This window comes from Saccopteryx leptura, chromosome 1 (genome assembly GCF_036850995.1).
Source record: "Saccopteryx leptura isolate mSacLep1 chromosome 1, mSacLep1_pri_phased_curated, whole genome shotgun sequence".
NCBI classification, from domain to species: domain Eukaryota; kingdom Metazoa; phylum Chordata; class Mammalia; order Chiroptera; family Emballonuridae; genus Saccopteryx; species Saccopteryx leptura.
Genome location: NC_089503.1, coordinates 54,027,443 through 54,099,531, shown reverse-complemented (window position 1 = coordinate 54,099,531; position 72,089 = coordinate 54,027,443). Strand labels below are relative to the sequence as shown.

General features: G+C 42.3%; 1 protein-coding gene and 1 pseudogene across 1 annotated transcript; both read right to left on the bottom strand.

Moving 5' to 3' along the window:
- Positions 1-22,715: 22,715 nt before the first annotated feature.
- Positions 22,716-59,237, bottom strand: LOC136388003 (TBC1 domain family member 12-like; annotated as a pseudogene).
- A 2,533-nt stretch (positions 59,238-61,770) lies between these two features.
- CAVIN3 (caveolae associated protein 3) lies at positions 61,771-63,715 on the bottom strand. The gene is made up of 2 exons (XM_066366602.1): positions 63,198-63,715; positions 61,771-62,647 (listed from the first exon to the last, which is right to left on the bottom strand). The coding sequence occupies exons 1-2, from the start codon at positions 63,579-63,581 to the stop codon at positions 62,243-62,245; spliced, it is 789 nt and encodes a 262-aa protein (XP_066222699.1). The 5' UTR covers positions 63,582-63,715; the 3' UTR covers positions 61,771-62,242.
- Positions 63,716-72,089: the final 8,374 nt, after the last annotated feature.

Here is a 72,089-nt window from a genome sequence, read left to right as displayed (position 1 = left end):
TTGGGAGAGGGGTTTCTTGACATTTCATCTTGTAACAAATGGGCAAATTGAGATCCAGAGCAAAAAGAAAACTGCTTATGGTCATACAATAAATAAAAACAAGACAGAAATAACCCTCTTAAAGTAGACACTGAGATGGAGATGGCAAAGGAGGCATACCCATCAGGAGCAAAGCCAAGTTTTGTGGTGTCTGGAACTTGTAAAATTAGGAGCCCTTTTTAAAGAAAAAGAATACAAAAATACAGACACAAAATTGCTAGGAGACTGACCTGGGCCTTGGAAAAGGCATGTCTGAGTGAGGAGCCCTGAAATTTTAGCCTCATTAGTTTCACAGCTAATAATGCCTCTACCATCTACCCACAAACTATGCTGGACAAAAGCCGATGGAGTGAAGGGCAGTGAGAAAGGAGAGTGGGTTTTCTGTTTGCCAGCCCTGAGGCAGCTCCCTTCCATCCTTTCTACAGGGCTCTGGCTGCAAGAGGCAGGATGAAGGAGAAACCCAGGGAGAAGGTATTCCAAGCTGTCAACCAGGACAGTGTTGTATAAAAATAGAATCCCAACTGGTCTGTGGAGCTAAAGGCAAGATATTGGGCCTTTCTCTCTCATGCCAATTTTTCCTGTATGGCAGGTGGGGAGGGAGGAGTAGGGTTGTCTACAGGCTTCACAGCCCTCCCAGCCTCTCAACTCCACCATTTCTTCTGAAGGATACGAGCCTTGCTGAGGGTCAGTTCCCTCCAGCTGGGACCTGAGCTCCTGATGACCACCAGATGACAGTGGGGAGTGGAGTGGGGAGGGCTCATCAAGCCTCAATCTGGATTGTCAGTTTAAGTACTGTGGAGAGGGCTAGCCTAGAGTTTAGCACATAGGCATGGCCTAAATAATGCCATTTCATACACTGTGCGGCCCTCTCATCTACTGAATACTTATACATCCCTCATGCGGAATCTTGGGAGCCTCCCACCTATTTTCAATCTCTTGAAATGTGACAAAACATTCCAGGTTCAGCCTGACCAGGCAGTGATGCAGTGGATAGAGCATCGCATTAGGATGCAAAAGACCCAGGTTCAAAACCCCAAGGTTGCCAGTTTGAGTGTGGGCTCACCAGCTTGAGCATGGGGTCGCAGACATGACCCCATGGTCACTGGCTTGAGCCCAAGGTCGCTGGCTTGAGCAAGGGGTCACTCGCTCTGCTGGAGCCCCCCAATCAAGGCACATATGAGAAAGCAATCAATGAACAACTACGGTGCTGCAACAAAGAATTGATGCTTCTCATCTCTCTCCCTTTCTGTCTGTCTATCCCTCTATCTCTCTGTCTCTGTCACACACACACACACACAAACACATTTCAGGTTCAGATTTAATAAACTACCTCACCTCCATTGAGTTCTATTTGGCCATCTTAGCAAAGCTTGTGTGCTCATACAGTACTGACTGCTTTCCCTCTTCTGTCATAGTTATTCATACCTCTGCCTGATTTCTGTATTGGGCTGGAAGAGCATGATGTAGTAGGAAGATGACTGAGCCTGGGTCTAGATGGTGGGGTGATGGAGGGCATAGAGGTGAAATGTGCTTCTCTGTTATTTTTATTAATTCAGAGAATAAAATTAATTTTCGAAACTCTTCTACCGAACATTTTTCTTCACTTGACAGGGGAGGAAAGTGAAGCTGAGAAATTTAGGTCCTGCAGCTAGAATGGAGACTAGAACTAAGTTCGGGTATCTGCTTCCAAAACCTTTTCTCTCTCCATCATGCTGTGCTGCCTTCTTTCAAGACTTGAGGAGCTGGGCAGTGGTCCTACTTTTTATAAGTTGTGTGATTTTGTGCACGTTATCTCCGTGAGTCTCAGTCTCAGTTGTAAAATGGATATGATTACATTAACTTTGGTGATATTGTGAATTTTATAATAAGAAATATATATCTGGTCTTCACCCTTGTCCCCTTCTTGGCACAGAGCTACTAAATCCTTAGAACTTTTTAAGTGTGGAGAGCCACAAAAGTGTTTTTGTTATGTTAAAGAGACATCCTTTGGAAAGCCTCTAGGTCACCTAAGAATGGCAGATGGTCATCAAAGGAACCCACCAATGATTAGAGGGATGGAATGTTTAGTCCCACTCCCTGATCTCCAAGGAGGGGAGAGGATCAGGAGATTGAGTTCAATCACCAATGACCAATGATTTAAGCAGCCATCCTTCCAGGTACACACACACTCCTATACCCCCTTTCCACCCAATACAATTGTAACATAATTTTGTTACTGTAATTGATAACCATGCTCCAAGGTGATTCCCAATGACACTCTTCCTTGTACCTGTATCTTTACTAGTACTATCCCACATTAAGTAAGGCTGACCTGTATATGCAAAAGAATATCACCTGACCTGTGGTGGCGCAGTGGATAAGCATCGACCTGGAATGCTGAGGTTGCTGGTTTGAAACCCTGGGCTTGCCTGGTTATAGGCATATATGAGAGTTGATGCTTCCTGCTTCTCCCCCGTTCTCTCTCTCTCTCTCTCTCTCTCTCTCTCAAATGAATAAATAAAGTCTTTAAAATATTTTTAAAAAGAATATCAAAAATATATAATAAAGATGGGATCCAGCCTGACCTGTGGTGGTGTAGTGGATAGAGTGTCAACCTGGAATGCTGAGGTCACTGGTTCAAAACCCCAAGCCTGCCTGGTCAAGGCACAGAAGAGAAGCAACTACTATAAGTTCATGCATCCCGCTCTTCCCCACCTTCTCTATCTAAAAAAATAAATAAAGGAAGGAAGGAAGAAAGAAAGATGGGATCCAGTCCTGCACTTGTATGACATGGCCTCACTCACCTTAACCCAGGCCTGTATTTAATATTTTAGTTTTTTGTTAACCATGGACTTTTTCCCATTAATTTTATTATTTTTAATATTGCATCAAAATATTCTTTACTCAAATCAGTAATTTTTTGATACCCTTTTAAATTGTGCACCCAAGGCAAAAAAGCACCTCATTCACTTTACCTTTGTCTCAGCCCTAACATATTCTGATAACTTCTTAAGAAGGGATTCATGGAAAGAAAGAAAAGTTTTAATAGCTTTATGTCTATATATGTCTAATTCTACCCTCACACTGGATTCATAGTCTAATCAGGTATATATTCTAGGTTGGGAATTTTTTTACCAATATTTTGAAGTTGTTATCCTTATAAAGTCCAATCATTTGACTTCTTATCATTTACTTTACATAGTGGCTATGTATTTTGGAATTTTGTTGGTTATACAGGTCAGTACTGTTCACAGTAGAACAGGACTTGGTTTAACAGTGGAGGACTAAAATAAAAGCTGGTTAGAAGTTCTAGTCACCAGTTTGAAACCCTGGCCTTGCCCAATCAAGGCACATATGAGAAGTAACTACTAGGAACTGATGCTTCCTACTCCCCCACCCTCTCTAAAATCAATAAATTTTAAAAAAAAGTTTTGAGTAGTGGAAACTCAACTTGTCACTTCACTGTAAGGTGATCTGGTTAGGCTGTTTGTTGTGGAACTCCAGATGTTGGCACCTTCAAGTGTTTTCTCTTGGGCAGGTCGGATCTTCTAGAGAAAAGTTTCCAGTTTCCTGAATAGAGAATAAAGGCCGACGTTCCAGCATTTGGGGAGGCGGTGGGAAAAGAATACTATGTGGTGGGTGGGGCAGGTCGGGCTGACTAGACATTTAGTTTGCAGGTGTGCACTTAGGCTTCCTGTTGTATTATGGTATCCCTGCCTTCAGTTGTCCCTGAAGGACCCTCAGTTTTACCTTCTCCAGAAAGATCTCCTGCTTCTGCCTGGTAAGAAGAGCAGCAGAGAGTCAGGGAAGGGCTCTAAAAATTTACCTTCTTCTCAACAGATTCCAGCCAGTCTTCTTTTCTTTCTTTTCTACCCCATTTCCAGAGATACTCTGAGCCACCAATTAGTTAGTCTTTTGAGGGCTCTATCATTTACTCATGGTGGTTCTTTGCTTACCCTTACAGTGATAGATTTCTACTTCCTGGGGTCCACAAAGTCATTAGACCCCTGTTCATCTATTTTTCAGTTTCCAAAATGTTGTCATCTCCTCTTTTTCTCACCATCTCTGCAGATGTATGCCCTTTCTTAAAATTGGTATATAGAGAGAGAGAGAGAGAGAGAGAAGGGGGGAGGAGCAGGAAGCATCACCTCCCATATGTGCCCTGACCAGGCAAGCTCAGGGTTTCAAACCGGCGACCTCAGCATTCCAGATTGACCCTTTCTCCACTGCATCACCAGAGGTCAGGTGAGGATATATGCCTTTTAAAAATCCCTTTATGTGAAGTACAGCATAAAGAATATAGTCAAAAATATTGCAGTAACTATGTATGGTGTCAGATGAGGACTAGACTTACCAGAGTGACCACTTTATAAGCTATATAAATGTCTAATCACTATGCTGTACATCTGGAACTAATATTGTGTGTCAAGTGTAAGTTTTTTAAAAAAATCAAAACCATCCCTTTAAACTCAGTTAAGGCATCGGGGCACTCCTCATTGTGCTGCCCAAGGGATGACAGAGCACAGAAGATGGGGACGCCTTATACATTTTGGCCTAGGGTAGACAAAGAAATTCTATTTCCTAACTTCCTCTCACTTTCACTCATATCGCAAATACCGTATTTGGAAGTGGGGAAGGGGGGGTTACTGTAGTTCTTAGTAGTTTTGTAGGTTTAAAAAGAGAGCTAAATTTTATGGCTAGTGTTAAAGTATAATTGTTCCTGGGAAGCCTTTCTATAGAATTATCCAGCACCGGATGGGCTGATTTGGGAGGTAAAATTGGGCCTTTAAGGGAGCAAATACTGCTGGTGCTTGTGGGAGTACAATTTCACTATCAGCATATTCAGTGCATTCTTCAAATAATCACTTTAATTATGACAATTATAATTTAACATTATAAAAACAATTACAAATTGGTTGTTTTGTATAGAGAGCATGGGCAAGGAGGATGCACCCACGGATGGGTACTAGGTCTCCACTGTCTGTTCTTCGCCTGCCATAATTCCTCTCAAATTCGGGGCGCGAAGGAGAGACTGACCCAAGCCAGTTCAGAAGGAGATGCAAATGCGAGGTGTTCCCAAGGCAGGCCCTGCCGTACTCAACCAGCAATACACTGGGTTCCCCTTTGTACTCACCTATAGGTTGCCTTTCCCCTATAAGCCCCAGGGGAATCAGATCTGTGTGTTTCTCAGGTGCTGCGGGGCACCGCCCTCTCCCCACCCACTGGGCCCTTATGTGAAAGCTTTGAACTTCTAATATCTGAAGGTGAGATCCTGAACCACCAGCACCCAGAAACGACTGAGGCCGCAAATGGCTGAGAGGAGAGGAGGGAAAGGCTGAGCACAAAGGGTCCCTGGCAAACAGGGGCTTTCAGGACAGGGGGCAGGAGAGAGGGGAGAAGGAAATGCAGAGAAGAGTGGCTGGGCGAAGGAGAACAAGGGGCCAGAGACAGGGCATTGAGTCAGTGATCAACTGGCATTGGGAATAGACGGGCAAAAAGAAGATAGAAGAAAGTGAAATGGAGGATGGCAAGTTACCCAGGAGAAAGCTAGAACTTAGGAGCAGGGCAAGTAAGCAGCACTGGGGGGTCCCCGCCAGGGACAGGAACAACACCTATAGTTGTGGATTCAGAAGTAGCTGCCCCTCCGCCCCCAGGAGCCTTGATTCTAATGTTTTGATGACAGCAGGCTCTCACTCAGCGTGATTTAGAAGACGCTGGGTTAAATTGTAACTGCTGTAGTCTGGCAAAATGCAAATAACTGTAACAATCTTAACTCACAGTCACAGTGATACTAAACCTTTGAAAGTGCTTTCCCTTGTTCTAATCTGGTCTCTGCAACAACACTGATGATGTCAAAAATAAAATTTTAAAAATGGGTTAGGTCTTCAGGTGGTTGAATTTTACAAGCAAAGAAGTGAAATCCCAGCTGAAATGACCTGCCCAGAGTCATAAATCAAGAAAAACTAAGGTTGGTTGCAATCTTATTGAATCTGGTATAGTCTGAAATAAAAATAATTATAGCAGGATATGACTCTGTGATGGAGCCAATGACTTGCTGAGTCCACAAAAGATGTCGCAGACCCAAAAATCATTCCCTCCTCATCCATAGAGTCCAGAAAGGCAGATGCTCCTCACCTGGTCCTTGGGTCTCCAGATCCCTCTCTATCATCCCTGAGAGTCGTCAGAGTAACAATCATTTCAGAAATCGGGAGTGGTCTTAGTTGGTTCAGACTGCTATAACAAAATTACATAGACCAGATGGCCTATCAACACTAAAAATTTATTTCCTTACAGTCTGCAAGTTGAAAAGTCCAAGATCAAGGTGCTGGCAGGTTTGACGTCTAGTGAGAACCTGCTTCCTGGATGGCCATCTCTTTGCTGTAAGGAACAAGGGCGCTTTCTCTGTTCTCTTTTATAAGGACACTAATCCCGTTCATGCATTCATGAGGCCTCTGCCCTCCTGATCTAATCTCCCTAAGGTTCCATTTTCTAATTCCATCACCAAGGGGGTTAGGTTTCAGAATATGAATTGGGGCTGGGGGACAGCACAGCTGTTCAGACCCTAGCAGAGCTGTGAAAGGACTCGCTGCTTCGGAGGTGTGGAATGATCACTCCTTCGTTCTTCAGGAGCGAGGCAGTGCTACATCCATCTAATCTGTTGGACTGGCTTGCCGGCCCTCCTTTATTATTTTAGAATGTGTTTATCCTTTCTTCTAATCCATGTAACTTAGGTGCTTATTTAATCTATCGATGCTGAACTCAAGGGAGGATTCAGTCTTTGGAACTGTGGGAAGGAGCCAGCTACGTAAAGGTCTAAGGGAAGAGCTTTCCAGGCAGATGAAATAGGGAAAGGCTCTAGAGGAGGAATGAGTTTTGCATTTTCTGGAAACAAAACATCCCAGAAGGCTGAAAAGTACATAACCAGGGATTAAAGTGGAATGAAAGGAAGTCAGAGAGGAAGGCAGAGGTCCAACCACAGTGGAGAGAAGGGGGCTTGCAGGCTGAGGTATGAAATCTGGGTGGGGGTGGACTGACAATAAGAATGTCCTCTGAGCCTGACCAGGCGGTGGCGCAGTGGATAGAGCGTCAGACTGGGATGCGGAAGACCCAGGTTCGAGACCCCAAGGTCGCCAGCTTGAGCACGGGCTCATCTGATTTGAGCAAGAGCCCACCAGCTTGAACCCAAGGTCACTGGCTTCAGCAAGGGGTTACTCTGTCTGCTGAAGGCCTGCGGTCAAGGCACATATGAGAAAGCAATCAATGAACAACTAAGGTGTCACAACAAAAAACTAATGATTGATGCTTCTCATCTCTCTCCGTTCCCATCTGTCTGTTCCTAACTATCCCTCTCTCTGACTCTCTCTGTCTCTGTAAAAAAAAAAAAAAAAAAGAATGTCCTCTGAGTGACCCTAATTTAATACTGCAGAAAAGCAGAGGAGGTGAGACAAGAAAATTTATGCCAACCTGGCTCAGCTTCCTAAATGAAGAAGGCTGGTGGAGATGATGTGTGGTGAATGAGAAAAAACACAAAGACCATGCAGAGTTTGCAGCACAGAGAGCCAGTGACCTAAGAAATCTTATTATGGGCCCAGAGGATAGGATAGCCAAGGATGAAAGAAACCCTACTAAAAAGCATACTATCCTGGCAAGCCCAGGAAATGAAGAGTCTTTGGAGGATATTTGAGACCACAAACTCAAAGCTACAGACTGTCGTAGGTGACTTCCCTCTGGGGGACTCTATAAGGGGTACACTCTGAAGATAGAGATGGCCTTCCCATTGTCTTCTCTTTGAAAAACCAGAAATCTTTTATATTGTTAATGGAAATTTACTACTTACTGGCTCAGGACTTGTCCTCTAAAACTCATAGTTACAAGATATAAATTGGGTTTTAACAGTTTGTTAGGTATGGTTACAATGGAGGATAGAGTTCTAAAGGGTAAAAAGTACTGGAATGTAGCACCACCTGGTAGATTTCAGGATCCTGATGGATTTCTACACAGTCCTAGCCTTACAGTTTCACTTGAGAGAAAATTATGACATGAAACTGAAATACTTTTTCTTGAAGGACTTGTTTTTAAACAGAATCCTAACCACTAGACCATTAGTGAGACAGTGGATTTGTTTTTAAATTATTCACCCCTCTGTAGTTTCTGTGCTATTGCCACCTTACACCAAGCCGCCATCATCTCTCACCGGGATTATTGCAATAACTAACTAATTTATCTTTCTGCTTCTACACTTGTATCCTTACAGACTGTTTCTCAAACAACAGTCTGAGTGAATCTTCTAACCACTAAAGCAGGACTTCTTTTCTCCCACTAATGGTGTGCTAGATTGTATGAATCAACCCTCCGCTGAAAACAACTTGAAAGAGAAAAACTGGACAAAATATAGGAAACATTTTTTTAAAATCGATGAAGAGATGCATCAGGGTCAAGGAGTTTCTTGGGAAATAAAGCAGTGTCAAGGGGAAAGAATGAACGAGGAGTCAACATGGAGGAGAGAAAGTTACAGAAGCTGCTACACACTTCATTTCCCAAAGCCAGTTTTATATCATGCAGAAGAATTCATGCATGCGTGAACCCCTTCTGCTGAAGTAAACTATGGATAAGGCAGCAGGTTATATAACTGTGGGAGCAACAGCTCATACGCTTCTACTTCTGGGTCATGTCCTTTTGGCATAGCTACTGCGCAGGCACTCCGGGCTCTAGCTCGTAGCTGGGCTCTCATACTCCACCCACCCCCTAGAGTTTGGATACCTGGCCTTCCCCCACAGGGCACTCCCTTGGGTCCAGAGGCCACAACAGCAGAAGAAGAAACAACAGACTACTACTAGTCCCCCTGCTATGCCTGCTAAAATAAGCAAGGCCCATCTCCAAGACATTCCCAGGCTCTCCCCCTAGTGGGAGAGAGGGTCCTCTGACAGGGCCCAGATAGCTGACACTTCATCATCCATCTCCTACAAAGTCCCTCAGATCAGCTGCTGATTATCAGGGACATACACACAGCAGTCCATATGCACCAGGAGACAAGTACTGCCCTGCACTGCAGTAAGCAAATCTAAGGCCATGCGGTTCTGCAAGACTGCCTTCTACATCTGGGTAGCCTTATCAAGGAGAAGACTCAGGGAGTGGTGAGTGACATTCAAGGCTTGGACTATGTGCTGGGCCAACAACTCAACCTGCTATCCTATATCAATAGTGCCACCCCCACCCCCTGGTACAAAGAAAGCCAGAAAGTAAAAACCAGAGGCAGTTCTCTTCTCCCTATGCTAGCGGTGATACACAGGGTCCCAGTTCTGGGGCTTCAGTGCCAATATCTGTACTACTTTGCCATAGATAAATGAGTGACCCCAAGTACAGCAGCCAGTGAGCTGGCAGGCAGGGCCAACCATACCTGCCACAGACTCACAACCCATCTCCTGGAAGAAAATCTGTAGGCTTTCTCTGATCCCACCAGTGGTTCGTGGTGAGAGACACCCTGAGATTGGCACACAAGTCTGTGGGCGGCCAGCCCATGGTATGGTTGGGCACACTGTCATTGTGCTGCTCTATATAAAAAGGGGCTACCTGCAAAAGCTCCACATGAATGCCTGCCACCCACCCCCAACCGTTATACACAACTTTCCCCAGTTCCGGAGCAGCATCTCAATAGTCTGGCGAGGCACATTCCTCTCAGGACTCGTGTGGTAGGCATTCCAGGCGTGCAACTCAGTCCAGTTCTGGAGAGAGGCAGGGGTGATACACCAGGGAACCCCTTCTGCCATTGCTGCAGGCAGGTCGGTGCAAATCCAACAATGGGACACCTGATGCACCCACACAAAAGTGTGGGCCCAGGACATGAGACTGTTGCCGGCAGTCAACCTGGACAATATGACAGAGCAGAGAGTGAAACCGTCACAGGCAAGTCCCATCCCTCAGGAAGAATGCAAGCCACCCTCTCACCCTGTGAAAGAATGGTGGCAGGTACTGAAGGGCCCTTGGTGGGTGATACCAGACTTGTTCACTTGCAGAACTACTGTGTACAAGGGCACAGGCCACAGTCCTACAGCAACCGCACCTCTCAGAAGGGAGGAGGGAGCTGTAGCAGGCAAAGTTGCTTGCACCTCCAGGGTGCGAGGGTCAAGCCTTTCCCTAGGCCTGCTCCCCAGGGTTCCAGTACCACTACCCATGGAGACCCCTTTGCCTCTAGTTTCTGTTGCCAGCTCCATTTTCTTCCCATCCTAGGGCCACCATGGACAGAGCCAGTAGCACTAGGGTTCCGTCCTGTGTCCGTATATGCAGGTCCGTGGATCCAGAGGGGGGTCACCTTAAAGCAACAAGTTGCCCCGTCCAGCACCCAATCCAGAGGGCTCTTTCCAGTGATAAAACAATAAGGAGTTATCACCCTGGCTGGTTGGCATAGTGGTAGAACATCAGCCTGGCATGTGGAAGCCCTGGGTTCCATTCCCGACCAGGGCACACAGGAGAAGCGCCCATCTGCTTCTCTACCCTTCCCCCTCTCCTTTCTCTCTATCTCTCACTTCCTCTCCCGCAGACAAGGCTCCATTGGAACAAAGTTGGCCCAGGTGCTGAGGATGGTTCTATGGCCTCCACCTCAGGCGCTAGAATAGCTCCTGTTGCAATGGAGCAACAGCCAAGATGGGCAGAACATCGCCCCCTAGTGAGCTTGTTGGGCGGATTCCAGTTCAGCACATGCGGGAGTCTATCTCTCTAACTCCCTGCTTCTCACTTGAGAAAAATACAAAAAATCCAAAAAAACAATAAGGAGTTATTATGCCAAAAAATGAAGGGAAGACTTAAGAATGTAAGAAGACAGGGGAGTTGCTTTTACCTGAAAGGATTTGTATATTCTCCAAATAAAATTCTCGCTTTGTCAGTGTGGCTCCCAGTGAACAGAGATCAAACTAGGGGCAGGCAAAGTAGGGAGTCTAATAGGAGACTATGGTTAGCAGGCTCTAAAGTAGCCACTTCTCCCCACCCCGTAGGGGAAGGGACCTATGACTTTAATCTAACCAAGAGAATGTGGCAAAGTGATGAGATGTCACCCCCGAGATCGTTATGTTATAAAAGTCTCATTCCTGTTAGTAGACACATGACAAAGAGCTTAAGGAAGTTTCTAGTGAGAAAGTAAAGCCACAGACTCCAGAAATCCTATGAATCTCAACAAACGTGAAAGAAATCAACACCTAGAGTCATCATGATGAAACTGTAGAACACAAAAGGAAAGAAAGAAAAGCTTAAAGGCTGCTAGAGAACATGATGAATTGTGTTTAAGAAAGGCGCAGGGTACATGGGAGACATTTCATAAATATTTAAGTGAATAAACTATCACACTATATAGGGGAGCTTTTCCGTTTACTAGCTCTGTGACTTTTGTCACTTGACCTCTTTGAAACTCTGTCTCCTAGCCTGCAAAATGTAGATAATGAAACCTACTTTGTAAGGACAAATGTCAGGATTAACTTCATATTGAGTTATACATACAAGACCTGACAGCTCCTAGGATATATTAGGTGCTTCTGTACTAAACAGATTCTCTCCCTAATTTGGGTTTTTCATCTGTTCTATACAACTAGGTCTCCAGGCTTTCTTCCTAGTTCCAAAAAGCCATCTTGAAATACTTCTATATCTAAAGCACATTTTCCTTCTTTTCCTTTCAAATGGTTATAGGCTTCAGAAAAACAGGTCCTATTGGAATAACACTTGTTCAGCTAGGGGGAGGGGGGGTGAACAAGCATCTAGCTTAGGATGCATTTGATAATTCCCTGACCTAAATTATACTCAGCAGTGTTTTCTGAATTTCTGTCATTATAAAAATTACCTGGGGCGGTTGTTAGTAATACAGTTTTGGGTTCTCTTCCCCTGAACAATATGATTCTTTAGGATCAGGGTGAAACCCAGGAACCTGACTTTTTAACATGCCCCAGATGATTTACCTTCATGGAGTAGTGGGAATATGGCTAGGAGATGAAGATTAAAACATTGGCCAAACCACTGATTAGTTTGAGTGAATAGTATTTCCTGCAATAGGAAAGAAGAGAAGACACTACAAACAAGAGGCTGGATCTGTGAAGGTGGATGTAACATGATCCATTTCTAGACGGGTTCACTAACTTTTGGAAGACCTAGTTGTACATAAAATACAGAGGTGGGCAAAAGCAGGTTTACAGTTATTCATATGAAAAAGACATACAGCCTGACCAGGCAGTGGCGCAGTGAATAGAGCCTCAGACTGGGATGCAGAGGACCCCGGTTTGAAGCCCAGTGGTCACTGGCTTGAGCACGGAGTTACTGGCTTGAGCGTGGGATCATAGACATGACCCCATGGTCGCTGACTTGAGCCCAAAGATTGCTGGCTTGAAGCCCAAGGTTGCTGGGTTGAGCCCAAGGTCACTGGATTGAGCAGGGGTCACTCACTCCACTGTAGCCCCCCTGTTAAGGCACATATGAGAAAGCAATCAGTAAGTAACTAAGGTGCTGAAACGAAGAATTGATGTTCCTCATCTCTCTCCCTTCCTGTCTATCTGTCCCTATCTGTCCCTCTCTCTGATTCTCTCTCTCTCTCTGTCTCTGTCAAAAATAGAAAAAAAAGAAAAGAAAAAGACATGCAGGTTATGATTATTACAATACCTTTATTAACAGTGCACTTAGGTACAATCTAATAAGTATTCAACTTGCCTTCATTATTTACACATTCTTGTAGTCTATTTCTTCCTCTAGCTGACACAGCCTGCCATGAGGTTCTCCATGGGTACACACTCTTAGGGAGCACACATGTGGTTCTTTGGCAGTCACATACATCTCTACCTCTTATTCCTTTATCTCCCTTCACCAGACTTTTATTTCTGGGAATCATCAGTAACATCTTGTGCCTGCCACATTAGTTCTGCAGGGGTTCCATTTAAGCAGCCTCTCCTCTGTTGATTATAGCCTCCTTAAACATTAAAAACAACCTAACTCAGTAGATTAAGAAATGTGGAAATCACCTGCAGCTATAACTTTGCAATACCTTCTTCTGCTATATTTCAAAAGATTTCAATATATTTAATATTCAATTATTATCTGAATAATTATGGAAAGGAAATAATTATAATGTATCTACTTTCTTAGCAGACACACATTCACGGTGCTTACAAATAAATAGCCCAGCTTACGTTAAATTACACATACATGTAGTCCTTGAAGAAAATTCTCTCCTCAGTCATTAATTTGAATCAGAGATTGGTTTGAGAACATTACTGCTCTCAGCAGAGAGGTTGGAAGGACTCCAGCTAGTGCCCTCCTGCCACGCCAAGGTGCAGGGTCTCTAGAATTCACCCAGTGTTCTTTGGCATACTTCCTGGGAAGTAAGTCTCACCAAGTACAAAGAACTGCCTTGTGAGTGAGTTTTTAAGAACTCATTGCATTTGCTGTATGGTTTGATTTCTCCATGGTTTTAACTAGCTGAATGAGTCAGCACTGATTTTTTTTTTCCTCTTCTGATAGACAAGCCCTTAGTTCTACAATTTTTTGTAGGATGAATTCCATAAACTATTCAAAATCCGAAACCAATGCTAGAAACCTTCAAAAAAAAATAGCGAAATCTTGCTATTATTCTCCTGCATGGTTGCTGTGTCCTTTGTTGGTTGACAAGTTTCTCAGGGCCTGCAGGATCTTTTTCTAACTGGGATACACTGGAATGGAATTTCTAAGGTCTTATTGAACCATTTTAGGGGGACAGTGGCTGAGTTAAGAGAGGTTGAGAAAGAGGCTGTGTTCTTTAGAGCACACTTGTACAGCCATTATGTTGAAAGGGTGGCATTTGGCAGGGTATACTCAAGCAACTTCACGTTTATCCTGCTCCTTCTACTCAAGGCCTACTTTATTTTTTTGCCCCTGGATGTAACTTCAAATGTGTTCTTACAGCTGTTCCTAACACTCTTAGAAAAATTAAAAAGTTCTCTAGTCAATCTTAGTCATAAATATCTTATTTCAGTCATTGAAATGTCCAGTCCCATGTAATAGTTAAAATTCTAAACTTTAAGGCAATTTCTCCTTTCTCTCTTTCCCCAGGTCAGGGTGATTCAGACTGGAAACCTGAAGTGAGGTGGGGGCCACGGGGGGGGGGGGGCATGGCACAACTGGCTTGCTTTTCCACCTAAAGCTTCTACTCCCCCTCCCCCTCCCACCCCTGCTAAGGTGTAAGTCCTACAGGGATTCAAGTAAAGGTAAGAGAAGGAAAGAGTAAGACAAGGAAAGGTCTTACTTTAGGGGAACTGGAGCGCTTGGTGGTGCTATCCTAAGATCTTGGTGGATGTTCACTATGGAGTCCTCCTCTAACAGGCGACACTTCTGTGGGACCCTCAAAGATAGCTCCACTGAGACGTTGGACTTCAACACCTCCTCTGCTGGCCATGTGTTCCACTGGCTTCTGCACTTGATTTCAAACCCCTACTGCCTACCAACCTCTATCAGGAAGCCCACCTATGAAAACAACCCTCATGCTCATGTGCCTTCCCCCACCTGGTCAGCAAGGAACATGTACTTCTACATTTAGTGGTTTATGCATCACCAACTCCAGCCACAGCCTTTGGCTTTTCACCTTCTCTAGCATGAGCCAAACACCCAGTTTGGTCCTCTCGATTCTAAGGGATGTCAATTTGCAACTGATCTTTCAAAGCCCCTGATCCAAAGACTTCAGGTGAGGAGGAGCTCAGTCACCCCAGGGGGGAGATGTGGGAGGAAAAATGACACAATGCTTCAACTATATTTTTTTCTGAAGTCTCTCTTTTCAAGTTCTTCAACCCCAAACTTTGTGGGGTTGAGGCGTGAAAGTTAATCTCAGGGTCATAAAACTTTATTCAACTAGCACCTTTGCTGATTTTCATAGGTTGTCTCACATTTCTTCTTGAAGGAAGGGGACTTGCCACCTAATGTTTTTTCCTTTGCTTTTGGGCCTCAGCTTCACCCAAGAGAGAGAGCCCATTTTAACACCATATTGTGCTTTTTAGCTCCATGTGCATCCATGAAGCTTTATTTTAAAACCCTCAGAGAAGAAGGAAGCATCTCTACTTTCTTTCAACACTATTGTAGATTTATGAGTGACAGATTGCCTTTTTTCTTTTCTGTTTTTATGAACAATTTACTATACTATATTATTGTGAGGGTTCCTTTTTTTTAACCACTTAGAAATGAGACTGGGCTATTCACCATGAAGCTGACTCAAGAGGAATTTTTATACAGAAAGAGGGAAATCTGCTATTTCCCTTGTTGAAAGCAATTTAAGACAAATGCTTTTAGATTTATGGATATTTTCTTGCTACACTAGAAACTGATTCAGGGAGGTTTTAAACAAAGTCAAGTTAAAAAAATCTTTTTTTAGGTCTGAGCTTTTCATATTAGAATTTTAGAAACATGGGAAGAGGCCCTGGCCGGTTGGCTCAGCGGTAGAGTGTCAGCCTGGAGTGCGGGGGACCCAGGTTCGATTCCCGGCCAGGGCACATAGGAGAAGCACCCATTTGCTTCTCCACCCCCACCCCCTCTTTCCTCTCTGTCTCTCTATTCCCCTCCCGCAGCCAAGGCTCCATTGGAGCAAAGATGGCCCGGGTGCTGGGGATGGCTCCTTGGCCTCTGCCCCAGGCGCTAGAGTGGCTCTGGTCGCCGCAGAGCCACGCCCCGAGGGGCAGAGCATCCCCCCTGGTGGGCAGAGCATCGCCCCTGGTGGGCGTGCAGGGTGGATCCCGGTCGGGCACATGCGGGAGTCTGTCTGACTGTCTCTCCCCGTTTCCAGCTTCAGAAAAATACAAAAAAAAGAAACATGGGAAGAAGTTTGGTTTTTTATTGTTTTGTTGTTGTTGTTGTTTGTTTTATTCCATTGTGTGTAGCCTGGCCAATGATATTGTGGGTGATAAGTGACCTGATTGGATGAAAGCTGTGGGGTGGTTGGGTCCGGCAAGGGTTGTAAACGTAATCCTAGAGTAATCCCCACCTCTCATTGGGGCCTGGGAGTGATTGAATTACAGGCAGGTCCAGTGGGACTACAGTATATCTTTCTAGCACAAGGAGTGGCATCAGCATCTCGAACATATGTAGGGGGGAAATGAGCTTCAAAAACCCTCTGCATTACCTGATCAGGCGGTGGCGCAGTGGATAGAGCATCAGACTGGGATGCAGAGAACCCAGGTTCGAGACCCCGAGGTTGCCACTTGAGCGCGGGTTCACCTGATTTGAGCAAAAAGCTCACCAGCTTGGACCTTGGACCCAAGGTAGTTGGCTCGAGCAAGGGGTTACTCAGTCTGTTGAAGGCCTGTGGTCAAAGCACAAATGAGAAAACAATCAATGAACAACTAAGGACTTGCAAAGAAAAACTGATGATTGATGTTTCTCATCTCTCTCTGTCCCTGTCTATCCCTCTCTCTGACTCTCTCTCTGTCCCTGTAAAAACAAACAACAACAAAACCCTCTGCATTGTATATAGCACACCCATACCATTATCTGAGTCTATTGGGACTATTTTACAATTCCTAAGCTATAGATAATAGCAATGCAAAACACCTAGGCCACCCCCCCAAAAAAAAACAGTTTGGGCTCCAGTTGCACATGCATTTCAATATTCCTATAATATGACCTATATTTATATGACTGTTGGACAAATGAGATTGTAAAATTTGTATTTTCTGGTTTTGCCCAACGTTTATTGTTAAAAATGGCACTGCCCACATGAATGGCCACTACCAGGTGATAATATTAATTACCTTCCTGAATGGGAAGGGGCTTGGTTATGCTAATATGTGCTGGAGGAGGGGCTGTCCCTGGGGAAAGTTTTAAAAGGAGGAGCTAGGAGGCCATTTTTAAGGAGGAGAAGACCATGTTGTTGCAGGGGAGGAAGCAGCCAAAATGGAGGCGTGCAGAGGGGACTGAGTGAGACTGTTGGGCCTTTGATTCTAGGAAAAACCTAAAAGATTCTCCTGATATGGAATGGGAGGGCATGTGAATGGGTTTTGGTGCCTGTGTGTATTTTCTTGCCCGTCAATTGCAAGCAGGAATAAAGGATGGCCCACCAGTTCTTGGCTCTGTCGTTTCATAACCATCTGTCCAAATGAGAACCTGCATGGGCCAGGCGGCTGTGATGGTGGCCACGGCTACTGGCTTTGCAATGACCTATATATGTGTCTGTTCTTTAAACTTCTCCCTTGAACTTATTGAAAAACAGAAACCATGGGCCAAACCAAAAAACATGAGGCTAGTATGTTCCAAAAGGAAAGTTTATTTTAAAAACACCTGTAGGCAGGCTGAGACCAGCAAAGGCTGTCAGCCCCAAGGAAGGGATGGTGCGGGGATTATATGGATTCATCAAAGGACCTTGGGAAAAGGCAGCTGCAAATTAACTTCTGTTTGTAGTTGGGAGTGGCACCACAGTTCCTCAAAATTGTCTGCACCCTGAGCCAGTCCTCCTATCATGATCCAACTACAAGGGAGGTCTGAGCCAGATTACTGGGTAGGCAAGTCCTTCTTTCTTTAGGCCTGCATTGTTCTTAAGATGGTGGCTGAGTAGCCATTTTATCTATCAGTTATAATACCTCATTAGTTTCTTCATTAAGGTGTTAAATAAAATTTTTAATACATGTTATATATATATATATCTATATGAGAATCATACTTTTTTCTTCTTTTGAAAATGGCCTTTAAGAGTTTTGGAGGTCTTCTAACAAAGATGCCCATAATTCATCTGACAGTCTGGTCAACCATGTCATCAAAGAATGTACCTCCTACAGGCTGCTTAAGCCTAGGCTTAGCTCACCTTTGCTCCCAAAGGTGAAGCTAAAGTAACAAAGCATCTTTGCTATTTTTCAAATTTTAATTTTAATTTTCTCTTTCCTAATCTTGTGTTTTGTTTTTGGTTTTGGTTCATTTACAGCCAATACTCATAAGTGGCGGCAATGACTGAGAATTTGACTGGTTTGCTTTTTTAAGATTTTATTTATTAATTTTAAAGAAAGAGGAAGGGGAGGTGCTGGAGCAAGAGGTATCAACTCATAGTTGCTTCACTTTAGTTATTCATTGATTGCTTGTCAAATGTGCCTTGACCGGGCAAGCCCAGAGTTTTGATCTGTGACCTCAGCATTCCAGGTCAATCCTTTATCCACTGTGCTTCCACAGGCCAGGTGAGAATTTGGTTTTATTGTCTGACCATTTGGTGATCTCTGTAAATGGATTAGTGAATTTTAGAGATCGAGTCTCTGTTGGAAACTACATAGATCAAATCAGTTAGGAATTGTGTACCCACTGGAAAGGAGAACAAGTCTTTCATACCAGGACTAGTGAGTTTGGAAGGATTTCATGTTTCTTTTTTTTCTTTCTTTTTTATTGATTTTTTTTCCTTTTTTAGAGATAGAGGAAAGAAGGGAGAGAAACATTGATTTGTTGTTACTCTCACTCATGCATTCATTGGTTGATTCTTATATGTACCCTGACCAGGGATCAAACCCACAACCTTTGTGTATTGGGACAATAATCTAACCAACTGAGCTACCTGGCCAGGGCAAGATTTGATGTTTTTGTATTACTCTTGATCTAAGACAAAAATTTTAGAATTGAAGCTGTAAAGTCTGTTTATCTGTCTCTGTGTGTCTATGTGTCTGTAGTTTAGAAAAGTCTTTCTCTCTCACTGTGTGACTGTGTAATGGTTTTCTATCTCCAGAGGGTTTTCATTAATTTGATTATAAAGTCTCATGTTAAAAGAGTTCTTTTCTCTTTGGCTGATAGAGATAAATAAGCATTTAAATAAAAAGACTATTCCTAAAATTCCCAGAAAGTAGTGAAATTGAACTTATAAATCTTTAAATGTGCTACATTAATAAAATATTCTTCTTTTTTATTTTTTGTATTTTTCTGAAGCTGGAAACGGGGATAGACAGTCAGACTCCCGCATACGCCCGACCGGGATCCACCCGGCACGCCCACCAGGGGGCGACGCTCTGCCCACCAGGGGGCGATGCTCTGCCTCTCCGGGGCGTCGCTCTGTCGCGACCAGAGCCACTCTAGCGCCTGGGGCAGAGGCCAAGGAGCCATCCCCAGCGCCCGGGCCATCTTTGCTCCAATGGAGCCTTGCTGCAGGAGGGGAAGAGAGAGACAGAGAAGAAGGAGAGGGGGAGGGATGGAGAAGCAGATGGGCGTTTCTCCTGTGTGCCCTGGCCGGGAATCGAACCCGGGACTTCTGCATGCCAGGCCGACGCTCTACCACTGAGCCAACCGGCCAGGGCCTAATAAAATATTCTTACAGAAATCAACTTGATAACATTTTAGAATTCAGGTTTGCAAGTTAAAGTATATCTTTGGAAAATGAGACTAGTTTAATATTTGAGGTTTGAGAAAAACAGCTATATTTTCTCTGATTTATTCATTTATTTATTTATTTTTTACAGAGACAGAGAGAGAGTCAGAGAGAGTGATAGATAGGGACAGACAGACAGGAACAGAGAGAGATGAGAAGCATCAATCATTAGTTTTTCGTTGCACATTGCGACACCTTAGTTGTTCATCGATTGCTTTCTCACGTGTGCCTTGACCACGGGCCTTCAGCAGACTGAGCAACCCCTTGCTCAAGCCAGCGACCTTGGGTCCAAGCTGATGAGCTTTTTTTTTTTTTGCTCAAGCCAGATGAGCCTGTGCTCAAGCTGGCGACCTCGAGATCTCAGCAGACTGAGCAACCCCTTGCTTGAGCCAGCGACCTTGGGTCCAAGCTGGTGAGCTTTTTTTTTTCTTTTTGCTCAAGCCAGATGAGCCCGCACTCAAGCCAGATGAGCCCGCACTCAAGCTGGCAACCTCGGGATCTCGAACCTGGGTCCTCCACATCCCAGTCCGACGCTCTATCCACTGCACCACCGCCTGGTCAGGCCCTAACAATATTTTATATGCTTATGGTTTTTTTCTAAATGTATACAGTTTACTGATCATATAAATTAATGTTACTCATAATGTTTAAGATTATGAAAAATGAAAATTGGTGTTTGACTTGGATCATTATTCTGAGAAACTATTTCAAAAGTAATTTAGTATGTCAGATTTAAAATAATTTCAAAGAGGTTTATGTAACTTAAAACCTTGAACTGATATTAAAATTGAGTTAATTAATGAATAATCATTGGATACTAAAATTATTATTTTTTTATAAATAAATTTTTATTTTAGTGAGGTGACATCAATAAATCAGGGTACATATATTCAAAGAAAACATTTCCAGGTTATCTTGTCATTCAGTTCTGCTGCATACCCATCACCAAAAGAGAGATCGTCCTCCGTCACCCTCTATCCAGTTTTTTTTTATACCCCTCCCCCTCCCCTTCCCCCTCTCCCTCTTTCCCTCCCCCCACTCCCCGTAACCACCACACTCCTGTCCATGTCTCTTAGTCTCGCTTTTATGTCCTACCAATGTATGGAATCCTGCAGTTCTTGTTTTTTTCTGATTTGCTTATTTCACTCTGCATAATGTTATCAAGATTCCACCATTCTGCTGTAAGTGATCCGATGTCATCATTTCTTCTAGCTGAATAATATACCACGGTGTATATGTGCCCCATCTTCTTTATCCAGTCTTCTATTTTTTTTACAGTGATTAAAAGCCTTTAAGCAAACTCTTGGCCAATACAGCAAGAATCCATAAAAGAGTATAAAATTATTCTTAAGTTAATAGAACACTGAAACTTTGACTACTCAGCACAACTTTATATTTATGTTTTTGCTTCTTATATTTATACACTAAAGAGAGGTATATCTTTGTTAATAAATGTGTTCATTTTTGCCATTTTGATAAGTTGTACTATAAGTTATGTGTGTGGTTATAGAAAGTTTTTATATGCATTTATGAGCCCTGTTGATCTATTGAAAAGCTGAGCCTGGCCTGTGGTGGTGCAGTGGATAAAGTGTCGACCGGGAACACTGAAGATTGCCGGTTTGAAACTCTGGGCTTGTCTGGTCAAGGCACATATGAGAAGCAAGCAATGAACAACTAAAGTGAAACAACTATGATCTCACTCCCTCTCTCTCTAAAATTAATAAATAAAACCTTTTTTAAAAAGCTGAAAAATGAGTATGGGGCAGATTTTATAATTATCTCTACCTCCCCCCTGCCCTGGTTTTCTCTGTGAAATAGAAGTTGCTTTGGTTAAAACTTATAATTTATATAAGTGGTTGGGGCTATATTAAGGAACAATAGCGAAATCAACAATGTACATCCTATGCTTTTCGAGAAAAAAGACAGTTTTGTCTTAAAACAACAGTGTGCAGGGTTTTATGTTGTCAACTGATGGTCAGTGCACCAATTCAACATCAACAGGAATCTCCAATTTGGGGTTCAGTGAAGAAGAAAACTGTTCAGTGCAATTGTGATAAAACACAGCTGTGAAAACAGCATAGCTGTGAGGCAGCCCTAGGGCCAGGACCCTCTCTAGCTAGACAGCTCTGTTCTTCTCCTCACTGGTCGGCTCTGCCCTGTACCAGTCTGCTTCTCCCTGAGCAGGTCTGTTCCTCTCTGCACTGACAAGACATCTTTGGTGTTTCAGCTCAGCAGGGGAAACACAATCTTCTATAGAAAGGGAAAGTGCACTTTCATAGCCAGAGGGGAGCTAACTTATGTAGACAGAAGTCCCTTCCCCTGGTCACTGATTCATTCACCCTCATGCAAATGAGGACTCCAAATCCTCACAGTTTGATTGGTCCAAAAGCACTTGCTCGATTACTCAGAATGGAGCTTCTCTGATTGGTCAGTGAAGAAGCTGGTGGGTTTTAGCTGTGTAGCTCTAACTGGATAGGGAAACCCTTAGTTTTAGGTTGAAAGGATTGCAGGAACTCCTTTATAAGGACTAGATCAGGTGACAGAAACCAGTGAAGGCAGGCAGTTTTGTACAGATATAGGTAGTTCAGTGCAGGTTTCTCCCTGAAATGCAGTTTGCTTGAGAAGCCCTATGTAGAAATGGCTATTAGGATCTGCTCTTTTAAATTTGAGCTCAGTTAAGCCATCAGGAGCCCTTCTTGGTAGGTATCTTCTTTCTCTAGATCCACTATGTGATTATTTTGTCTCCAAAGCTTCCTTTGCTTCAAGTACCTTAGAGAGTGAATGAGTGTGTGTATGTGTCTTGGGGGCTGGTGTGTGTGTGGGGGGGTATGTTTACCTATTAATACTTACCATACTAAAAACTAAAAATGAGAAATGTTTATAATTCTTATCTGACCAGGTGGTGGTGCAGTGAATAGAGTGTCGACCTGGGATGCAGAGGACCCAGGTTTGAAACCCTGAGGTTTGCGAGCTCATCTGGCTTGAGCACAGGCTAACCAGCTTGAGTGCAGGGTTGCTGGCTGAGTGTGGGATCATAGACAACCCCATGGTCGCTGGCTTGAGCTCAAGGTCACTAGCTTGAGCAAGGGGTCACTGGCTCAGCGGTAGCACCCTGGTCAAGGCAATCCATGAACAACTAAGGAGCTGCAATGAAGAATTGATGCTTTTCATCTCTCTCCCTTCCTGTCTGTCCCTACAAAAGTTTTTTTTAATAACATGTCAATAAGTTATTCATTTTACTACAAAATTCAAAATCAGTTGTTTTTCATCTCTTGATATGTTTGGATTTCTCCAACTTTCCTCTATTTTGTTTAAATGGGAAATAAAATGCTGTTGTCAAAAATACTTTTTTATATTTGAATTAATTTGTTTATTATGAAAATTAGCTATTCAAAACATTACTGTTATTCTTGTCTCCTTCCTGAATAGCCTACATTATAGACACAAAGACCTAAATCTATTTATTGGTGCTCCTCTGAGTGGCTGTGATACAGCAGAACAGCTTTTCTGGCAATATATCCTCGGCCAATTCAGTTAGAAACTGTGCTATATAAATAAGTCTATCTGCAGGAAAATACCTTCATAAACTTGAGGATTCTTTCCCATCTCTGCAAAATACATCTCAGACTAGACAGGCCAGGTCCAATAGAGTTGAGATTCAAGCTACTATGTGAAAATATAGTGTATCAATTAGGTGTCTGGTGCAAGACCATAAGACTTGATGTGAAGAAACAGTATGGGAAGGGAAAATGGCGACGGAGTAGGTGGACATTACAAATCCCACCTCCCAACACCAAAGTGGATTACAACTTAACTTAAGAACAATCATCTTGAAAAACCAACTTTGGACTACACGAAGAGGAATCTATAACCAAGCATCACTGAAGGAACCACACTGAGCTGGTAGGAAAGGCAGAGACACAGAAAGGGCTGCCCCACTCACAGGAGTGAGGGGCAGCCCGGAGGGTCTTTCATGGTAAGGTGGATTACCCAGAGAGTTTTGGGTCCTCAGCCCCAGGACCGTAACCCCAGCCTGGATCCCCAGAGACTAGAGGAGGCATACGGACAGTATTTAGCTGAAAGAAGAGCCAGGTTACTGTTTGCCAAAGGGAAACAACTCTCAGACCCAGGCTCCATCTTAAAGGGACCACACAGAAAACCTCATTCACAGCCACTTACCCCGGGGCTCCAGGAGCAGGGAGCACCAAGAGAACTGGAGTACTGAGAGGAGACTGTGGTCTCGGGGGCACAGGGAGAGACTTTGGGGGAAAGCCACCCTGACCCCTGTACTAGGTCACTCCCTAAACCTAAAGTGACTGTTTTTTGTGGGAGAACCAAGCCAGAAAATGGAAGCAATTACCTCACACACCAGAGACTCTCCTGCTCCAGTCAGTGCAGGTAGATGCTTAGAAGTAAGGGGCACATCAGGGAAACAGGTTTTGAGTGCTGAAGTCTGGGCTACACAGTTCCCACCAACCTGCTGAATACCCTGCGAAGGGCAGAAGGGCCCACCTGTGGCAGTGGCCATGGTGCTTGGCCCATGGTGCAGAGCCCAGTGAGGCAGCCCACACCACAGTGGCAGGGAGCAGAGCCTGGAGACGCCTACTGTAAGCCCGCAGTGGACAGAGCCCTGCAGGGTGAGGTGATCCAATAGCACCAGGTGGGGCTGAGCCCAGCAGGGTGAGGTGTCCCACGTGACAGCAGGGGGTGGAGCCCAGTGAGGCATCCTGGTGTGCCCACAGGGGGTGGAGCCCAGCGCCTGCAATGTGAAGGTGAGGGTGGAGACCGAAGAGGCAGCCCACACACCTGCAGGGTGGGGGTGGCAGAGCCCAGCAAGACAAGGAACACCAATGGCAGCAGAGCAGCCCAAGCTGCATTGGGTGAACCCACATGCCCAGCAGTGCCAGTGCCTGAGTTCCCAAGGAAGTGGAGGCAGCAGGGAGCTGGTGGAAGACCACACCTTGAGAATAGAGAGGCCACACACACTGGCCAAGAGTAGAGCCTAGGACTGCAGCTATTTACAATGGCATCAGGGCACAGCAGAGGCAACCCACAAATTCTGGATTGCCTGTAGCTCCAAGAAGGTTGCTAGGGCCAGTCAAAAGCAGTGACTCCCTCCCCCGCCCACAGGTCTGCTCTAGGTTCCAGCCAGGGAGGTCCAGGGCTGATACATCCAATGGCCAGATATGGAAAGCATCAGCTCAGGACCTAACAACCATAGTTAGAGTACTATCTTAAGGAAAAGCTCCTCACAACTGACACAGCTAAGGCATAGAAAACACTTGCCCAAACAGCAAAAAGAGCAGTAGCAGCAGAAAAGTAGCCCACTTTTAAAAGTGGATTACAAACAATAGCTGAAGCCAACTCAAGAAGATGTAGAAACAATACAACTGAAAGCTGGAGGCAGACAACACCAACCTTATACTAAGCTAGCTATGCAAAAAATACATCCAAAGGAGCAGTCTATACATAGACAAAATGGGAAGACAGAAAAATGCTATCAAAAGAAGCAACAAGAGAAATCCCCAGAAAAAGAACAGAATGAGATGGAAATAACCAAGATACAGGAAGCAGAGTTTAAAATAATGATTGTTAGGATGCTCAAGGATCTTAGAGCAACAATAAATGTACATAATGAGCTTCTAAACAAAGAGATAGCAGGCATCAAAATGGACATTGAAATCATAAAAAAGAATTGGACAGAAGTGACAAACACAATATAAGAAATGAAGACTACACTAGAAGGAATTAAAAGCAGGCTGGATGAAGCAGAGGACAGAATCGACAATTAAAAGGACAAGATAAGCAAAAGCATGAAAGCAGAACAGCATAAAGAAAAGAGGCTCAAAAAGTCTGAGGAAACTCTAAAAGAGCTCTGTGACAACATGAAGAGAAACGACATCCACATAATAGGGGTTCCTGAAGAAAAAGAGAAAGAACAAGGGATAGAGAACCTGATTGAAGAAATTATAGCTGAAAACTTCCCTAAATAAATGAAGGAAAAACACACATAAGTTCAAGAAGCACAGAAAATCCCATTAAAGAGGAACACAAAAAGACCTACACCAAGACATATCATAATTAAAATACCAAAGCTAAGTGAAATAGAGAAAATGTTAAAAGCTGCTAGAGAAAAAAAGGTTATCATCTACAAAGGAGCCCTCATAAGGATGACAACAGACTTCTCAACAGAAACACTTGAGGCCAGAAGGGAATGGCAAGAAATATTCAAAGTAATACAGAACAAGAACCTACAACCAAGACTACTTTATCCAGCAAGGCTATCATTTAAAATTGAAGTAGAAATAAAAAACTTCCCAGACAAAAAAAAAAAAAACACCTCAAGGAATTCATTACAACCAAACCAATGTTGCAGGAAATGTTAAAGGGCCTGTTGAAGTGGGAAAAAAATATAGCAAAAGAAGAATACAGCTTTAAAAAATAAAATGGCAATAAACAACTACATATTAATAATAACCTTAAATGCAAATGGGTTAAATGATCCAATCAAAAGGCACAGGATAGCTGCATGAATAAGAAAACAGGAGCCATACATATGCTGTTTACAAGAGACACACCTTAAAACAAAAAGTGCACATAGACTGAAGGTCAAAGGATGGGAAAAAACATTTCATGCAAATGGACATAAAAAAAAAAAGCTGGGGTAGCAATACTTATATCAGACAAAATGGACTTTAAAACAAAGGATATAGTAAGAGATAAAGAAGGTCACTACATAATGATAAAGGGAGCAATCCAACAGAAAGATATAACTATTATAAATATCTATGCACCTAATATAGGAGCCTAAATATATAAAGCAGACTTTGATGGATATAAAGGGTGAGATCAACAGCAATACTATAATAGCAGAGGATTTCAATACACCACTAACATCACCAGATAGATCCTCAATAAAGAAAATTAACAAAGAAACAGCAGACTTAAAGGACACACTACATCAACTCGATTTAATAGATATCTTCAGAACCTATCACTGTAGAGCAGCAGAATATACATTCTTTTCAAGTGCTCATGGTATATTCTCTAGAATATATGACATGTTAGGGCACAAAAGCGGTCTCAATAAATTTAAGAAGATTGAAATCATATCGAGCACTTTCTCTGATCACAATGGCATGAAACTAGAAATCAACCACAACAAAAAAACTCAAAAATTCTCAAACACATGGAAACTAAATAGGTTGTTAAATAACAAACGGATTAAGAATGAGATCAAAGAAGAAATAAAAAAATTCCTAGAAACAAATGACAATGAGCATACAACAACTCAAAATTTATGGGACACAGCAAAAGCAGTACTGAGAGTGAAGTTCATAGCAATACAGGCACACATTAAGAAGCTATAGAAAGCTCAAATAAACAACTTAACCCTGCATCTAAAAGAACAAGAAAAAGAACAGCAAGTAAAGCCCAAATGTAGTAGAAGGAAGGAAATAATAAAGATCAGAGCAGAAATAAATGACATAGAGACTAAAAAAACAATACAGAGGATCAATAAAACTAGGAGCTGGTTCTTTGTAAAGGTAAACAAGATCAATGAACCTTTAACTAGACTCACCAAGAAAAAAAGAGAGAGGACTCAAATAAATAAAATTAGAAATGAGAGAGGAGAAATAACAACTGACAGTAGAAATACAAAGGATTGTAAAAAAAAATACTATGAAGAACTGTATGCCAAAAACTAGACAACCTAGATGAAATGGAAAAACACCTTGAAACATACAATCTTCCAAAAATCAATCTGGAAGAATCAGAAAACCTAAACAGACCGATTACACCAAATGAGATCGAAACAGTTATCAAAAAACTTCCAACAAAGAAAAGTCCTGGGCCTCATGGCATCACAAGTGAATTCTACCAAATATTCAAAGAAGAACTAACTCTTATCCTTCTCAAGCTATTTCAAAAAATTCAAGAGGAAGGAACACTTCCAAGCTCCTCTTATGAGGCGAGCATAATTCTGATTCCAAAACCAGGCAAAGACAACACAAAGAAAGAAAATGATAGGCCAATATCCCTGATCAATTTAGATGCTAAAATCCTCAACAAAATATTAGCAAACCGGATCCAACAATATAAAAAAAAAATCATACACCATGATCAAGTGGGATTTATTCTGGGGAGGCAAGGCTGGTACAATATTTCCAAATCAATCAATGTGATTCATCACATAAACCAAAGGAAGGAGAAAAACCACATGATAATTTTAATAGATGCAGAAAAAGCATTTGATAAAATTCAGCACCATTTATGATCAAAACTCTCAGCAAAGTAGGAATAAAGAGAACATACCTCAACATGATAAAAGCCATCTACAACAAACCCACAGCAAAAATCATACTTAATTGGAAAAAAATAAAAGCAATCCCCTTAAAATAAGGAACAAGGCAGGGGTGCCCCCTTTCACCACTCTTATTCAACATAGTCCTGGAAGTCCTAGCCACAGCAATCAGACAAGAAGAAGAAATAAAAGGCATTCAAGTTGGAAAAGAAGAAGTAAAACTATCATTATTTGCAGATGATATGATATTGTATATAGAAAACCCTAAAGTCTCAGTCAAAAAACTTCTGGACCTGATAAATGAATTCAGCAAAGTGGCAGGATATAAAATTAATACTCAGAAATCAGAGGGATTTTTATACACCAACAATGAACAGTCAGAAAGAGAAATTAAGGAAACAATCCCCTTCACTATTACAACCAAAAAAATAAAGTACTTAGGAGTATATTTAACCAAGGAGACTAAAGACTTGTACTCGGAAAATTATAAAACATTGATAAAAGAAATCAAGGAAGATATAAACAAGTGGAAGCATATACCGTGCTCATGGTTAGGAAGAATAAACATCATTAAAATGTCTATATTACCCAAAGCAATTTATAAATTCAATGCAATATCAATTAAAATACCAATGACATACTTTAAAGATATAGATCGCATATTCCAAAAATTTATATGGAACGAAAAGAGAACACAAATAGCCTCAGCAATCTTTAAAAAGAAGAATAACGTGGGAGGTATCACACTTCCTGATATCAAGTTATGCTACAAGGCCATTGTACTCAAAACAGCCTGGTACTAGCATAAGAACAGGCATATAGATTATTGGAACAGAACAGAGAACCCAGAAATAAACCCACAGCTCTATGGACAATTGATATTTGACAAAGGAGGTAAGGGCATACAATGGAGTAAAGACAGCCTCTTTAATAAATGGTGTTGGGAAAATTGGACAGCAACCTGCAAAAAAACGAAACTAGACTACCAACTTACACCATTCGCAAAAATAAACTCAAAATGGATAAAAGACTTAAATGTAAGCTGTGAAACCATAAGCATCTTAGAAGAAAACATAGGCAGTAAGCTCTCTGACATCTCTCGCAGCAATATATTTACTGATTTATCTCCACGGGCAAGGGAAATAAAAGACAGGATAAACAAATGATACTATATCAAACTAAAATGCTTTTGCAGAGCTAAAGACAATAAGAACAGAATAAAAAGACAAACTACAAAATGGGAGAACATATTTGACAATACATCTGATAAGGGGTTAATAACCAATATTTATAAAGAACTTGTAAATCTCAACACCAGAAAGACAAACAATCCAATCAAAAAATGGGCAAAAGAAATGAGTAGACACTTCTCCAAAGAGGACATACAGATGGCCAGTAGGCTTATGAAAAAATGCTCAACATCACTAATCATTAGAGAAATGCAAATTAAAACCACAATGAGATATCACCTCACACCAGTCAGAATGGTGCTCATCAACAAAACAACACAGAATAAGTGCTGGCAAGGGTGTGGAGAAAAGGGAACCCTCCTGCACTGCTGGTGGGAATGCAGACTGGTGCACCCACTGTGGAAAACAGTATGGAGATTCCTCAAAAATTTAAAAATCGAACTGCTTTTTGACCCAGCTCTCCCACTTTTAGGAATATACCCTAAGAACACCATAGAACTGTTCCAAAGGAGAAATGCACCCCCATGTTTATGGCAGCATTGTTCACAATAGCAAAGATCTGGAAACAGCCCAAGACTCCATCAGTGTACGAGTGGATTACAAAGCTTTGGTACATATATACTATGGAATACTACTCAGCCATAAGAAATGATGACATCGGATCATTTACAATAACATGGATGGACCTTGATAACATTATATGAAGTGAAATAAGTAAATCAGAAAAAACTAAGAACTATATGAATCCATACATAGATGGGACTAAAAATGAGACTCAGAGACATGGACAAGAATGTGATGTTAATGGGCAGTAGGGGGTGCAGGGAGGGAGGGAGGATAAAGAGAGAGGGTGTGGGGGGAGGGGAGGGCCACAAAGAAAACCAGATAGAAGGTGACAGAAGACAATTTGACTTTGGGTGAGAGGTATGCAACATAATCAAATGTCAAAATAATCTGGAGATGTTTTCTCTGAATATATGTACCCTGATTTATCAATGTCACTGCATTAAAATTATAAAAAAAGAAGGTCACTACATAATGATAAAGGAAGCAATCCAACAGGAAGATATAACCATTATAAATATCTATTTGTCTAATATAGGAGCACCTAAATATATAAAGCAGAATTTGATGGACATAAAGGGTGAAATCAACAGCAATATTATAATAGTAGGGAATTTCAATACCCCATTTAACATCACTGGCTAGATCAGGGGTAGTCAATCGTTTTATACCTACCGCCCACTTTTGTATCTCTGTTAGTAGTAAAATTTTCTAACTGCCCACCGGTTCCACAGTAATGGTGACTTATAAAGTAGGGAAGTAACTTTACTTTATAAAATTTATAAAGCAGAGTTACAGCAAGTTAAAGCATATAATAATAATTACTTACCAAGTACTTTATGTCAGATTTTTGCTGTTGGCAGAATAAAGCTTTATAAAACAACATACAATAGTTAAATCTATCTTTTTAATTGTACTTTGGTTGCTCTGCTACTGCCACCATGAAATCTGGAATGCCCACTAGTGGGCAGTAGGGACCAGTTTGACTACCACTGGGATAGATCCTCAAGAAAAAAATTAACAAAGAAACAGCAGCCTTAAAGGACACACTAGATCTACTGTATTTAATAGATATCTTCAGAACATTTTACCCTAAAGCAGCAGAATATACATTCTTTTCAAGTGCTCATGATACATTCTCTAGGATAGACCACATGTTAGGACACAAAATGAGTCTCAATAAATTTAAAAAGATTGAAACTGTATCAAGCATCTTCTATGATTACAATGGCATGAAATTAGAAATCAACTAAAACAGAAAAACTGAAAAACATTCAAATACTTGGAAACTAAATAGCATGTTACTAAATAATGAATAGGTTAACAATGATATCAAAGAAGAAATAAAAAATTTCCTAGAAAAAAATGAAAATGAACATACAACAACTCAAAATTTATGAGACACAGCAAAAGCAGTCCTGAGAGTGAAGTTCATAGCATTACAGGCATACCTTAAGAAGAAGGGGGAAAAAAGCTCAAATAAACAACTTAACCTTGCATCTAAAAGAACTAGAAAAAGAACAGCAAGTTAAGTCCAGAGGTAGTAGAAGGAAGAAAATAATAAAGATCAGAGTGGAAATAAATGACATAGAGGCTAAAGAAACAATATTGAGGATCAATGAAACCAAGAGCTGGTTCTCTGAAAAGGTAAACAAGATTGATGAACCTTTAATTAGACTCACCAAGAAAAAAAGAGAGAGGACTCAAATAAAAAAAAAAAAAGAAATGAGAGCAGAGAAGTAACAACTGACAGCAGAAATATAAAGGATTGTAAGAAAATACTATGAAGAAATGTATGCCAAAAAATTAGACAACCTAGGTGAAATGACAAATTCCTTAAAACATATAATCTTTCAAAAATCAATCTGGAAGGATCAGAAAACCTAAACAGACTGATTACAACAAATGAAATCGAAACAGTTATCAAAAAACTCCCAACAAACAAAATCCCTAGGCCAGATGGCTTCGCAGGTGAATTCTACCAAATATTCAGGGAAGAACTAACTCCTATCCTTCTCAAGCTATTTCAAAAAATTCCAGAGGAGGGAAGACTTCCAAACTCCTTTCATGAGGCGAGCATAATTCTGATTCCAAAACCAGGCAAAGACAATACAAAGAAAGAAAACTATAGGCCAATATCCCTGATGAATTTAGATGCTAAAATCCTCAACAAAATATTAGCAAATCGGATCCAGCAATACATTAAAAAAATCATAAATCATGATCAAGTGGGATTTATTCTGGGGAAGCAAGGCTAGTACAATATTTCCAAATCAATCAATGTGATTCATCATATAAACAAAAGGAAGGAGAAAAATCACATGATCATATTAGTATTGTAGATGTAGAAAAAGGATTTGATAAAATCCAGCACCCATTTATGATCAAAACTCTCAGCAAAGTAGGAATACAGGGAACATACCTCAACATGATAAAGGCCATCTATGACAAACCCACAGACAACATCATACTCAATGGGCAAATATTAAAAGCAATTTCCTTAAGATCAGGAACAAGGTAGGTCACCTCCCTTCACCACTCTTATTCAACATAGTTCTGAAAGTCCTATCCAGAGCAATCAGACAAGAAGAGGAAATAAAAGGCATCCAAATTGGAAAAGAAGAAGTAAAATTATCATTATTTGCTAATGATACAATACTGTACATAGAAAACCCTAAAGTCTCAGTCAAAAAACTACCAGACCTGATAAATGAATTCTGCAAGGTGGCAGGATAATAAAATCAATATTCAGAAATCAGTGCAATTTTTCCCCCCAACAAGGAACTGTCTGAAAGAGAAATACCACCTCACATGAGTCAGAATAGTGCTCATTAACAAAGTAACACATAATTAGTGCAAGGATATGGAGAAAAGGGAACCCTCCTGCATTGCTGGTGGGAATGCAGACTGGTGTAGCCACTGTGGAAAACAGTATGGAGATTCCTCAAAAAATTAAAAATGGAACTGCCTTTTGACCCAGCCATCCCACTTTTAGGAATATATCCTAAGAACCAAATCACTGATTCAAAAGAAGAAATGCACCCCCATGTTTACTGAAGCATTGTTTACAATAGCCAAAATCTGGAAACAGCCGAAGTGTCTGTCAGTGAACAAGTGGAATAAAATGTTCTGGTACATATATACAATGGAATACTATGCAACCAGAAAAAGAAGGAAATCTTACCTTTTGCGACAACATGGATGGACCTGGAAACTATTATGCTAAGTGAAATAAGCCAGGCAGAGAAAGAAAAATATCATATGACCTCACTCATTTGAGGAATCTGATGAACAATGTGAACAGAGGAACAGAATAGAGGCAGAGGTGAGATTTAAGGGACCAGAGGGAAAGCGGATAGAAAGAAAGGGGATGAGAGGATGGGATCAGAGAAGGGAAAGAGATTGGTGAAATTATATATACATAACACAGCGTTATAGAGAGCAGGAAAGCAAATCTGGAGGAAAGGGGGGAGGCTGTTGGGGGAAGGGTGCAAGGGGGATGTTGAGGGGAACACGAGGGTGGGGGGATGTATTCGGTGGGACACTTGAATCTATGTAAAGACAATAAATTAAAATCAATTAAAAATATAAAGAAACAGTATGATGAGATTGTCCTCGAAGAATACTTAAAATGTTCTAAAATATTTCAACATCTTGTTGCAATCCACATAGAAAAAGGCCAACTGGCATGACTTACTCATGAGATTTCCAAATGCAGTGAAGGCATCTATGTCTTCCTAATTGAGAATGTGTCCTGCCTAATGAAGGACATCCCTGGAACAAAACCAACATCAGGCCTGTAACATGAATATGCTCCCAAGATAGTGCATAAAGAATCATAACACGGGTCATTCTTGTTCAAGGTGTAGAGATAGAAATACAAGAACATGTCCAGCTTAATTCCAAACTGACATCTGTATCGTAAACAGATATACCTCCTGCATTTAGAGAATGATATGTTTAGAGAGAATGTGCTTTACTAAAGCTTTTCCACCATTCCTTTCCTTTGGAGAGAAATACTTCATAAATTCAAGAGTTACTTTGAGTTCCCTTCCTAGAGCCAGACTCCAAACTTGACTCCACACTTTACCATGAACACTAGGGGGCGATCCCTGCACCTCAATTCTCCAGTCTTTCTTCTACTATGTATTACTTCCCAATTAGGCAGCATTTCACTGTTTCGCTGGTCCAAATTACCACTGTATTTGCAATGTTTTCTTTCTGCTTAAATTTTCCAATTTTTCTTTTTAATGTGCTGCTTTAATTTCTCAATTTTGAGACTCAGTTCAATGGTCTAATGTTCTTGTCAATGAAGTAAAGCTCCTTCCACAGATTTGGCAGGATGCTTTCCTTGGAGTAGGAAAAGATTTCTTCTACAGTACACAAAAACAATGATCAATCATATGATGGCCCAACAATCAGAATGGTAGTAGAAAGAGGCTCAGATTCAAAACTGTTATGTCTTGAAGACTGAAGTGGAGGTTTACAGGTCCTTCCTGTTCATGCTTCATATTCCTGCTGAATTATTTTTGGAAGCTTTCTAAAGATTTTCTCCAGAAGAGACTTGACCAAATCATTTCCAACCAGGAACACTATGGACAACTAATCTGAGCTCCTTTCGTCCTTTTGTTTCTTTATTTTCTTTTTTTTTTTCTTTCTTTTTTCTGAAGCTGGAAACGGGGAGAGACAGTCAGACAGACTCCCGCATGCGCCCGACCAGGATCCACCCGGCACACCCACCAGGGGTGACGCTCTGCCCACCAAGGGGCGATGCTCTGCCCCTCTGGGGCATCGCTCTGCCGCGACCAGAGCCACTCTAGCGCCTGGGGCAGAGGCCAAGGAGCCATTCCCAGCGCGGGGTCATCTTTGAGCCTTGGCTGCAGGAGGGGAAGAGAGAGACAGAGAGGAAGGAGGGAGGGGTGGGGAAGCAAATGGGCGCTTCTCCTATGTGCCCTGGCTGGGAATCGAACCTGGGTCCCCCGCACGCCAGGCCGACGCTCTACCGCTGAGCCAACCGGCGAGGGCCTCCTTTCGTCCTTTTGGAAAAGGTTTCAGACAACCAGGGGCAAGGGGAGGGGTGCTCTGGAAGTTGGAAGAGAGGATCATACGCTCAAACTCCCTGCAGCTCTAAGTCTAAGAACTTTGGTGCCTGCCACCACCATGCAGCTGCTTTGAAGAGAACAGGCTGCCCATGCCAGCAGCAACCTTATTGCCAGGCCCCTCCAGGTGGGCATGACCACAAGGGAAAGGCAGGAGGCTCCCTGCCAACCTGGAGAAGCTGTTGCTGGTGCCTGACCAGTCACTTTGAGGATATTAAGGTTGACCTTGTGGAGACAGTGCTAAGAAAGCATTCCTGGTGCTTGGCTTTCGGAGTCCAGCCTTGGAGATGGAAGAGAGGTGTGCTGTGTAGGAGGCATGGTACAGAGTTGCAATTACTCACGTATGGATTTTAGGAAAAAATTTATTATGGTTAATAACAATTAAAAATAATCAAGGCAAAATCAAAAGGGGTTTTGAACTTACGTAACCTAAAGTAGAATAAAGAAAACAATCAACACAACAATAAACTATACAACATCATCAGATGGAGAAACATCAGCCTGGGTTCTAGATTAGTAGCTAGCTAAAGCAATAGACTAAGAAAAAGATAATTATGAGTATGTACAAATCTCACCAAACCATGAAGGAACACATCACCAGACCCGAAAGCTTCAGCCTGGGCTCCAGAGTCAACCACTGCCCTGTGCATCTATGAGGAAGAGTTCTCTACTTCAGGGGCGGTCTGAGACCCTACCGATATTTATAGAAAATGTTTGGCTGGAGGTTATTACACAAGGTCCTTTGTGCATAACCTCCAGGAACAAAAAAAGGTCACCATATTCTGAAATAATTACACAGGCTGGAAATCAAGTGGTAAGACCATCCTCCCTGGCTTCAGCGAAACTGTTTATCCCACCCTGAGTAAATAACCCAGTCATTCCTGTGTGTGTGTGTGTGTGTGTGTGTGTGTGTGTGTGTGTGTGTGTGTGTGTGTGTGTCTCCCTTTCTGATCATGTTCAATTGAGTTCAAATTCATCTATATATACTGTTCCTCCATAAGAGGTCACTTCCATGGCAGGCCATGAGGCTAGAGATGTCTAGAGAACTTTGAGAAAAGAGGAAGTCATCCAGAATGTATAGGTACTGCAGATGAAATCCGGTGGATAGAGTTTCTTGAACATGGTTCTTAGCCTCAAGACAGCAAGTAATAGAGGCCTTAGAAGTCCAACCTGATGTTCCTTATGGAAACCTCTAGCAGAGCAAAGCTAAAGAAGGCCTTAATGTTAAATTAACTTTGTTGCTGCACGTGTATAAACAATCAGGCCAAATCTAATAAGGCCAGACTCATTTTGTGATCAAGAATTATCTTTGATCCGTTTTCACTGGCGGTGAGATTACATCGTAGGAGAGCGGAAGCAACCACAGCCGCTGCGGTGCATGAGGCAAAAGCGCAGGACCGCCTCACTGATTCATGCCCCAAGGCGCCACCATCGGCCACCCGCCGCCACGGCCCCCGCCCGCCCCCCCCCCCCCCCCCCCCCCCCCCCCCCGAAAGGAGTCAAGGCTGGCGGACGGCGTAGGGAGGACGCTACTGCGACCGCGGCGGATGAAAGGGGCTCCTCTCCTGTTGGGAAGTCCCAGCCATTTCGCATTTGGGCTCGCTCTTTCTTTTTTTTTTTTTTTTTGTATTGCAAATACGTAGATTTATTGAGGGCAATATTGTCTTTTTCTTGTCAATAACTGACAATAAAGTAATAAATGGCTGATTTTACACAGATCTTCAATTCAAAAGGCAATTATATTAATGACCTTAAAATAATGACACAATTATTGCTGTTATAAATATTCTCTTAAGCTCTTTCACACCGCGTTGCGCCTGCTGGGCTAACTCCGCTGATCCGCTGATGGAGGAGTTACAAGCAGCTCTTCCCAGATATGATGAGAGTTTATCAGTGACCTGATCTGGTTGCTTCAGGGCTGCTATCAACGAAGGGATATCACATTTTCTGGTTCCAGAGATGGCTGGCGTAGCCTTCCCAGTTTGAATAGGATCCTGAAAATAAATAAATAAAATCTAGGCAGTCAGAAGATCTTTTTTTCTAATCCCAGACAGAAGGCATGGGACGGTGAGAGCTCCTTGTTGCAAGGCAATAGAAACTCTTCCCGGTCTGAAGATGTGGGAAGACTGCATTAGCAAGTTCAATGTCACAGGCTTCTGATGAAGACCAAATTAGATACTAAATTCCCACTATAGGACTGCTAAAACTTTTTTCAAAACAATCAGGCAAGGATAGGTGATGTTGCCATGGCATCAGAAATCTCCATGGATGGGGGACCACCACATACACCATCACTTCTTACATGGCAATGAAGTCAAACCCCAGCTGCCCACCAAGGTAGTAGCCAGCCAGATCTGTCACTGATCTCAGAGTGTAACACAGGAATGGGTCTCGCCTCTATTGAAGCCATTTGCTCAGCTTCACAGGGGACAATGGAATCTGAGACCAGGAGAACACCACACCTTGGGAAGAGAAGGAGAGAGAATGCAGGGTCAGAACATGAGAGCAGACAAGAATCCTAGGCACATCTGAAAGCTTGCTCGAGTGTCAGGCCTGCCACAAGCAGCCATGGCGTGGTATTCCTTTCTCCACATTTCAGCCTATGTTAAAGGTTGTCAACCTCTGGGTATGCCAACTTCATTATACTTATATATCTTATCTTCCCTACTAGATTATGAGCTTCTGGAGTTCAGAAATCAAACTTTGCTCACACTTACAATGCCCGTCAGAGGTGGATTTAACAGTGGGCGCACCAGGTGCATGCCCTGGGCCCCGACTTCTGAAGGGCCCCACAAAACCCCAACTTTACACTTTTTTCTAATGACACCAAGTTTGGTTTCATATGTGCAATTTTAACATTAATAGTACATAATATTTTCTATTTATTTAAAAATATGGTTAACATGCATTTTTATTTTCCCTGTCTCTCTCTCTTTTTTTAAGGGGCCCAATATATCCTTCTGTGCCCAGGGCCTCAAATGACCTTAATCTGCCTCTGCATATCATCCAGCATAGACCATTACATGTAATAAAGACCTAATTAGATGTATTATAAAATTGTACACTTAAAATGTATGTAATTTTATTAACCATTTCACCCAAGAAATGCAATAAAAATTTTTAAATAAAGTAAAAATACATAGTAAAAAATAATTTTTGAGATTCTTCTTGATCAAAGACGGGAAAAGTGTAGGGAAAAATTTGTCTTAAATGAAAATTATGTGCTGTCATTTTAAAGCACACCTGGGTTGTCTGATTCTGTACATTGTAGATAACTAACAGCATTGCTAAATAATTTCTGTCTATAGACATGGAAACAAATTCTGTCCAGGGGAGAAATAACTGAAATACCAATTTTGGCTCTATGTGCACATTTACTACAATATTCTTGACCTATAACTGTGTCTGTTCTTAGAATTTATTATAATATTTCTGACCTGTACCTGTGTCTATCCTTAGGACTCACCTTTGACCTCGTTGTAACACTTTACTAGTTTCCTCATGAATGTGTTAAATAAAATAAAATCTTTAACGTGTTTATTATATCTGTAAAGGTTATGATTTTACCTGCTTTTGAAATTGTCTTTTAATGCCAGCATAGATCTAAATCATTGTTTAATGGCTGATCCACATGTGCCTTGAGTTCTTGCATCAGCCACAGAGGCCCAGGGGGTTTCAGACAGCAGTGTTAAAGGGATTTTTCAGGTAGCCCAGTTTGGTGACCTTTCAAGCAACCTAGCACAGGAACTTTCTAAAAGCTTTATGGTAGCAGCCTCATTTAGAAGCTCCTTGGTGTTTGGGGTTTGTTTTTTTTTCTGTTTTACTGTTTGAGGTGGCCTAAAACTTCTTAACATTGTCCTGGCCATTGAGCTCCTCAGAGCAGAGAAAATACAAATTTAAGACCCTTCAGGTCTCTCACAGAAAAGAACAAGATAGTGCTCAAGCACTGCCAAGTGAATTTTGTTTTCTTCTTAATTTTTCCATTGAGTTAAGGGGGGCAGGTGGCAGAGAGGGAGAGAGAAGCATAAACTCATTGTTCCATTGCTTTTTGAGTGTGTACTGACTGGGGATCCAACCCATGCGACCTCTCCACATCAGGAAGATATTCTCTCCACTGAGCCACCAGGCCAAGGTGAGGTGGGATTTTATATGCTTATTTAAAATAAAGCCATGTGAAGCTTCATGCTTGTGTCTAGATGGAGGGTAGAAGGAGGTCATTTTTTTTTTTTTTACTTCACATGGTCAAGCAAGTCATAGGGACCCATGAGAGCACATACTGAGGTAAAACCAGTGTGTAAAGATGCAGATGGTCTGCGATACGCCAGTATCCTCTGCATTCTTTCAGTGAGCCATTACCACATCATTGTCTGTAAACTGACAGTATATATCAGCCATCTCTAGAGTTGAATGCACACATTTCAAGAGCTCACTTTTATTTTTGTGTGTTTAATATATGTGTACCATACTACATGCATATAATTTGTAAATATAGAAATATATTCAGATTGAATGTCCAACTTTTTTCCATAGGATGTGCAATTAAGTTTAGAAAACAGTAGGCAATATCATGAAAACATCTTGCTATTGGGTTTCCCAAGTATCCTTACCAAAATCAAAATGGTAATGGAAGGGCTGACCATTGTGCACATTTTCCCCACAATTTATTCAGAAGAAGCATGCCAACCTGCCTCTGATTATAGGCCTGAAAAATTGTTCTATGAAAAGTAAGGACTTAATTCTGCTTCTTTTTTACCAGTGAGACGAACATACACGGAAATACAGAAATACAGGAAGAGAGTGAGGTGAGAAGCCTCAACGCATAGTTGCGGCACTTTTAGTTGTTCATTGATTGCTTTCTTGTATGTGCCTTGACCAGGGGGCTGCAGCTGATCCAGTGACCCATTGCTCAAGCCAGTGACCTTGTGCTCAAGCCAGCAACCTTGGGCTTCAAGCTAGCAACTTTTAGGCTCATGCCAGTGACCATGGAGTCATGTTTATGATCCCACGCTCAAGCCAGCAACACCACACTCAAGTCCAATTTGCCCATGCTCAAGCCAGGGAACTTGGGGTTTCAAACTTGGGTCCTCAGCCTCCCAGGTCGATGCTCTATCCACTGCACCACCACCTGGTCAGGCCCATTTCTCTATTTCTAATGCTTAGAAAAGTGGTTGGCACATAGTAAGTACTCAATATTTGTTGAATGAACCTCACAGTGATTTAACTCAATATCCTTTTTTTTTTTTTGGCAGAGACAGAGAGAGGAACAGATAAGGACAGACAGAAAGGAAGGGAGAGAGATGAAAAACATCAATTCTTCATTGTGGTTCCTTAGTTGTTCATTGATTGATTTTTTTCATATGTGCCTTGACTGGGGGGCTACAGCAGACCGAGTGACTGCTTCCTCGAGCCAGCGACCTTGGGCTCAAGCTGGTAAGCCTTGCTCAAACCCGATGAGCCCACGCTCAAGCTGATGACCTCGGGGTTTCGAGCCTGGGTCCTCCGCCTCCCAGTCTGACACTCTATCCACTGCACCACCACCTGGTCAGGCTCAATATCCTATTTTTAACAATCATTTCTCATTATATTGCCCATTGTGGTTTAAAAATAGGAAACCAAAATTTTTTTAAAGTGAGAGGAAGGAAGATAGAGAAATAAACTCCCCCTTGCACCCTGACTGGGATCCATCTGGCAACCCCTGTTTGGGGCCAATGATCTAATCAATTGAGCTATCCTCAGCACCCAGGGCCAATGTTCAAACCAATCAAACCACTGGCTTTGAGAGGGGAAGAGAAAGAGAAAAGCAGATGGTCGCTTCTCATGTGTGCCCTGACCAGGGATCAAACTCAGGATGTCTATACGCCGAGCCAATGCTCTATCCAGAGAGCCAGCCAGGGAGGGCCAAAAAGTAAATCTTACCTTCAGCCATAGCTGGAGCAAAAGCAGGGCGGTTCAACTCTACAGCAGAATATTGAAACGCTGGCAATGGTAGAATGGAAGAGAGCTTAAGTTGAGATTCCTAGTGGCAGAGTGAATAGTTTACAGGAAAATAAGCAGAGCATCCTGGTGATAGTGTCAGTCATTCCAGAATTATCTGCAGTGAATAACTGGTGTCTCTCAAAGTGCAAGAAGTACAGCTACTTGTGCCTAATAGGAAACACTACCTGGGTATTAATCCCCAACATAGATGGAGGTGTTAAAACTTACCAGCAAATAGGCACTTATGAAAAAGAAATGGTAACCTCGGTCTATTTTGGATAGGCTGTATACTGATGTATTTCTATCACTGATATGGAGAAAACAAGTGCTCAGGAAATAGTTTTTAGGGCTCAGAAAAAAAAGTCTCAGTCCTATTTTTCTTTTCTAAGGCATGATTTTGGAAGAAGCTTCTTGGCACTGGGATAAGAAGAGAGGGAAGTTAAGTGGATAATTATGCACCAAGGTCCCACTATTACATGAAGCAAGCATTTCTGTTCATTCTAAGCAAGCATGTTGCATTGTAAAGGACCAGAGGATAAATTCAGTGTATTCCTGCCCTCAAGAAGTTTACAGTGTAGTGAGGAATGGAAAATTAAATTACGCATTTCAGAGGGGATGAGGATAGGGGACTGGGTGAAAAAGGTGAAGGAATTAAGCCAAAAAAAAAAAACCACTTACAGACACAGACAACAGTGTAGGGATTGCAGGAGGGAAAAGAAGGTAGGAGGAGGTGAAGGAGTCGAGGGGGGATAGATGGTGATAGAGGGAGACGACAGGGTGGTAAACTCAAAATGCAAATACAGATGATGTATTACAGAACTGGATGCCTAAAATCTCCTTTTTTTTTTTTTGACAGAGACAGAGAGTCAGAGAGGGATAGACAGGAAGAGAGAGAGATGAGAAGCATCAATTTTTCGTTGTGGCACTTTAGTTGCTCATTAATTACTTTCTCATATGTGCCTTGACCGGGGGACTACAGCAGACCAAGTGACCTCTTGCTCAAGCCAGTGACCTTGGGCTCAAGCTGGTGAACCCACTCAAACCAGATGAGCCCACACTCAAGCTGGTAACCTCAGGGCTTTGAACCTGGGTCCTCCGCATCCCAGACCAACACTCTATCCACTGCACTACTGCCTGATCAGGCAAACCTGCATAATTTTATTAACCAATGTCACACTAATAAATTCAATAAAAATTTTTTCAAAGAAAAGAGATAGGAAGTCTGAAAAGGGACATAGAAACCATAAAAAGGAGCTGTAACGAATAATGCAATACATAAAATGATGAATACACTAGAAGGAATTAACAGCAGTTAGATGAAGCAGAGAGCCAAACCAGCAATTTAGAGGACAAGGTAACATAAAACATCCAAGCAGAACAAAAAAGAGAAAAAAAAATTTTTAATGAAGAAATTTAAAAACACCTCTGGGACAATCTCAAGCATAACAACATCTGCATCACAGGGTTATCAGGAGAAGAGAGAGAGAGCAAAGAATCAAGAACGTGTTTGAAGAAATATGGTTGAAAATTTCCCTAACCTGATGAATAAAAAAGACCCATTCAGGAAGCACTGAGAATTCCAAACAAGAAGAACTGAAAAAGGCCCACACCAAGACACAACAAAAGTAAGATGGCAGAGGTTAAAGATAAAGAATCTTAAAAGCAGCAAAAGAAAGAAGTAGTTACCTACAAGAAAGCTCCCATAAAGGTGTCAGCTGACTTCTCAACAGAAACACTTTAGGCCAGAAGGGATTGGCACAAAATATTCAAAGTGGTGAAAAGCAAGGCCGCCTGACCTGTGGTGGCGCAGTGGATAAAGCATCAACCTGGAAACGCTGAGGTTGCCGGTTCAAAACCCTGGGCTTGCCTGGTCAAGGCACATATGGGAGTTGATGCTTCCTGCTCCTCCCCCCCTCCCCTCTCTATAATGAATAAATAAAATCTTTAAAAACAAACAAACAAAACAAAAACAAAAAAAGAAAAGCAAGGTCCTACAAACAAGGCTATCCACCAAACCAGCAATATACATATCATATAGCATAAAAATGTATACTTGAAACCTATATAATTCTATTAACCAATGTCATCCCAATCAATTTAATTTAAAAAAGAAATGTTAAAGGATATTTTTTAAAACAAAAATGTTTAAAGTGTAATGGGGAATGAAAAAATTAAATTATATATTGTCATATTATTACATTGTTATACAGAATAGTATAACAACTGTCACAAGAATACCACTTTGGCTAAGAGAAAGAGGAGGCCACAAGTTTTTGAGAAAATCAAAAGTAATGTTTGGACCAACTGTATATATCAAACAGATTCGAGTAGGGACATTTAAGAGATAATTTCAATAGCCCATATGAGAGATAATAAGATTCTAAACAAGGATAGTGGCAATGAAACAGAAAGGAGAGACTAGATTTGAGAAATGTTGCATATCTAGCTTCTTCAAGATTCGTTGACTATGCATGAGAGAGGATTAAGAGGGAGGTGACAAGCCTGACCAGGTGGTGGCGCAGTGGATAGAGCGTCGGACTGGGATGCAGAAGACCCAGGTTCGAGACCCCGAGGTCGCCAGTTTGAGCACGGGCTCATCTGGTTTGAGCAAAAATTCACCAGCTTGGACCCAAGGTCGCTGGCTCGAGCAAGGGGTTACTCGGTCTGCTGAAGGCCCACGGTCAAGGCACATATGAGAAAACAATCAATGAACAACTAAGGTGTCGCAATGCGCAATGAAAAACTAATAATTGATGCTTCTCATCTCTTCGTTCCTGTCTGTCTGTCCCTGTCTATCCCTCACTCTGACTCTCTCTCTGTCTCTGTAAAAAAAAATTTTTTTTAATAAAAAAATAAAAATTAAAAATAAATTTAAAAAAAAAGAGGGAGGTGACAAAATGTTTGAGCACTGAGAATTGGGACAACAGAAGTATGTATGGTTTACAGATGCATTTAAATATAAACTGAGGCATGTTTTAAAATAAAGAGTTTATTTGATCATTTATCCATTCTAATCAGGCCATGCGAAGCATGAAGTATTTGAGGAAAAGACTTAAATGAAGAAAGTGTAAAAGCAAAGTAAGAAAAATATTGATTTGCTATAGCTTAAAGCTTAATTGGTTGTCTGTACGTTTCAATTTTATAACCTTGAGGCACTCAAGGGCTTAGATTTTGGGTTGCTTACATAGGGCACCACAGCATTAGAGCCCCCTTTGCCTAGTGGCTTCTTGTTTATTTAATTCAGTGGAGGGGGCAAGTGATATGTGGTGGCACAATGGATAGAATTTCCACCTGGAATGCTGAGGTTGCCAGTTGGAAACCCCAAGCTTGCCCGTTCAAGGCACATACAAGAAGCAACTGCTATGAGTTGATGCCTACCCCTCCTCCGTCCACACCCCCACCATTCTCTCTCACTCCCCTCTCAAAAGTCAATAAATAAAATTTTTAAAAAATAAAAAGTAAAGCCTGACCTGTGGTGGATAAAGTGTCGACCTGGAAATGCTGAGGTAGCTGGTTCGAAACCCTGGGCTTGCCTGGTCAAGGCACATATGGGAGTTGATGCTTCCAGCTCCTCCCCCCTTCTCTTTCTCTGTCTCTCTCTCCTCTCTCTCCCTCTCTGTCTCTCTCTCTTCCTCTCTCTCTCCTCTCTAAAACAATAAATAAAATTTAAAAAAATTTAAATAAATAAATAAAAGTAAAAATAAATTAAAAATAAATGGAAGGGGGAGTGACGTCACGGAAATGGCGCCGTGAGCAGCGCGTCCAACAGATCTCCCCAAAATCACAACAAATTTATCAACTAGAAACAGGAAAATTTATCTTCGGAGCAAACTGAAAGCAAAAGGACTGTTATCACTCGAATCTGAGAGACGAGGGTGTGGAGGAAGCTACCGCAGGGACGTTCATTCAAGCCGCGAGAAAGTGCGCCTGTGGTAAGTCATCCCGCACTCGGAAGCCGCCGCTGGCCGCCGCCGCCAGCCGCCGCCGCCAGCCGCCGCCACCAGCCGCCGCGAGCAGCGCCCGGGTCGGTTGCAGGGCGAGCGGCAAGCAGCCGCTGGCGCGCTCCCGGTCTGGTTGCAGACCGAGCATTGCAGACCGAGCACCGCTAATGTTCCCAGCGGCCCGCGCACGGGGAGCGGGAGAGGCCCCAGGGCGGTATTCCCTACTTGGGAGATTCTCTCCGCGGGCGGGGCACCTCACCCAGCCATTCAAGCTAACAATCAAGCGTTGGGGGAGGGGCGCGCGCAGGCAGCCTGAAATACCTTCGGGAGCACAGCTGCGACCCAATTACTAAAATTAACTTAACCCGTGAAATCTGCGCACCCTCGGTTCTAATTGATAAGATCTCTCTCAGTTCACCGACCCAAGACAAGAGGCGTGATATTTTTTGGTGCCTCTCGCTAAAGGGGCGGGGGCAACTTCTGATTGATAGAGCCTCCATATTCAGGGATAAACGCTAACAAGAAGGACTTGGCAGATAATAAGATCTATACCACACTAGTCGCAAGCAGAGACTAGTGCCTCTTCTTACCGGCCAAAACAGGCTACAAAGAGTGGAAAGCCTGGGTTGAGAGGTCCAACGGAATGCTAGGCGCTGAACAATCACCTTGACAACAATTGACTCCCACCCCCGCCTGATTACACTGGAGGCCCTGACTGTCAGAGCCCTTCCCAGAGCCTTGCACTGAGTGGGGATAGAGTGGGGATTTCCCAGCTCTTTGAGTCTCTTACTCCCCAGGCAGAAGCAGTGGCAGCCTTGTGGCTGGATCGCCAGGCTGCTGGTTCGGGAGGGGGGGACTGGGAGAGAGAATCCACGAAGGCGAACTCTCTCGTCGTTAGACCCTGCAGACGCCGGCAGGCCTTGACTACCAACAAGACTAAAGCCAATTGTGTGACATTGCCATAGAACCCCATCAACTGCAAGTCCCTGCCTGGGTGTGGCGCAGGGGCAGGGCCTGGGGTGCAGAGTCGCCGACCGGGAAGAGGGAGAGAGGAGAAGGAGGAAGAGGTTGACATCTCAAAATCAGGAAAAATCCACAGACTTTGCAGCTTGTTCCACTGTTTGTTGGTTTTTTTTGTTTGTTTGTTTTTGTTGTTGTTTGTTCCTTCTATCTTATTGCCTTTATTTCCTCCACCTCAGTCCTTCTATTCTCTGCCCATCTTATGCTTCCCTTTTCTTGAACTACACTACCCATAAGTATTACATTTTATTTCTCTTCTTCATCCTCACCCTCCTTTGGGGTTATACTCCAGGACACTTAATTCTCACTCTCTCCTCTTTTGTTTTTTTTTGCCTTATTTTGTCTTTTTCTCTTCCTTTTTTATTTCTTCCTTCGTTTTTCTCTTTTTCTTATTTTTTCCTTTCTATTCGTTTTTTCTTTTCTCGTTTTACTTTCCTCCCATTTAATCCTCAATCACGAACAAATTAGTTAATTTGGGACTCAAGGTTTTTTTTGGCTTTGTTTTTCTTTTTCGGTTTTGTTTTTGTTTTTTTCTGGTTGGTTTGTTTTTGTGGCATTTTGGGTCCTCCCAACCCAAGGTCTCCATTGTATTTGGTCTTTGCTCCACTTAATACAACGTATTTTTACTTATTATTTTTATTTTTTCTTCTTGATTATTCCTTTTTTTGTCCTTTTTTCTGGTTCCCTCTTGTCCCTCTCATTATATCTCTTGGTTGACCGTCACCCGCAGGCAGATCAACTTATGCTTGTCTAAGATTTTCTTCCTTTTTTTTTTTTTTTTTTTTTATTTTTTTTATTTTTTTTATTTTTTTTTTTTTTTGCCCCCTTGAACTCTTCACCGCAAACCAGGCCCTCCATTATAGGCACGATATTTCCCTGAGGAGGGGAGAGGAGGGAAGGAGAACAAAGAAAAAAAAAAGGGGGAAATAATAAATTATTACTGCTTTTTTTTGTGGGGTGTTTTACCCTTTGTTTTTTGTTTTTTTTTGTTGTTGTTGTTTTTTTTGTTTTTTTTTGGTTTTTTTTTTTGTTTTTTTTTGTTTTGTTTTTTACTTTTTACTCTTTATTAATTCTAATTAGTGCTATCAACAAGACCACCCTCAGATGCCAATAAGAAAGAGGAAATCTAATATTATGGATACAAAAGAAAGAGAGGTAACACAAATAGATGTGGAAAAATCTATGGAGAAAAGACTTAACATATTGGAAGCCTTGGAGCTAAATGACAGAGAATTTAAAATAGAAATCTTAAAAATACTCAGAGATATACAAGAAAACACGGAAAGGCAATATAGGGAGATCAGAAAACAACTCAATGAACACAAAGAATATATTACCAAGGAAATTGAAACTATAAAAACAAATCAAACAGAAATGAAAAACTCAATTCACGAACTGAAAAACGAGGTAACAAGCTTAGCTAGCAGAACAACCCAGATTGAAGATAGGATTAGTGAAATAGAAGACAAACAACTTGAGGCACAACAGAGAGAAGAAAAAAGAGACTCAAAAATAATAAAAAACGAGAAAGCCCTACAGGAATTATCTGACTCCATCAGAAAGAATAACATAAGAATAATAGGTATATCAGAGGGAGAAGAGAAAGAAAATGGAATGGAGAATATACTCAAACAAATAATAGACGAGAACTTCCCAAGCCTGTGGAAAGAACTAAAGCCTCAAATTCAAGAAGCAAACAGAACACCGAGTTTTCTTAACCCCAACAAACCCACTCCAAGGCACATCATAATAAAGATGACACAAACCAATGACAAAGAAAAAATTCTCAAGGCAGCCAGGGAAAAGAAGAGTACAACATATAAAGGAAGGCCTATTAGATTATCATCAGATTTCTCAGCAGAAACTCTACAAGCTAGAAGAGAGTGGACCCCAATATTTAAAGCCCTGAAAGAGAGGAACTTTCAGCCAAGAATACTATACCCATCAAAGCTATCCTTCAAGTATGAAGGAGATATAAAAACATTCACAAATACAGAAAAGATGAGAGAATTTATCACGAGAAAGCCCCCACTCCAGGAAATACTAAAGGGGGTTTTCCAACCAGATTCAAAGAACAAAAGAAAACAACACCACAAGTAACAGCTCCACCAAGAACACAATAAAACCAAACTTAAACTGTGACAACAAAGGAAAAAAAAGGGGGGGGGAGAGAATGGAGATTAACAGTAGCAAAGGACGATGAAGTGCAGAAATACTTATAAGATAGGGTACTACAATGAATATGGTAGGTACCCTTTTCATTACTTAATGGTAACCACCCTAGAAAAAACCACCACAAAAACACATGACTTAAAAAAGGTAGCAACAGAGGAAAGAAGTATGGAACACAAACAAACAGAAACAAATGATAGAAAAACAAAAGAGAAGAATCAAACTAGATACAAAACTAACAGAAAGCAATTTATAAAATGGCAGTAGGGAACCCACAAGTGTCAATAATTACACTAAATGTAAATGGATTAAACTTACCAATAAAAAGACACAGAGTAGCAGAATGGATTAAAAAAGAAAATCCAACTATATGCTGCCTACAAGAAACACATCTAAGCAACAAGGATAAAAACAAATTCAAAGTGAAAGGCTGGAAAACAATACTCCAAGCAAACAACACCCAAAAAAAAGCAGGTGTAGCAATACTCATATCTGATAATGCTGACTACAAGACAGAAAAAGTACTCAGAGACAAAAATGGTCACTTCATAATGATTAAGGGGACACTGAATCAAGAAGACATAACAATCCTTAATATATATGCACCAAACCAAGGAGCACCAAAATATATAAAACAGCTACTTATTGACCTTAAAACAAAAACTAACAAAAATACAATCATACTTGGAGACCTCAATACTCCACTGACGGCTCTAGATCGGTCATCCAAACAGAGAATCAATAAAGATATAGTGGACTTGAACGAAATACTAGAACACCTGGATATGATAGACATCTACAGGACACTTCATCCCAAAGCGACAGAGTATACATTTTTCTCTAGTGTACATGGAACATTCTCAAGAATTGACCATATGTTGGGCCACAAAGACAATATCAGCAAATTTAGAAAAATTGAAATTGTACCAAGCATATTTTCTGATCATAAAGCCTTGAAACTAGAATTCAACTGCAAAAAAGAGGGGGAAAAACCCACAAAAATGTGGAAACTAAACAACATACTTCTAAAAAATGAATGGGTCAAAGAAGAAATAAGCACAGAGATCAAAAGATACATACAGACAAATGAAAATGAAAATACGACATATCAGAATCTCTGGGATGCAGCAAAAGCAGTAATAAGAGGAAAGTTCATATCACTTCAGGCCTATATGAACAAACAAGAGAGAGCCGAAGTAAACCACTTAACTTCACACCTTAAGGAACTAGAAAAAGAAGAACAAAGACAACCCAAAACCAGCCGAAGAAAGGAGATAATAAAAATCAGAGCAGAAATAAATGAAATAGAGAACAGAAAAACTATAGAAAAAATCAATAAAACAAGGAGCTGGTTCTTTGAAAAGGTCAACAAAATTGACAAACCCTTGGCAAGACTCACCAAGGAAAAAAGGCACAGGACTCAAATAAATAAAATCCAAAATGAAAGAGGAGAGATCACCACAGACATCATAGATATACAAAGAATTATTGTAGAATACTATGAAAAATTATATGCCACCAAATACAACAATCGAGAAGAAATGGATAAATTCCTAGAACAATACAACCTTCCTAGACTGAGTCATGAAGAAGCAGAAAGCCTAAACAGACCAATCAGCAGGGAGGAAATAGAAAAAACTATTAAAAACCTCCCCAAAAATAAAAGTCCAGGCCCAGACGGTTATACTAGTGAATTCTATCAAACATTCAAAGAAGACTTGGTTCCTATTCTACTCAAAGTCTTCCATAAAATTGAAGAAGAAGCAATACTTCCGAACACATTTTATGAGGCCAACATAACCCTCATACTAAAACCTGGCAAGGATGGCACAAAGAAAGAAAACTACAGACCAATATCTCTAATGAATACAGATGCTAAAATTCTAAACAAAATACTGGCAAACCGAATACAACAACATATTAAAAAAATAATACATCATGATCAAGTGGGATTCATCCCAGAATCTCAAGGATGGTTCAACATACGCAAAACGGTTAACGTAATACACCATATCAACAAAACAAAGAACAAAAACCACATGATCTTATCAATAGATGCAGAAAAGGCTTTTGATAAAATACAACACAATTTTATGTTTAAGACTCTCAACAAAATGGGTATAGAAGGAAAATATCTCAACATGATAAAGGCCATATATGATAAACCATCAGCTAACATCATATTAAATGGCACTAAACTGAAGGCTTTCCCCCTTAAATCAGGAACAAGACAGGGTTGTCCACTCTCTCCACTCTTATTTAACGTGGTACTAGAAGTTCTGGCCAGAGCAATCAGACAAGACAAAGAAATAAAAGGCATCCATATTGGAAAAGAAGAAGTAAAGGTATCACTTTTTGCTGATGATATGATCCTATACATCGAAAACCCGAAGGACTCCACAAAAAGATTATTAGAAACAATAAACCAATACAGTAAGGTCGCAGGATACAAAATTAACATACAGAAGTCCATAGCCTTTCTCTATGCCAACAATGAAATATTAGAAAACGAACTCAAAAAAATAATCCCCTTCACGATTGCAACAAAAAAAATAAAATACCTAGGAATAAACATAACAAAGAATGTAAAGGACCTATATAATGAAAATTACAAAGCATTGTTAAGGGAAATCGAAAAAGATACAATGAGATGGAAAAATATTCCCTGTTCTTGGATAGGAAGAATAAATATAATCAAAATGGCCATATTACCCAAAGCAATATACAAATTTAATGCAATTCCCATCAAAATCCCTATGAGATTTTTTAAAGAAATGGAACAAAAAATCATCAGATTTATATGGAACTATAAAAAACCCCGAATAGCCAAAACAATCGTAAAGAAAAAGAATGAAGCTGGGGGCATTACAATACCTGACTTTAAACTATATTATAGGGCCACAATAATCAAAACAGCATGGTATTGGCAGAAAAATAGACACTCAGACCAATGGAACAGAATAGAAAGCCCAGAAATAAAACCACATATATATGGTCAAATAATCTTTGATAAAGGGGCCAACAACACACAATGGAGAAAAGAAAGCCTCTTCAACAAATGGTGTTGGGAAAACTGGAAAGCCACATGCAAAAGAATGAAACTCGACTACAGCCTGTCCCCGTGTACTAAAATTAATTCAAAATGGATCAAAGACCTAAATATAAGACCTGAAACAATAAAGTACATAGAAGAAGACATAGGTACTAAACTCATGGACCTGGGTTTTAAAGAACATTTTATGAACTTGACTCCAATGGCAAGAGAAGTGAAGGCAAAGATAAATGAATGGGACTACATCAGAATAAAAAGTTTTTGCTCAGCAAGAGAAACTGATATAAAAATAAACAGACAGCCAACTAAATGGGAAATGATATTTTCAAACAACAGCTCAGATAAGGGCCTAATTTCCAAAATTTACAAAGAACTCATAAAAATCAACAACAAACAAACAAACAATCCAATAAAAAAATGGGAAGAAGACATGAATAGACACTTCTCCCAGGAAGAGATACAAATGGCCAACAGATATATGAAAAAATGCTCAGCTTCATTAGTTATTAGGGAAATGCAAATCAAAACTACAATGAGATACCACCTCACCCCTGTTAGATTAGCTATGATCAACAAGACGGGTAATAGCAAATGTTGGAGAGGCTGTGGAGAAAAAGGAACCCTCATTCACTGTTGGTGGGACTGTAAAGTAGTACAACCATTATGGAGGAAAGTATGGTGGTTCCTCAAAAAACTGCAAATAGAACTACCTTATGACCCAGCAATCCCGCTACTGGGTATATACCCCAAAACCTCAGAAACATTGATATGTGAAGACACATGTAGCCCCATGTTCATTGCAGCACTGTTCACAGTGGCCAAGACATGGAAACAACCAAAAAGCCCTTCAATAGAAGACTGGATAAAGAAGATGTGGCACATATACACTATGGAATACTACTCAGCCATAAGAAACGATGACATCAGATCATTTACAGCAAAATGGTGGGATCTTGATAACATTATAAGGAGTGAAATAAGTAAATCAGAAAAAAACAAGAACTACATGATTCCATACATTGGTGGAACATAAAAATGAGACTAAGAGACATGGACAAGAGTGTGGTGGTTACCAGGGGTGGGGGGAGGGAGGACAGGGGGAGAGTTAGGGGGAGGGGGAGGGGCACAGAGAACTAGATAGAGGGTGGCGAAGGACAATCTGACTTTGGGCGAGGGGTATGCAACATAATTTAATGACAAAATAACCTAGACATGTTTTCTTTGAATATATGTACCCTGATTTATTAATGTCATCCCATTACCATTAATAAAAATTTATTTAAAAAAAATAAAAATAAATAAATGGAAGGGAGATAAAAAGGAAAAGAAGCAGATGCCAGCTTACTTTACGAGATGCTGCTTTAAATACAGTCAAAGTATATTATATAGGGTGTTGCCACCTTGTCTTAGTTTTTCCCAATGGAGATGCCTGTCTTTGGATCTGTCTGTTTCACAGTCATATTCCAGGTTTATAGATGCTCTGTGCAGCATAAGCATTTATGCTTCAAAGCCAGTGCTTAGTATCCATGCCACCTCCTCCCACCACCTCCACCCTGTCACTTCTTTATTTAGCTTTAGCTTTCTGTAAGTAATTCAGATGCCTGCAGTTTTATTTTACAATCTGTGCTGACAAGATGGAGAGGAGCCTGCTCTGCTGGAACACAGAAATCTCCATTATTAAAGATTTGTCAAGGGAGGAATGACTGCCTGCAGAGATTCGGGCTCAAACCAAAGATTATCTATCTTCTGCACTCCTTTTCTTCTTAGCAAGAAAGTACCTCCTTTGGATGCTGGAAAAATAAATCCACATCTCAGGACACCATTCTCTATAAATCAAATGAGACAGTCTTACTAAACTGAGTCCATTCAACTGTTCTTTAAATTTTACACATGTCAACATAGAATTGTCTCATTCTTCCTGCCTCTCCACACATAAATTTCATTCTCATTTTTGACAGTGTTCATTCACTTGGACTTATATTTATTGTTGCTTAACATTTTTTAAGTATTTACTTTTTCCTAGTTACAAAAGTAATATGCACCACTCAAAACAAACATAACTTAATTTGGAAACTAAGAAAAAAGTATAGAGCCTGACCAGGAGGTGATGCAGTGGATAGAGTGTCAGCACGGGATCACAGGGGACCCAAGTTTAAAAACCCCGAGGTCTCAGACTTGAGCTTGGGCTCATTAGCTTGAATGCGGGCTCACCAACTTGAGCACAGGGTCACTCTCTTGAGCAAGGGATCATAGAAATTACCCCATGGTGTTGGCTTGAGCCCAAAGGTCGCTAGTTTGAAGCCCAAGGTCTCAGGCTTGAACCCAAGGTTGCTGGCTTGAGCAAGTGGTCACTGGCTCGGATGTAGCCCCTGCCCCCGCAGCCATCAAGGCACATATGAGAAAGCAATCAATGAACAACTAAGGTGCTGCAACAAAGAACTGATGCTTCTCATCTCTCTCCCTTCCTGTCTGTCTATCCCTAGCTGTCCCACTCTCTGTCTCTCTTTCTATCTCTCTCTGACTCTCTCGCTAAATTAAAAAAAAAAAATTATAGAAAAAAAAATTATATAACTTGTCCTCTCATCACTGTTAACATTTGGGGCTATTCTTTTTCTTCTTTATGCATATTTTAATTTTAAAACATAGCTGGCCTGAAACTAATTTAAAATAATGTTGAATATTAACTGTGATTGAAAAATAAAATAGGCCCTGGCTAGTTGGCTCAGTGGTAGAGCATCGGCCAGGCATGTGGAAGTCCTGGGTTTGATTCCCGGCCAGGGCACACAGGAGACGCGCCCATCTGCTTCTCCACCCCTCCCCCTCTCCTTCCTCTCTGTCTCTCTCTTCCCCTCCCGCAGTGAGGCTCCATTGGAGCAAGGATGGCCCGGGCGCTGGGGATGGCTCCTTGGCCTCTGCCCCAGGCGCTAGAGTGGCTCTGGTCGCAACAGAACGACGCCCGAGATGGGCAGAGCATCGCCCCCTGGTGGGCGTGCCAGGTGGATCCCGGTCCGGCGCATGCAGGAGTGTGTCTGACTGCCTCCCCATTTCCAACTTCAGAAAAATACAAAAAAAAAAAAAAAGAAAAAAAAAGAAAGAAAAATAAAATAGACTTTGGGTTATGGGCACACAATGCAATCAACAGTTCAAATGCTATAGAGATGGTTACCTGAAACCTATGAATTCTTATCTACCAATGTCACCCTAGTAAATTTAATTTCTAAATAAAAAAAAATTAATATTGTTTCTTAGAAAGAAAGGAAAGCAAGAAAGGAGAAAGAAAGAGAGAGTGAGAAAGAAAGAAAGAAAGAAAGAAAGAAAGAAAGAAAGAAAGAAAGAAAGAAAGAAAGAAAGAAAGAAAGAAAGAAAGAAAGAAAGAAAAAAGGAGAGAAAATAAAAAGAAAGTACAGGGGGCCTGGCCAGGTAGCTCAGTTGGTTAGACCATCCTCCTGTACACCAAAGTTGTGGGTTCAATCCCCAGTCAGGGCACATACAAGAATCATCCAATGAATGCATAAATATGTGAAACAACAAATCAATGTTTCTTTCTCTAAAATCAGTTAGTAAACATTTTTTAAGAGAGTAAAGGGATAACAAACACAGCTAGGATTTAAAAATTGCACAGAATTTAAAGTTATGCCAAGGAAAAAAGGAGAACTAGAAAAATAAATGGCACCTGAAAAACATTTCAAAAAAGAAATGTTGCTAGAGCAAAGGTGAAAATTGTGACCTAATCCTTTATAAGAAATTTTAAAGACTTAATAGTTCAGACTAGAACCTAAAGATACAAATCATGTGAGGACCAATCTTCTGTGAGATATTGGATCTTCCATTCATTGATAGGATATCAATTATAAATATTTAAAGATTTAGAGGTTTTGTCTGGCCTCTATGCTATATAGCTGAAACTAATATAATATTGAGTGTCAACTGTAATTGAAATTTTAATTAAAAAAATATTTAGAGCTTCTTAAATTGGGAATTATCTAAAGCAAAAAAATAAATAAATAAGTGCAGTGTATGATTAGCCACATTAAGCCTAATCTTCTTTATCTGTAAAATACAATACTAATGATCTCTACTTTTGAGAATCCAACATAAAAGCTTACGGCAGCCCTTGGAATAGAGAGGGTCCTAATAAATGCAACCTATATGTGAGCAGTTCTTAGTACAATATCAGGGAAGCAAGAGTGAGGGGAAAAGAAAAATTGAGACAAAAAAGAGGAAGGAAAGAAGGCAAAGAAGGAAGGAAAACAAACACTAGATGATACAATAATTGAGCTGCCTACAGCTTCTCAAGGAAACATTGATTGGTGGGCCACATGGAACCACTTCCTCTGGAAACAGTCCTTTGGGCAAGCCCAGGTTGGACCTGAGTGTTAGAGCTGCTGCAGGTGGCTCCTGCAGTGGCTGATAAAATGAAGCTCAAGGCAGAGCCTGGCCCTGCTGCCTGATGGCAGGACAACTGGCAGCGTTAGATGACACAAATGTGGCAACTCTCAGGGCTTTTGCCAGCTGAGCCAGGAAGCAGGGCTAGTGAGTGGCCGAACACCTACGGTGGATGGGGGAGAAGACATAGAGTGGGGCCCAGTGCATTTTTAATTAAAAATATTTTTTAAGTTAGTTCTAAATAATAGCCAAAGAGCACAGAAATAATGTGTCAGACCCAAAAGAAAATTAGAACCACATTAAGGATCAAATATGTGAGGTTGAATGTGGGAGGAAAAAACAAAACGTGACAGGGGAAGAAGACAAAGGGGAGACCAAGGAAGCAGGGCTGAAGTGTGACTTCCTGGACCCTAGGCACTTTTGCCCTCATGGGCTCCTTCCTCCATGAAAAATAAAATAAAATAATATTTTACAACTTTGTTGATATAAAGATGAATATATTAATATAATATATTAAAACTTTTCTTTTACCTAAAATTTTGATTATTTGCTTCTGATCTTAAAAAATTTAAACATTGTCATGGGCCCAAAAAGGATTGAGTCCCAAGCACTGTCTCTACCATGCCTTTAGCCCTGAGAGACGGAAACAGAGCCCAAAGAAGAAGGACAAACAGGGCTCAGCTGTGAGCCAGCGCCGTGTGGGCAGGTTCTATTCATCTTTGTGTCCCTAACACCTCACCAGGATAAATTTGCTTATTCTATAAATATCATATATATATATATTTTTTTTTTTTTTTGACAGAGACAGAGAGAGAGTCAGAGAGAGGGACAGATAGAGACAGACAGACAGGAAGGGAGAAAGATGAGAAGCACCAATTCTTCACTGTGGCTCCTTAGTTGTTCATTGATTGCTTTCTCATATGTGCCTTGACAGGGGGCTCCAGCAGAGCAAGTGACTCCTTGCTCAAGCCAGTGACCTTAGGCTCAAGCCAGCAACCTTGGGCTTCAAGCCAGTGACCTTTGGGCTCAAGCTAGAGACCATGGGGTCATGTCTATGATCCCACACTCAAGCCAGCAACCCCATGCTCAGGCTGGTGAGCTTGCACTCAAGCTGGATGAGTCCGCGCTCAAGCCAGGAACCTCGGGGTTTTGAACCTCAGTCATCCGCATCCCAGTGTGATGCTCTATCCACTGAACCACCACCTAGTCAGGCTTATCTTCTAAATATTCAGTGAACACCTACTCCGTGCCAGACACTGCACTAGGTGCTAGGGATACAGAGATAACTAAGATGCTGTCCTTCTTTCATGTTGGTTATAGAGCCAATGGGGCCATGACTATTAGGACTCTTTTCAGTTGCAAGGGAATATCATATACATTAAAAAAAGAAGAAGAAGAAGAAGAGAAGGAAAAAAAGAAAAGAAAACTGAAGTTAAGCAGAAAGCATATTAGCTCACATAAATGAAAATGTGTCTGGTAAGAGCTGGTTTTTGCCTAAATGTAGCGATCAAGTGATTAGAACAAAACAAAACATTAAATTCTCACATGCCTCACACAAGTCTGAGCATTTCACATGTTTCCAGTCATTTAACTCACATCAAACCTACCAAGTAGGTATTATAATTAAATTAGCTCCATTTTGCCCAGGAGAAAGTGAAAACTCAATTTCTCTGTTTTCTTGACTCTGCCTTCCACTGTGTAAGGTTTCTTCTCAAGTCCTCATAGTGGCCCTGAATTTATTAGAGCTGGCTATGAGAAAAAAAATCACAAGAATTGTTAATAAAGACTCTGCAGGACTTGGAGACGCATTGACTATAAGAATGGGGTGAGATGAGGGTGAAAAGTCAGATCTTTGGTTGTAACACTTTCTGAAGTGAATGCAGAAGAGAATCTTGACATTTGAGAAAAGATAAGCAGTTTTGGATGTACAATGTCAATTGGATACTCAGATGACTGTATATTTTTATTATATCAGGTCATTCCAAAGAACTCAGTTTGGAGGGAGGATCATTTCTCCTCAGGAGATCTCTGTAATTACTTCCACTCCTGCTAGGGTAGAGGCCCCATTTTGCTATATCACCTCACATTTCTCTCATCATAGCACTTACTTAAAACTTGATTACAGTTGCCAGTTTAGTGTAAGTTCCATGAGGGTAGCCTGCCCATTTTTATAATAGCCATTCATCTCCATCATGTAGCACAACAGACATCACATGGATGAACGAGTAAATGAAACCTCCTATGCAAACTTAGTAACAGACCTTTAGAAAAGGGAACAATCATGCACCAGAAACGAAGCTCAGATGTCTTTGAGTATAAAAGCCATGTTTTTTCCATGTGTCTTGCCACCTCCCTATCTAAAATGGATATGGGTAAATGAAAACCATTCACAAATGGATGGCCATTGATTTGATCAAATTTCACAAGGAATGGCTGACTAAACCAGCAATCTTGGGCCTGAGAGCTCAGGAAAACACCTAAATAAGGCAGTCCTGCTTGCTCTACACTAGTTAGACTCCAAGGATACATACGTTATAGCAAAAAAAAATTTGTTTTGCAGATGTTGCTGAAAGGAGGCCAACTGTCACATATTGAAAACTATAAAGACAGATTTTGATTAAGATTCGTATCAGTCAGTATAGTCCAAAATTATAGTTGTCTGAGAGGTAGTGAGCTCCTAGTCACCAGACTTTTTTAAGTGTAGGCCAGCTAAGGATAGGCAGCAGATGGTCAACGACATTTAAGTATTGATAATGCAGGTGTATTTGATAGCTTTTGAGTTCACTTCATTGCTGAGAATATACTCTTCAACTCTCAATAAAAGAAAGTCAAAAGGATCGCCAGCACTCAACAGGGGAATAAGTTTTCTACCAAGAATGTATATATCCTTACCTGTGTAGGAGGGATCACCGCAGCAGAAAATGAATTATCTTGCCCCTCGTCTTCATCCCATTCCCACCATTCCATCTCCTGACAGTTTAAGACAGTGGTAGTCAACCTGGTCCCTACCACCCACTAGTGGGCATTCCAGCTTTCATGGTGGGCGGTAGCAGAGCAACCAAAGTATAAATAAAAAGATAGATTTAACTATAGTAAGTTGTTTTATAAAGATTTATTCTGCCAAACTTAGCAAAAATCCGATATAAAGTACTTGGTAAGTAATTATTATTATATGCTTTAACTTACTGTAACTTTGCTTTATAAATTTTATAAAGTAAAGTTAATTCCCTACTTTATAAATCACCATTACTGTGGAACCGGTGGGCAGTTAGAAAATTTTACTACTAACAGAGATACAAAGGTGGGTGGTAGGTATAAAAAGGTCGACTACCCCTGGTTTAAGACCTTGCTTTGACTTGCCTTGTGTGTTGCAGGATAAAATGTGTTCTGACTAGCTAATTAGATTATTTTCTGTCACTTGGCAGTTAGACTTCTCAAAGAAATACATGAATCCAACACTCAATTGTGTTTTCTGAGTTTGCAGAAAATTGCAGATCGGTCGCTCTCAGCCTAATCACACTGTTAGACATAATAAAACTGTGCTTCTGGTCTGAGGAACTGAGAACCAATTTCTGCATAATGATAATCCACCAGTGTGCCTCCCCTAATTAAAGCAGCCTTGTAAGTGCCACATATGCCGGATGACAAGTTAGTACTTTGGGTCAATATCTCCACACCCTTTAGTTTATAATCATATGAATATTAACCATAGCAGTGAGGATAGAGAATGTAATGAAACAAAGACAACTAATAACAAGTTATTTTTTCAAAGTGATTTTTATTATTTGCTACTGTAGAAGTATCAAGAAGGAGTAAAAAATAGCATCCCTCCCACCAAAGTTTGTCAGGACTTTAGGTTCCCAGGGATCAGGGTCTCCGTTCTCTGAGCCTTCACGTGATTCCCAATGAGGTATCAAAACATTCTATGTAAGAAATGTGCACCTGAGCTCTTAATTTTGTATGTGGGTTGAAAGCAGGTAATTGGCTGGATTTCTAAGGATTTGGTAAAAGAACAAGAATTTATTTTCCCTTAGGAATAGAGAACTGAGCCTGCTCAGACCGGCCCCTCTGTGATGGCAGGACCTCAAAAGGAGTGGCTGCTGGGAAGCTGACGGTCTTTGCACAAAGACCTGGAAGCCTGCAGGAGTAGCACTGAAGTTCTCCAGACGGACCAGAGCTCCTGCAGAGCTGCCCTCCATGGTTTAGGACAGAGCTGGACAGGCAGCCTCCAGGGTTGGTAGATGAGGCATCTGCCAGGACATTGGTTCCTCAACAGTGGCACCATGTGGTCATACGGAGCAATAGCAGCAGAGACAACCAGAGAGAGACAAGATGGTGCAATTTTAAATCCCCAGCGCTCTCATCTGAAGTCCTCCCCCTCCCGATTATCTGTATGTACACTTCCTGTGTTCTTTAGAGACCACAGCCAGAAGGCCCCGCTAGTTCATATGTTTACTTGTGTATATCTGGTTTATACATTTACTTGTTTATTGCCTGTCTCCCCCTACCAGGTCCATGAAGGTGGGGATCTTGTCTTTCTCACATGCCACTGTATCCCCAGCTCTTAAAATAGTGCCTGGCAGATACTCAGAGTTCGGTAAATATTTGTGGAATGAATGAATGAATTATATAACTGAAATAAACTCAATTCCAGGCACTGTGCTAGGCACTTATGTCATGTAATGCTCACATCAGCCCAATAGGGGCTATCATTATACCATGTTATAGATGAAGGAACTGAGAACCTAATTTACTGACCACTGAGGTATACTGCTCCTCACCATTCCTGTTTCCCATTTCGAAGAGCACTTCCTTAAACATCCTCCACTTTCCTCCTTCAGGTTAGGTTATATCTCTTCCCTCTCAAAATAACCTGTGTCTAACTATCACTGCACTTACATCATTGATCATAATTATATGTTTGTCTCCCTCAACTCTGAGATCCTTGAAGGCCTCAGAAAGGATTATCATCTTGGTGTTCACAAGTCCTAGCATAGAGCCTAGAACACAGTAGGTACTGAAAAATGTTTTAATGCAACAATGGATGAATATATATATGAGTGGATGACTGGGCTGCCATCCCTAGCCAATCTCTTCCACTTCTCACTTCTGTGATGCTCTTGTTTCATGAGGCCCTACTGGGTGCCTCAAGGTGGGGAAATTTTGTTGGTGAAACATATTAATGAATAAAACAGTCCCTGCTGCAAAACAGTCACAGTGTAGTCGTGTGGGGTGGCAGAGAGAAATTGCAAATAATTCTGATCGGTGCAATTAGCACTGAAGTGTACAGGTGGTGCTGGGAGCAAGGAAGAGAAGTATCTGGCTCAAAACAGGGGTACCTTGCTGAGTTTTGCAGGACAACAGAAATGAGAGTGAGAGCACATAGCTTAGTGTGATTTAAATCAATTGAAGGGAAATGGCAAGAGATAAGGCTACAAAAATAGGCAAGGAAAAAATCATTAAGTTATACAAAGAGGTGGATGGTAAAGTTAGAGCTTGGACTTCATTCTTAGATGATGAGGAGCCATTGAAGGGTCTGAATCAAAAGGGTGATGGGATCAGAGTGGCAGTTCAAACAATGTGAATGTCAGGTGAAAGATAAGGCTTAAAATAGAACACAAGCCATGTGTATTAAGAAAAGCAGACAGGCCCTGGCCAGTTGGCTCAGTTGTAGAGTGTCCACTGAGTGTGGATATCCCAGGTCCAATTCCCAGCCAGGGCACACAGAAGCAACCATCTGCTTCTCTACCCAACCCTCTCCCCTTCTCTCTCTCTCTCTGTCTCTCTCCCTCCTGCAGCCATGGCTCGACTGGTTTGACCAAGTTGGTCCAGGCGCTAAAGATGGCTCTGTGGCCTCCACCTCAGGTACTAAAAATAGCTCCATCGCAGAGCAATGGAGCAACTGCCAGCCACAGAAGGGCAGAGTGCAGGTAGGGGGCTTACTGGGTGGTCAGGGGCGCACGCGGTAGTCTGTCTCTCTGCCTCCCCTCCTCTTAATTAAAAAAAAGAGAGTAAATTGGACAGCCTAAGCAGTGGTGCACAGTGGTTAGAGCATCAACCTGGAATGCTGAGACTCCTGGTTCAAAACCCAGAGGTCACCAGCTTGAGCAGTGGATCATCAACATGATGCCAAGCTCACTGACCTGAGCCCAAGGTCACTAGCTTGAGCCCATGGCTGGCTTGAGCAAGAGGTCACTGGGTCAGTTGGAGCCCCCTGGTCAAGGTACATATGAGAAGCAATCAATGAACAACTAAAGTGCCACAACTAAGAGTTGATGCTTCTCATCTCTCTCCTTCCACTCTCTCTCTTTCTCCCTAAAAAAAAAAAAAAAGTGGAAAGGGTGAACAGATTGCAGAGATCAAAGCAACAAGATAACTGTTCTTGTTTGTTAGGGGACTGTGAGAGGGAAGAGTCAATCAGGACTGCCAGATTTCTGTGTGAATGATAGAGCCATTCATTAGTAAAGAAAATACAAGGGGGAATCATTTTCAATGATTTCTAGTAAGTGCTCGATAAATAGCTGTAGAATTGAAATTAAACTTAAAAGGTAGAAGATAGATTGAACACACTGAATCTGCAGTACTTGTCAACTGCAGCTCAAGGCAGTGGTCTGGGGTGCATGTGGCTCATAGTCATGAATGTTAACAGAGGAGTACTCAGAATGAGAAGAAGGCTGAGAACAGAATCCCAGGAAACCCAACTTTTAGGAAGCGGTAGAGGAAGAGACTAAGGAAAATCACAAATTGACATTTATTGAGCACCTACAGCAAGGGACTGCGCTGGATGTGTCCCCATGAAGAAAGCACTTAAGGAGCAAGCAGCCAGCACGATATTTCTATGTGCCGCTAGCACAGAGCCTAGGATTCAATGGAAACTAGAGAAATCATACAATGCTCTGTTTGAAAGTGAAGCTACATTCCAGATTCCAACATTTGTCTTATTCTTTGCACCACCTTTCCCTCCTATCCCTTCCCATAAAGTCTGGATTAGGTAACATTACCTTTATTGATGATGAGTGCAAATAGGTGTGAGTGGCTGCTCCTAGGACCCAGGGCGCTGGGCTGAAGGAGCCCGGAAGGGAGGGCCAGAGCTGGGCTGTGGATGCAGGATTCACTCCTTATTTGGGCGTGAATGCTACATTCTGAAAGGAAGATTTATTTTGGGACTAGGCATAGGCACAGGGGAGGCAGGCAGCACCAGCCATCAGGCGGCACTCTCTATTTGGAGCACAGCCAAGTCGGCAGCTCCGGTTCTCCCGGGATCTTCCTCCGTTTCCTGTGGAGGTTCTGGCTCCAGCTTGGACTCCAGTTTAGGCAGGGCTTCTTCTGGCTGGCCATTAGCGCTCCGGCCAGGACCAAGGCGAGGTGGCTTGACCGGTGTGGGCGTTGGACCTGCAGGGCCTTTTCGGCTAGAAAGGGCCCTTCGCAGACTCTGTACCTTCTCTAACCCAGTGCGCCGCAGCCGCCGTGTCCTGGACTCCACCTGCTCCTCATCAGAACTCTCCCCAGCTTCGGCCTCCAGCTGCTGTGGGTTGGGCTCAGACTGGTCCACCGGGCCTAAAAGTTCTGGCGTCTTCTGGAAGACTCTGGCTGGGATTTCAGCCTCCTCCTGCAAATGATGGACAAGGCACTGACCCTGGCAGCCCCCTACCCCGCTCCGGCCAGAGCCTCACTCCTCAATTACAACAGGAAACTCGCCCCCCCCCTTTGCCTCCGCGGCCCGAGTGGGAAAGAAAGGCAGTCGTGGGAAAGTATGGGGTGTGACGAACTATAGACTTTTGTAAAATAGGTGGGGCCCGCTTAAAGGCATGAGACCAGAATGGTGGCCGCAGGGGCAAGAACTGGAGGAGGGGCAATGGACTGTCGCGGGATGCACTTCCACCACCGTTATTTTCTTTCAGGGATGGGCTGAGACTTGGAGCAAAGTCTGTGAACGTGTCCTGAGCCACAGCTGGCCGGGCTTTGATTGGCCAGGCTGGGTTAGGCGTGGGAGGGAGGGATGGGATGGGCGTGGGGAATGGGTGCGGCTCTGGAAGTCAGTTCCACCCCCGCAGAGTCAGGAATGTGGGTGTGGTGGGTAGATGGGAGGGGGTGACCCCCACAAGGTGGCCCGGAGGCAGGAAAAAGCCCCGGATTGGGGGATGCCTGAGGTCACTGACCTTGAAGAGCAGGACGTGGAGCTTCCCGCGCGCCACCAGCAGCCCGTGGTTGGCCTCCAGCCGCTGCACCTGGGCGGCGCGGCGCACAGCGCGCTCCTGAGCAGCATCGGCGTGAGAACCCACGCGTTCCGCCTTGGCCAGCAGCTGCGCCAGCCTGTTGCTCGTGGTGTCGTGGCTGCGGCTCAGCGCGCCCAGGCCGCTCTGGATGCGGCTCACGGAGGAGGCCAGGCCGTTCTGCCTCCGCGCCAGACCCCCCTGCCGCTCCCGCAGCGCCTCCAGCATGGTGGAGAGTTTCTCTAGCAGGGTCACCACCGTCACGGCGTGCACTGGGCCCGCCGCCGGCGTTCCGGGCGCAGGCCCGGGTTCCAGCGCGTTCTCCCTCATGATCCCAGGCCTGCTCTCCCTGCGACCGCCGGCTGAGCTCTGGGCTGGGGCTGCCTTTCCCCGGCTCCTCCCCAGCTTCAGCCGTGACTCAGGCAGGCGGAGTTGGCCTCCTCCGGCGGCTGGAGCGAGGGAGAGAGGGCGGGGGTTGGGGGGCGGGATGTCGACGGCGGGGTCCTTCGGAAGCATTCCCCCTTCTGCTGCCCCGCCCGGGGGACCCGCGGGGAAGCAGGTGGGCCCAGTATCAGCCCCACCCCATCCCACAAACTAAGTTTGGATTCTCCTCCTCCGCCCCAATTCCCTCGTGTGTGCTTTGTGGAACATATTCTCCTCCCTCGTGTGTGCTTTGTGGAACATATTCTCCAACAGAAAGGGCAAGCCATGGAAAATTTTGTCTGCATCAAGTGGGCAGAGAAACTACATTATTTCTAAAGCGCATCAAAGGGATAACCAGATGGGCCTCCGTAGCAGCCCGCCTTAGGCTTCCCAGGGCACTGCGGGTTGTATTTGCGCCCCCAGGCTGGGTCCCTTAGACGGGGAAGCTCTCAGATGTTTCGAATGTTCTGCTACAGACCTAAGACTGACTCCCTAGGCCTGAGGCCTCGCCTCGCAGCAATGTGGGCCGCGGGCGGGGCATCCTCTGGTATGCCCTCCCCAGGGTTTGGCTGCAGGCCCCAATTTCTGCTTCCCCAGTTCTTAGTGTTGCATCTATTTCCCTTCCTTTCCTTTCGTTGGGCTTCACGGTTAAAGCTGTGGGTGCCCAGCTCCTGCACCCCAAGCTAGGGGGGCAGGCAAGACACTGTTTCCTTTGAAACCCTTATAAGTATTAGAGTGGGTGCTACTGTGTCTAATTCACGGAGGTAGCTTGTGGTTCCTGCCTGAGGCTTTTTAAAATTATTTTTCTGGAAATAGGTGAGACTATTTGCTGCAAGTAAAGGAGATTTGAAATTCCTCCTGTAGAGGGGAAGAGAATGAGCATAGAGGACCAAGTTAATAATGTGAGTCATGAATTTGTCATGTATTCAGTTTTTACAATCCCATGCCCTGTCTTTAAATTAACAGTACTTGGTAGGCCACGGGTATGCGCAGAAGTTCAGGATCATTGATCTGATGATCTCTCTGCTCACCCAATCTGTGAGGGCCACTTGATAACAACTGTGAAGAAACTGTGTCACTCAAGATAGTTAAATGGGTCTGGAAGGCCCCAATGTCTGACTTACACAGAAGAACAATGTTAGATGGGCAACTATTGCCAGAATTCTGGTAATGCCAAGTTGATGACCGATTTCTACAAACACAAGGTGATAGATCCTGACCTCTCTGCTGAACACAAGAGAGATGGACTAGACACCCTTGGGAGGCAGACAGGAATCATCATCTCTGCCAGTGGGTCTGTATTTGCCCAGAGACACCCTTTAGGATGTGCTAGTTAAAATGCTTTCAGACCGAGGGAACAGAAAACCCAATTCAGACAGTTCTTAGGAACAGGAAATCCAATCCAAACATAATTGAAAAAGACCATTGTAGGGTGATGATTGAATATGGGCCAGTCACAGCTCTAAATCTGGTTCTCTATATTGCTCTTCTCTCAACCATGTCCCCCTGCAGGTGTCAGCTGCATTCCCATCCTGGGAGTAAGGTGACTACAGCAGTTCCAGGCCTCCTATCTTTGCGCAAGATAAAAAAAAAGGGGGGGGGGGGAACCATCTTAAACTCTAAGATATTTGTTTCTCATAAGCCCCTCACCCCAAATTTTTCCACTTGCCTTCCACTGGGTTATATAGCCATTCTAGAAAAAAATTCCTTGGCTAAGAAAGTGTCATGCAGTGGTGGACTTCCTTTTGAAAAATTAGGCCCACTTCTAGGGCCAGCTTCCCCAGGAAGATATGGGTGGTGTGGGAGGAAAAGTGCATATCTGGGTTAAAAAGCTGAGCACTGCTAGGAACTGAGTGTCACTCAACATATCTACTACAGAAGACCTGTGAAAGAATCACCAGCTTTGAAGAATGGTGCTAAGGAAGCCCAAAGCATTTGAAAGCAAGAACTACATGGTTATATATTAATCAAAGACCTGCTAAATCCCTCTCTGGATGTGTTGAACAAGGAAGACATTAAAAGACTTATCCATAAGAATGTCAACCTGGAATGCTGAGGTCACCATTTCAAAACCCCAGGCTTGCCCAGTCAAGGCACATATGGGAAACAACTATTAGTTGATGCTTCCTGCTCCTTCCTCCTACCTTTCTCTTCCTCTCCTCTCTCTAAAATCAATTTTTTTAAAAAGATCATTCATAAAGCCATTGCTAGTTCTACTGGTATTCCCCAAATCCTCACATATAAATGCCATAGGAACTGGCTGATGCTGGAAAATAGAAGCCCATGAGGTGGGTAAAAATAACTCGGTGCAATTCTGAGTCAACAAAGCCCAGATGACAAATTAAAATAGTGTGACCTTGAACATGGGGTCTCCAAGAAAAAACTATATTGCAGTTTCCAATAAGGATGAGAAAAGAAATAAAACAAGGATGCAGAATGGTATCTTCTAAGGCAGTGTAACCTGATCTTAGTTGAAAGATTTCTATTTTTTAAATCAGGGGTGTGGCTGGGACATACTTCTTCGGACTCTTTGGTATGGGCATGAAAAGTAGATAACCCTGGTGTAGGTTTATTGTGTCCCTGAAACAAATGTTCAAGTCCTACTTGTAAATACATTTTTTTCTTGGAATAGGGCCTTTGTAGATATAACCAAGATAAGGTTATACTAAAGAAGCATGGACCCTTAATACAACATGATTGCTTCCCTTATAAGAAGACAGGAGACACACAGGGAGCCCTGGCCAGTTAGGTCAGTTGGTTAGAATGTCGTCCAGATACACCAAGGTTGGAGGTTTGATCCAGTGGTGGGATTCAAATAATTTAACAACTGGTTCTCTCCCCAATGACTAATTTAAGTATAAAAAAAAAACAAAAACAATATACTGAAAGGTAGTTTATTATTTCATGCATTTAATATTTAAATAAGAATGATAAAAGAGGTACACAAAACTAGATTATGTTATAAGAAAGATTTAAAATATTAATAAAAAATATTCAATAATACCTGATAAAAAACAATAAAACTGTTCTTTTAGATATTTTTTATATGCCTTCTTTTTTTTTTTTTTTCTGAAGCTGGAAACGGGGAGAGACAGTCAGACTCCCGCATGCGCCCGACCGGGATCCACCCGGCACACCCACCAGGGGGCGACGCTCTGCCCACCAGGGGGCGATGCTCTGCCCCTCCCGGGCATCGCTCTGTTGCGACCAGAGCCACTCTAGCGCCTGGGGCAGAGGCCAAGGAGCCATCCCCAGCGCCCAGGCCAGCTTTGCTCCAATGGAGCCTCGCTGCGGGAGGGGAAGAGAGAGACAGAGAGGAAGGAGAGGGGGAGGGGTGGAGAAGCAGATGGGCGCCTCTCCTGTGTGCCCTGGCCGGGAATCGAACCCGGGACTTCTGCACGCCAGGCCGATGCTCTACCACTGAGCCAACCGGCCAGGGCTTTATATGCCTTCTTGATTGGCATCCTCACTAGCAATTTTCTTCACTTTTATCTGGACATCATCAGCTATGTGATTTATCCTTAACCATCATTTTATGAAATGAATAAATAAATATTACAAGCATAGTTCTGCCAAATTTTTTTCACCAATGGATGGAATAAACATTACTATGGCTCCTTAGAATACACTATTGTGCAGATGAATGTTGAAAAAGAGTAAGGAATGTAAATTTGTGATTTCTACATTGGAAGGCTGCCCAGGCGCCCCTCAGAGAGAACCCTGATTACAAGTGCCATTTTAACAACCTGTTCACTGAACTCAACTTCAGATGTTGGACTAAGGCAATGCTCCCAGCAGCTGAGAAGTATGCTACTTTTGAAAGACAATTGCTGGCTTATTACCAGATGCTAGTGGAGAAAGTCACCAGAGGTTCCTGGATTATTTTATGAATTGGAACCCTCAAGTCTCACATAGCAATACAGCCTAACAGTCTTTGATTATTAAATGAAAAGTTATATATATGTGAGTTTATTGTACAAGCAACATTCCTGACCCTGAGCCTCACTTTCAGCTGCCAGACAAACTGAGGCATCCTCTAGGGACTTAACCTTTCAATCAAAAGGAACAATGTGAACACAGCAGAACTACCTTTTAAAAGGGAACAAGCCTCAGAGGACAGGCTGTCTACCTTCCACCCTTTGTCATCGACATCCTGCCTACGGAAGGGGTCCAGCCATTGCACACAATGAGAGAGCTCTGTGCCACTGGAATGAAAAGAGCTATAAGTTTGGGGCAACCAGAAGTGAGGGGCAGTAAAAAAAAAACAAAAAACAATTTTACCAACTCGGGACATCAATCAATATGCTGTGAATGAATGTTTTGGCTGAGGTACACTCAGCCCATCAAAGCACCATGCACTTGAGATGAGACCAAGGTTGGCAGAAGCCCAGAATTTTGGAGTACCTAATTGCTGCTCTAGCAATTGTCAGGATGTGGGAGTTGGGTTCTTCCTGAAATTAAAAAAAAAAAAAATGTCCTGGAACATTCCAAAGGCAAATGCCTAGAAGCAGTTACTGAATAGATGCTATTGAACCTCTTTGTGTAATCTGAGGAATTCAGTGTGCCTTGACAGGGAGAGGGCCTCTCTTGAATTTGAGCTTGCATTCTTAGACAAAGCACTGAGGAGCCATCATCAAAGCCACCAGAAAAAGAAGGGGAGGGGGGCACTGTAGCCCTCTACCCTAAGCAACTACAGCATTTCTCAACTACAGCCCCTGATCCAAGAACGTATTTCGCCACCCACATAGTAAAGGGCAAAGAGGATCATGAGGTGTACCCTGCCTCTGAGAGGTAGTCTTCCAGACTAAGAGATAGAATGGAGCACCAAAAATAGCCTTGATCCAGATGCCATGGGCAGCAATCCCAGACTGGTGATGATTTACAGGAAATTCTATACAGTTAGGGTCTTGCAACTACTTTTATCTTAATACAAACAACCTCCTGTGTGTCTTGAGCTGGACCCAAGGAAGGAGAAGTCATTATGAGCCACCCACTGGGAAATATGACAGATTTAGTCATATTTCCTAATTAGTTGGATGGTATTTAGTTATGAGATTTTGTTTGAGAAATAACTATCATTTGATGTCTAAAGAAGAGATAAAAACTGTTGGGCAGATAAAATATATTATGCTCACTTTGTTAAAGATGGCGCTGCCCATGTGGATGCCCATCGCCCAGGTGATATTAATGTGTGTTGGGGGTGGGCTATGGGCAGGCAGGATCCTTGTAGCCTGGGGCTTGGTTTTAGGATTAAGCCTTTCCCACCCTTTTTGATGTAGGGTGGTACACTCTCATGAGGAATCCCATTATGCCTCAGATAAGTGACTTTGTATCAGAGACTTTCTTATTTGTATATTAGATTAAAGGCTTTTGGTTTCTACACTATAAAGTGGGGCAGAGCAGGAGCTTGCTCTCTCAGTTCCTGAGATTAGCATTAGAGGAGAGAGCAGAGAGGAGAGCAGAGAGAGGCCACGTGGAGGAGGCCAGGAGAAGCAGCCAAGATGGCGGAGTGCTGAAGGAAAAGCCAGTTGTGCAGAGTTTGTGCAGAGAGAAGGAAGGAGTTGGGGAACAGAGGAGAATAAGGCTGGTGAGGCTAGAAACTTTTTATTCTAGGAGACTCAGATAAGTCAGTAGCTTTGTGAGCACTGAATGAGTGGGTTTTGGAGCCCAGTGTGTGTTTTTACTTGCCTGCTGGGTGCAAGCTAGGATTAAAGATGATGGCCCATCAGCTTTTGGCTCCGTTGTTTCTTTACCGACTGTCTGAATCCAATGCCAACCTGCGTGGGCCAGGTTGTTGTGATGGTGGCCATGGATACTGGCCTTACAGTAACTATTCTATTCAATAAGGAAAGAAGAAGTAGTGAACCTATCCTGGGTAAAGAATAGCATTGGCTCTTCCATCCCAGCTCACTGTAAGGCAATTGGCATGGGTTAGTGATATTGCACAACACAAAGTACCAGAAAGAATATTTCTTATCCTGTTTGGATTTAGTGCGCTATAGAAACAGAAGAGAGCCTGATATGTGATGGCACAGTGGATAAGGCATCAACCTGGAAGGCTGAGGTCACCAGTTCAAAACCTGGGCTTGCCTGGTCAAGGCACATGCAAGAAGCAACTACAAGTTGATGTTTCCTGCTTCTCCCTCTCACCTTTCTCTATCTCTCCTCCTTCCCCTCTTTAAAAATAAAAATAAAAATCTTTAAAGAAAAGACTTCTGCTGTAGCAACCTCTGGAGAGAAACCAGTGAGAATAATGGAAGTAGGGTACACACCACAGGTGACACAGGCCAAGGCTACAGTGTGTGGAGTATTGAATCCTGCTATTTAATTGATGTCCTTGGGTTTTCCGAAAGCCAACAGAGCCAGTGCAAGAGCAGTCACCATTTCATTTGTTGCTAGGCATGCCCACTATAAGGCTGGTGGCCATACCCTGGCAGGTTCACATTGGATTCGGGCAGATGGTAAAGGAACTGTGGAGCTTGAAAATGGTGGGCCATTCCATTTATTAGAGTCTCTCAACAGTGGACAAGCAAGCAGGCAGGGAAAACTGCTTCCCTTTCTCAGGGCTGATGAGCAAACAGGCAGGGAGGGGGACACCTTCCCCGGTAAACAATAGCAAAAAATGGTCCTTCCCAACTGTTGGGCGGATAAAATGTATTATGCTCACTTTGTTAAAGATGGAGTCCATCGCCCAGGTGATATTAATGTGTGTTGAGAATCCTTGTAGCCTGGGGCTTGGTTTTGGGATTAAGCCTTTCCCACCCCATGTGGGGTGGTACAATCCAATCATGCCTCAGAGAAGTGACTTTGTATTAGAGACTTCCCTATTTTGTATATTGGATTAGAGGTTGTGAAGCTACAATATAAAATGGGGACAGAGCGGGAGCTTGCGCTCTTGGTTCCTGAGATTATCATTAGAAGAGAGAGCAGAGGAGAGCAGAGAAAGGCCACGTGGAGGAGGCCAGGAGAAGCAGCCAAGATGGTGAAGTGCTGAGTGAGATGCCAGTTTCTGTAGAGTTTGTATTTGGGATAAGGAAGGAGATGGGGAACAGAGGTGAATAAGTCTGGTGAGCTAGAAACCTTTGATTCTAGGAAACTCGGATAAGTCAGTGGCTTTGTGAGCACTGAATGTGATTGGGTTTTGGAGCCCAGTGTGTATTTTTACTTGCCCGCCGGTGCAAGCTAGAATTAAAGACTATGGCCCATCAGTTTTTGGCTCCGCTGTTTCTTTGCCGACTGTCCGAATCCAATGCGAACCTGCATGGGCCGGGCGGCTGCTGTGATAGTGGCCCTGGCCGTGGCTCCTGGCTTTACACCAACGGTGGCAGGCAATCCACAATTTACAATCTGCTGCCCTTAAAGCAAGCACCTGCAGCTTTATATAGATTATACACACATGGTACTGCCCCGTGCTCATGCACCAATCAGGTAAAGTACAAGTGAGCAAGCCTAACACATTTGTTTGTGCAACACCCACCCTGAAGGAGACTCTTCAGACCACAGTGATATCCTGACAACAAAGAGAGAAATAAATACACTGCTTTGCTTTGTGTCTATTTCATCCTCTTTAAATATATTCTGACCTTGGCTGGGTAGCTCAGGTGGTTAGAGCAATCGCCCTGATACACCAAGGTGTGGGTTTAATCCCTAGTCAGGGCACATACAAGAATCAACCAATGAATGCACAAATGAATGGAAAAACAAATTGATATCTCTCTCTAGTTCTCTCTCTTTCTCTCTCTCAAATCAATCAATAAATAAAATGCAAAAATAAATAAATAATCCTCTGCTTTGGGGTTGTCATGGGCCTTTATTTGTTCAGGAGAGGCAACAATAAGTTTTCATGTGGCTGAAATGTTTTGTTTTTAGTGTTTTTGTTAGATTTTATTTATTGATTTCAGAGAGAGAAAACCAGTGGAGGAGGAGCAGGTATGTGCCTTGACCAGGCAAGCCGAGGGTTTTAAACCGGTGACCTCAGTGTTCTAGATCAATTCTTTATCCACTGTGCTTCCACAGGTCAGGTGCCTCTAGCTGAAATGTGTAAGCCTGTCCATGATCCTAGGCTTGAGTTAGGATGTAAGCCTCTTTTAGACAACCCAAGAGGCTAAAGCCATTGTGTCTTGGCTAAAACTGAAAACAGTTACCATAGGAGAACCCCACAGCATAACAATGTAGTGCAAACAAACCCCTTGCCGGACCTGATCTTCAGGAGGAGGGTTGAGAAAAACACACACACCTGCCCCCAACTGCCTTCCATGGTCTGTCTCTCAGAAAGCAACCTGCACTACCCAGTCCTTGCCTGAAGCTTGTGTTCTCCAAGTCAGAGACTCCCTCTCTCATCCTTTTAGTCAATCTGGGACCATTAGAATGAGAGGAAAAAATAAACAGAAAATATTTTAAATGTCAAATATTATA

Excerpts from the sequence above, each read along its gene's own strand:
- CAVIN3 (XM_066366602.1), bottom strand. The coding sequence starts at position 63,581 with ATGAGGGAGAACGCGCTGGAACCCGGGCCTGCGCCCGGAACGCCGGCG. Across the intron at positions 62,648-63,197 it reads TCCACGTCCTGCTCTTCAAG|GAGGAGGCTGAAATCCCAGC; the intron begins GTCAGTGACCTC and ends CATCATTTGCAG.